This window comes from Gordionus sp. m RMFG-2023, chromosome 2 (assembly GCF_954871325.1).
Source record: "Gordionus sp. m RMFG-2023 chromosome 2, tfGorSpeb1-WG-v2, whole genome shotgun sequence".
Lineage (NCBI taxonomy): Eukaryota > Metazoa > Nematomorpha > Gordioida > Chordodea > Parachordodidae > Gordionus > Gordionus sp. m RMFG-2023.
Window position 1 is genome coordinate 14,465,637 of NC_088776.1, and position 72,089 is coordinate 14,537,725.

General features: G+C 27.4%; 4 protein-coding genes and 1 long non-coding RNA gene across 6 annotated transcripts; 2 read left to right on the forward strand and 3 right to left on the reverse strand.

The window, feature by feature from the left end:
- Positions 1–18,670: 18,670 nt before the first annotated feature.
- On the reverse strand, positions 18,671–28,831 carry LOC135923863 (uncharacterized). Its single transcript, XR_010571285.1, has 3 exons — positions 28,779–28,831; positions 18,803–18,861; positions 18,671–18,722 (listed from the first exon to the last, which is right to left on the reverse strand). It is a non-coding gene; the product is annotated as an uncharacterized LOC135923863 (long non-coding RNA).
- Positions 20,296–22,061, forward strand: LOC135925390 (uncharacterized). Its single transcript, XM_065460680.1, has 2 exons — positions 20,296–20,345; positions 20,479–22,061. The coding sequence occupies exon 2, from the start codon at positions 20,484–20,486 to the stop codon at positions 22,059–22,061; it is 1,578 nt and encodes a 525-aa protein (XP_065316752.1). The 5' UTR covers positions 20,296–20,345; positions 20,479–20,483.
- A 1,297-nt stretch (positions 28,832–30,128) lies between the features above and the next one.
- On the forward strand, positions 30,129–35,070 carry LOC135923501 (dnaJ homolog subfamily B member 6-like). 2 transcript variants are annotated; one of them, XM_065458293.1, is made up of 7 exons: positions 30,129–30,177; positions 30,218–30,283; positions 30,339–30,448; positions 30,496–30,777; positions 31,476–31,575; positions 31,926–32,219; positions 34,563–35,069. In XM_065458293.1, the coding sequence occupies exons 2-7, from the start codon at positions 30,219–30,221 to the stop codon at positions 34,657–34,659; spliced, it is 948 nt and encodes a 315-aa protein (XP_065314365.1). In that variant the 5' UTR covers positions 30,129–30,177; position 30,218; the 3' UTR covers positions 34,660–35,069. The 2 variants fall into 2 exon arrangements, with proteins under 2 accessions (XP_065314365.1, XP_065314364.1); XM_065458292.1 differs by having other exon boundaries at positions 30,160–30,283; positions 34,563–35,070.
- Positions 35,071–35,395: 325 nt separating this feature from the next.
- LOC135924104 (endothelin-converting enzyme homolog) lies at positions 35,396–42,812 on the reverse strand. The gene is made up of 6 exons (XM_065459150.1): positions 42,665–42,812; positions 40,377–41,065; positions 38,220–38,306; positions 36,214–36,362; positions 35,839–36,034; positions 35,396–35,413 (listed from the first exon to the last, which is right to left on the reverse strand). Exons 1-6 carry the CDS (start codon positions 42,810–42,812, stop codon positions 35,396–35,398), a joined length of 1,287 nt encoding a protein of 428 aa, XP_065315222.1.
- A 3,568-nt stretch (positions 42,813–46,380) lies between these two features.
- On the reverse strand, positions 46,381–59,332 carry LOC135925187 (uncharacterized). The gene is made up of 6 exons (XM_065460405.1): positions 59,305–59,332; positions 58,895–59,200; positions 58,602–58,729; positions 55,705–55,886; positions 50,198–50,281; positions 46,381–46,424 (listed from the first exon to the last, which is right to left on the reverse strand). The coding sequence occupies exons 1-5, from the start codon at positions 59,314–59,316 to the stop codon at positions 50,199–50,201; spliced, it is 711 nt and encodes a 236-aa protein (XP_065316477.1). The 5' UTR covers positions 59,317–59,332; the 3' UTR covers positions 46,381–46,424; position 50,198.
- Positions 59,333–72,089: the final 12,757 nt, after the last annotated feature.

Below are 72,089 nucleotides of genomic sequence, written 5' to 3' on the forward strand. Positions count from 1 at the left end.
TTCCCAATTCTATTTGTTATAAAAAGAAATACACATTTACTTCAATCCAACTTACGTTTTTGCCTACCACACTTGTTAAAGCCATCGAAATTGGGTTGAATAAAAGTTTTGGAAATATTTTAAATTCTAATTATGAATATAAAGTGACTCTTTTAGCCACCATTTCAAATCTTTATTTAAAAATTAGATGGGTAAAGATGATAAAAAAAAATATTTGCAAAATCTGTTGTTTAAGCACAGGCATTTTTAAGGACAAGGTTAAATGCATTTGACCAGCCTGCAAATTAATCTTATTTTATTAAAGAGGATGATTATTTTTGTTTTAACAATATTTTAGAAATATGTTTTGTATATAATCATAATTGTAATACTACATTATATACCCTATTTTAAATATATTAAGTGATATGAATATAAATAAAGAGCCTTGTTTAGTATTAAGTTTTAGTTTTTAAACATAATGTACAAAAATATAAAACATCATCTTAATATTTTTAAAGTATTTTTATATAGATACTTTTTCATCTAATATATATCTGTATATTATTGAATATTTTAAAAAACTATCTTGTTTCTATATACTTTAAAAAAAAATTTGTTCATCCCTGAATATATCAGTATAAATGATAATTTGAAAGTAATATAAAAGTTAGTAATATTTTTAAAATAATGCTTATAATTCAAAAAAATAATAAAACTATTATTTAAAAAATGTAACATAGCCAAATACCTGCCTTAAAAATCACCATAAAATTCTTTGGGAAAACCCAACCTAATACACCCCCCCCCCTCTAGCAAAATCTGACCTACATCTATTATTTTAACCAACAAAAATTTATGATACAAGTATACAGCTACGTTTACCAATAGTATTATTAACAAATCTTAAAAGACAAAAAAATATAAGAATTTTTTATTTTAGGAACTTGAATTGTATCTTTCTTATTCAAAACTATTTATTAAGTTTAAATATAAACAATAAATTTTATATGTATAGCCAAAATTTAATATAAAATTATAATTCAATATTTACATATCCATTAAAGGTATCTCTAATGTTATTAGAGGTCTCAGACCATTTATGAACCTGACATTGTGTAAAATTTAGAAGAGGGCATTGTTCATATGAATTAAGTTGCATGTTTTGAATACCCTCAATATCTATTATGATATTATGAATTAGGCAGTCTGCTTTAACTATTTGAATTGTATTAATTATATTTGTCTCTGAGCATTTATATAGGTGCCTAAATTTGGCACTCATAATTGTAAAGCTTTGCTCGACAGATATTCTGGCACAAGATAATTTTTTATTAAAATTTGTTTTTTTATCATCCAAATTATTTGTGTAGGGTTTCATCATGAAATCTAATAGGGGATAGGTATTATCCCCAACAAATACATATGGCAATAATATGTCAGAAGAAGGCAAAAAATTTGGACTGGGTATCTTGATAATTTTATTTATCATACCTTCATAAAATTGGCTCTTTGTGAATATATTTCTATCTGAAATAGACCCAGGATAGCCAACTTCAATTAACATGAATCTAGAAAAGAATTTATTATATATTAAATATATAATAACCTTTTTTGATGGTCTGCTACAGCCTGCAGCACTATGGAATTGTATCCACTATTTTTAGATTGTTTTATCCTCACTAGTTTTCCATCAACAGCACCTATTATATGAGGAAAACCTGATTTCCTAAAGTATTCTGTTGATATTTCAAGCATCTGTTCAACTGTTGGTAAAGAGAGATGCTTGGGTTGAAGACTTACCCATAATAATTTACATATTGATGTCACAATAGAGGTTACTGATGTTTTGCCAATCTTTGCAAATGACGCTATTTTTCTAAAGCTCATACCAGTTATCAGATATCTATAAATATATAAAGATTATTTATATAAATAACCATCATACACGAGTGTTATATAAAGCCGATGCTTCATACTGATAGAGTTTCTATGTATAACTATAGTGGTGTCTATTGACTCCAAATTTTTTAGAATGTAATCAAATGTTTCTACATGCATGTGGAAACTCTGACAGAATTTGTCAGGATAAGAAGGAATGCTATCAAATATTTTAAAAAGTCCTTCATCTCTAGAATAGATAATATAAATATAGATCTACTTTTACTATATACCTGCATTCCAAAAATCTATGCCTCTTTCTACGTTTAGTTGTATCAAATATTAAAAAATATAGAATTAATAATTCATCCATGTCAAACATATTAATATTTGAATTTGAATAGCCTTGTGATGGAAATTTTTTGAATTTATTCATTCATTATCACTTTGCATGTTGCAACATATATAATTCTCTAGAACCATTTTAAACAATCTTTGATAGAAAGGGCCTATTAAGGATTTTTTTTAGCTCTAATCAAATCAACAATTCTTGAAAGATTGGAATATATCAAACGACGAATTCGAGTTATAATACTCTGTGTAAGCTAAAGTTCGAGTCCTCTTAGGGGCATGATGAAAACTATTCAAATAATCGAGGGAATTATTATTGTCTGAATAGGAAAATTATTTGAAAAAAAAGAAAATATCATATCATATTAAATTACATAGCATCAGAATAATGAAATATTATTTGCTGTCATGGCAATGGCTGATGACACATGTAACTCATGAGAAATTTAATGTCTATTAGATATGTTGATAAAACATAAACACAAAAATAATCTTTTGAAAAGGTTAATGACCCGGATACAGTTACTATACATAATATTTTCATAAAGCTATGTTTTGCTCAAGCATATGGTTGGGGAAATGGTATTAAAGGAGATCTTTGAAGAGACAAGGAAAGATATAGCAATATTTACAGAATGGCTATATATGTGCACTGCTATGTTTTGCGATATTAGAACCATTATTTTCATTTATTTATTTCTATACTTCTATACAATATTCATATCATACAACAACATAATTAGAAATGGCGATTATATTTATACGATAATGGATAAGTGTGTACATAATACATTAGGAAGTTAAACAACACCTATTATATTAATCGTAAATATATATGTATATAATCATATCCAATTGGCAAATATAATATACAATATAATAAAATATTAGACTAGATTACTTCTTTACTACATTTCCCCCTACGTTAATTGAGAGATGTCTAAATCTCTTCAATCATTCGTTTCGGGGGCTTATGTATCCGATCTCGCCTTGGGGCCTCACACTCTCTCTGATCGCTGTCAGCGATCACGTGCTCCGTCGTATCTGCTATCAAACGGTCTCTTAATTGGTCAGCATGTTTCCGTATTACACGATCTGGGGTCTTGACTACATATGAATATAATCCATTTCTATCCTGAATCACTCCTTCTCTCCAACCCTTAGTGGTTTCATTCCTTACCCATACATGCTGGCCAACATCAAATTCCCTAAAATTGGAATGTGTATCACGTTCTTGATTTTGTTTATCCTTGGCTTTATCAATCTCCTTTCCCACCTCTGGTCTAGCCCAGTCGAGATTAGTTCTTATTTGACGACCGAACATAATCTTCGCTGGTGACCTACCCGTCGAACTATGTTCTCCCAGCCTATACGCTGCTACCGTTTGAGTCATCGCCTCTTGTGGGTCATTAATTGATTCTCGACTGGCATAATACCTCCCTTTTAAAGTTCGAATGGTTCGTTCCGCCTGCCCATTTGTCTTCGGGTGGTACGGCGTTGAGCGAATGTGGCAAATGTTGTTTTCTTCACAAAATCGCTTAAATTCTATTGAAATAAATTGAGGTCCATTATCCGTTACAATGCTTTTAGGTACCCCAAAGGTAGCAAACCACTTCTTTAATCTCGTTATCATCTCCTTCGCCAATGTGTTTTTCATCAGGTCTACCTCAACCCATTTTGAGTATGAATCTACTCCCACTAGCCAATATAAAGAGTCAACCGGTCCCGCAAAATCTAGATGTATACGCTCCCATGGCTCTTTAGTACAATTCCATGAGTATAGTGGTAATTCCATTACGTTTGGTCGATTTTTCTGACATCCAACACACAGCTTTATATACTGTTCTATGCCCTCTTCGCACTTCGGCCACCAACAATACAACCGGAAAATAGATTTCATCGCGTTTATTCCCGGATGTCCCCGATGTAGTGTTTCTAACACTGAATTCCTAAGTTTCGTAGGGATTATCAATCTACCATTTCGTTCAACTATTCCCCTGTCTACTGTTAATTCCTCTCGTTGGGTGTAAAAAATTACTAACTCCGGTTCTTCTTTCCGATTAAAACCTCTCCACCCTTGCTCAATATGTTGTGCCACACGCTTTAATATTGAATCTTTAGTTGAATACTTGCGCAGGTTTCCCTCTGAGACCTGCATATCCTCTAAGTTTACGTTCCGAATTGCCAATGCATGCTTGGTATCCCGATTAGGTATGATATCGTGGAGCGGTAGCCTAGATAAGGCGTCTGCTATAACATTCTCCCGACCAGATCTATATTCCACGCTAAAGTCGTAAGCGGCCATCTTCCAGGCCCAACGTGTCAGACGATTGTTCGATATCTTTGGCAGATCCCTCTTTTCCCCGAACAACCGTTCCAAGGGTTTATGGTCTGTCCGAAGTTTAAATTTTCGACCGTAGATAAAGTTGTGGAATTTTTCTATTCCAAATAACAATGCCCTCGCTTCTTTATCGATAGGCGCATAATGTTTCTCCGACTGTAACAACGTCCGAGACGCGAATGCTATGGGTTTTTCCTCGTTTTGTGAAACCTTATGAAGTAAAACAGCCCCCAGTCCTGTATCTGACGCGTCACACTCCATAATCAACGGTAATTTAGCATTATACGGCGTTAAGGTTTCTTCCGCTGATAACAATGTCTTAACCTTATCGAAAGCCTCCTGCTCTACATTAGTCCAACACCATGGTACTTTTACACTAGTCAATCGATGTAACACAGCTGCTTCACTATGAAGATTGGGAATGAACCGTTCATGATATGTGACAAGCCCAAGAAATGAACGTAACTGATGAACATTCTTGGGGTTAGGTGCGGCCTGGATTGCTTTAACTTTCTCTTCGCTTGGATGTACCCCATTTTGGTCGATAACTATACCTAAAAATGAAACAGATTTCCGTAGAAATTGGACCTTTTCAAATTTAGCTTTGAGGCCGGCTTCCTGCAGCCTTTCGAGTACTATTTTTAAATTAGCCAGGTGTTCGGCGTCATTTTCGCCGGAGATAATTACATCGTCCAAATACACTCCAGTCATCGGGCAATCTTTCAAAACATTGTCCATGTAACGCTGGAAAATAGTTGGTGCGCACGAAAGCCCAAACGGCATCCTTCGGTATCGAAAATATCCTTTATGTGTTGAGATGACCAAATATTCTTGGGACTCTGGCTCAACGGCCATTTGTAGATACGCGTCCTTTAAATCTATCACCGTAAAACGGTTCCCCCCCTGAATCTTAACCAATAAGTCATCCAGTGTAGGAATAACGTGATGATCATATAATAGATGGGGATTTAGACTCACCTTGAAATCTGCGCAAATACGAATCTCGCCATTGTTTTTTCTGACATTTACTGTTGGGGTTGCCCATGGCACCCTAGTTATAGAGGAATCGATGGGCTCCAAAATCTCAGCAGCCACAAGGCGATCCAGTTCTAGTTCAACCGCTCTGCGTAACGGAAATGGCACTCGACGAGCTGGAAACGATTTTGGAACAGCCGTATCTTTTAATTGAAGTCGCACCGCGTAATTACGTATCAACCCCGGTTTGTCGTCAAAAACAGCTTTAAACTGTTTAGCTAACAAATGCCCCATTGAGTCTTCCGTTAGTGACATCCTCGATCCGTGTGAACATCGATTGTATTCGAACGGCCCATCGAGGCTTTGGCCCGCGGGGGCACCGAATGTATTCGAGCGGCCCATCGGGGCATCGTTGGTTTGGTGGCAACTTGATGTTATTGTTTCTCTATTCGTTTTGAGAACCTGTTGTATGCTTACCTGTCTCGGTAACTCAAACCCAAATGCTAAAATCCATGGCAACCCAAACAGAGGTAAATCATTTGACTTTATTATAATAACTGATAAATTGCGAATTTCCTTCCCCACTTGCACACGAACCATGGCTTCACCCATAAGATCCAAAGGCTTATCTCCATAGGCTGCTAATGGGTTTGTGGAAGATGTTAATGGTTTGCCAATTTTCTCCCAAATATTCAATCCTATAATCGAGGCTTGTGCTCCTGTATCATAATCAAAAGTGACACTAAGTCCATTTATTTTGGCTGTGATCTTAGCCCTTTTATTTAATCCCCTTGTCCAGAGATTATTAATCGAATCACTTGAGTGAAAATGTGGTTTCACTGAGTTTAAATTGCGATATACAGGCTTACTAAGGCAACATGCTGCGAAATGTCCGGTTCTCTGGCACTTAAAACATGTTTTGTCTTTAGCTGGGCATAAATATCTTTCATGCCAGCCGGCACAATTCTTACATTTATTATCGTAAAACTTATTATTAGGCTTCCTATAATTATTATCTCTCTTAACAAACTCTTGTGAATTAGGCATTTTATGTTTGTTATCTTGCGGTCTGACACTATTTACCAAGTCTTTCTTGATGGTCATTTCGTTTTGAGCATTTTCTGTTGCCGTGGCCATATCTAGCACGAATTGGAACGTCAGGGGCTTTTTGTTCGCATCCAATGCTAGAGGATATTTAGTCCTAAGTTCAATTTCAAGACCTGGTAGATCTATACCCGCGACTAATTGATCTCTTAACCGGCCGTCAACTTCTGACGGCGTAAAACAACACGCTTTCGCAGTTATTTTGATTCTATTAGCAAATTCTCCAATTGGTTCATTCTCACTTCTAATTAACCTTATGAAGTCTAATCTACTACCGAAAATGGTTTTATTCTTCTCAAAAATATGTAGCGAGACACTCCTTATCTTATTAAATTTAGTCGTTAGAATGGTTTCAGGAAATAAATATTGTTCGAGAATGTCAATGCCTTCAGCGCCAAAACTCACCATGAACAGGTCCTTATTTTCTTGATCGGTCGGTGTCCAGTTCTTAAGTCTTAACGTTGCGTCCCAAAATTGGAACCAACGTTGTATTGAAGAATTAATTTGATATTTTTCTAATTTATCAATTATACTAGTATTTTTGGCCTGAGGCATAATTTATAAAATTAATAACTATTTTCTTACTTGTTTTAATTAGAATATTATCCTCCTCGTCGTCAATTTTGCGATATTAGAACCATTATTTTCATTTATTTATTTCTATACTTCTATACAATATTCATATCATACAACAACATAATTAGAAATGGCGATTATATTTATACGATAATGGATAAGTGTGTACATAATACATTAGGAAGTTAAACAACACCTATTATATTAATCGTAAATATATATGTATATAATCATATACAATTGGCAAATATAATATACAATATAATAAAATATTAGACTAGATTACTTCTTTACTACACTATGTATTAAGTTAGACATTGTCTTTGTCTCTGTTCACAAATAAATATCTCAATTAACCAAGTTTTGAATGTTTTGGAGGGCATTCGTAAAGTTTGAAACAATCATTATAAATTTATTGATTACCAATCAATAAAAATATTTATACCTTGAATTCTACATGGTAGTGATAAGATAGATGCAGTAAAAAATCACAACCTCCGTTCATATAAAACATATAGACCACGGTGTTATACAATTTTATTCAATTATTAATGTTTATATTTCAAAAAATGCTATCAATGTGTTTAATATATTTCCAATTATTTGCAAAAATCAGATTCGGACATATTAACTGCATTGGCTAGGGCTGAATCTCTTATCATTTCTCTGTCTTTTTTATTTTTTATTATTTTAGATGACGTCATTTATGCTAATTTTTCTGATCAAACAAATTTTTTTTATAAGTGTCATGTCTTCTATTTAATTTTAAATATAAGTGAATTTTAAATAAAGATTTTTCCAAGAAAAAGCAAATAAATTAAAAGTTACAAACACTGTACATCCTTCTTCCCACTTCTTTATATCATTAAACCATTTATTTTGCATCATAATCTTCCTGATCAATAGAAGTACATATGTGCAATTGGTTAAAATTTTAACTTAAATCAGGCACACGAACTTAATTGTAAATCATTAATAGATAAGTTAAAATTGATACTAACCATTAATGTTGTTAAAAAGCCTGATTTTGGTTAAAGACCGGCCCATTAAGATCTTATTAAGTAAACCTCGAGATTTGGCAATATGTTCAAACTTTTCTGCTATCCATGAGCAAGATCTGCAGGTTACATAATATTATTTTGGTTATAATTTTAATCGGGGCTTTTTAAAAATTCGATTTGAATCGGACTTTTTAAAAACACTACTAACGATAAATTTTCGCATATAGTGTTAACTATATCCTTTAATTCGTATTCATGTTATTTTTCGGCATTGAAACGTGTTAAAACATTTAATTTATTAAAGGAACGATTAAATTCGTTGTCTCTATCAAGCATTGGAAGTATTATAAATAGTAGACGAATACACGATAACAAACATTAGCGTGCAAAACTTATTTAGTCTGTCAAATAATTTAATGTCTTAAAATTTATTTTATATTAAATATTTTATACCATTTTAATACATTTATAATATTACAAATCAATGGTTTACTCAAAATATTTCCTAAATACTCTCCGATATAATAAATAATATGTACAAATATAAAGTTGTTACCTAATAATAGATAGATACTATTACATTTATAAAGTTATTACCCAATGTTGCATTATGATAATTTTTATTACAATATAAATTTTATTTTTGTTATAATCTAATTTTATTTTATAAACGGCGTAACCTTACTTTTTTATATATTATTTTACTTTTTTGTATTTCGTTTTATATTTCTAATTTATATTTTAGAAAATGTATATATACCTTTAGATAAGAAAAAGAAAGGAGTTAATAAAATATATTTTTTATTTAATAAAGTTAATATAACATATTTATTATTTACCGGCACTTAATTCATGTTACTCTACATGGTGCCTCCAGTTTTGGCAAAAGAAACTCGCCTTATGGAAATTTTTTTTAAAAATAAAATTTTTCCCTTTGTAAATATGGTTAATAAAAAAAATTATAAAATGGTACAAACAATTCTATATAAGATGGATAAAAAAAAGGGTAAGTCATTTCAAAATTATTTTCATCAATTATGTTCGTCTTTAAACTACTAAATGTACCCCATCAAATCTCCATCTACGATATTTTATTTGAGTTAACTTATAATTCCGATGTCAACTTCTATAGGATAAAGGGTACGGAGGATGTACTGTTTGAATTTATGAATTTAAGAGACATGATAAATTGCTTTGAATTATTAAACGGGAAACACTATATTTACGGCGATAGTGATTTCATTGAATTAATTTGTATATTCGTTAAATCATAAATAGTTATACCAAAACTTGAATTAATAAAATAATAAATGTTATAATTGCTTATTTATGTGTCTTATTAATTAAATATGGAAATTAAACAAGAATTTATACATAAGATCCCTAAGTTAGTGGGTCCTCTTACTGAAATTTATTTAGACAGAATATTAAATTACTTTTCGACCAGTACATTATCGGACTCTATTAAAATTAATACTTTGCTTAATAATTTATCAGACGAAGTTTTTGACGACATTAAGGCAATTTGTTCTGATACCGATATTTTAGATCTTAAAATTGTGATTAAAAAGTTAACCTATCTTTTACCAGCGCTAAATTTAAATACTTTAATTAATAAATTTAATCTTCTTCAACAAAACTCATCAGAGAGTTTTATGCTGTGGTACATTAGAGTATCGAAACTTCATAAGAAATGTAATTTTTTGGATGATAGTAGATTAAAAGAGAAATTACGGACATCTACTTTAAACGATAAAATTAAATACAAATTCTCCAAAAATTTTGACCTTACATTGAATCAGATGGTGGAATTAGGGGTGGAACTGGACTCTAGTAATATTAAGTCTGAGGATAATGATATAAGTTATATAAATAATGATAAAAAGTCTGATAAAGATAAAAAATTTTGCAGTAGAAATGATAATAATTTTAGAAATAATTTTAGAAATAATTTTAGAAATAATTATGATAATAGATATAGAAATGGGAATTACAATAATAATTTTAGATACAATATGGTAATAATAATTCGCGATACCACGATAATTATAACAATTATAACTATAACAATTATCGCTATAATAATAATAATCAATCGAAGAAATAATACATGGTATGATAATAATCAAAGAAAACAAATCCAATACGGTGACGGAAATCGTAACAATTACCAATCTTATTACAACAACTCAAATAATTATAGAGGTAATGATAATAATCAGAGAAAGCAAATACAATATAACAACAACTCAAATAATTATAGAGGTAATGATAATAATCAGAGAAAGCAAATACAATATAATAACAACTCAAATAATTATAGAAGTGGCGACGAAAATAATAGAAAGCAAATACAATACAATAATGATTACAACATGAATATTGAGGAAATTATTGAAGAGAAAGTTGATTCTACAAAGAACAAAGATGATAATGATTTTAATGTCAACAATTTATCTGGTGACGTGATTAATGACAAAGATAACGGATTTATGACTACTGTAAAAGTGAACGATGTTGTTACTTGTATGCAAGTGGACACTGGATCCAAATACACTATTATACCTCATGGTCTGGCTAAAAAATTTGGTATTAGAGATCTTAAGAGCTACAACTCACTGCTTATGACGGGAATTTAATCAAAATCATAGGAACTACTCAAGTTAAAGTGACTTATGATGGTATTTCCAAATATTTACAAGCGGTAGTGGTTGAATCAAGTAAAAATGCCTTGTTGGGACGTATGTGGATCAATGCTTTCAAAAATATTTTAAATAAATTTATAGCAAATATTGACACTAATTACGAAGATGAAATAAAAAAATTGATTAAAGAGTGTGAATCGAAATTGACTAATGGGCCAATTAACAAAGCAAGTGTCAAGTTACATTTAAGAAGTGATGCCCAACCTAAAATTATACCGCCTAGACGCATTCCTTATTCAAAAATTAATCTTGTTAGTAATGAACTTAAAAAATGGATACATGATAAAATTATTGAGCCGGTGAATGATGTCCGATGGGCAAGTCCTGTTACCGCTGTCTACAAAGATGATGGGAGCATTAGGCTTTGCGCTGATTTTAAGGATACTGTAAACCCAGCTCTAGAAGACTTTAGATACCCTCTACCACGAATTAATGATCTAATTGCTAAACTTTCGGAAGGAAGGAAATTTACGAAGATTGACTTTAAAAATGCTTTCTTACAGATTCCAATTGATAAAAGTTGCAGAAATATTTTAACCATATCTACGCATAAGGGATATTACCAATTTACTATACTTCCTTTTGGGCTTAAGACCTCATCTGCAATTTTTCAACAGATCATGGATCAAATCTTCGGTGACATGGATGACGTTATATTTTATATTGATGATTTACTTATAACTGGAAAAAACGATGAAGCCCACCTAAACAACATAAAAAAAGTATTTGATAGGATATCATCGTATGGGCTAATACCTAACTTTAATAAAAGTGTGTTCTTTAAAAACAAAGTGAGGTTCCTGGGTCATGATATTGACGCTAAGGGGATTCATGCTAATCACGACAAAATTGAAGCAATAATTAATATGCCAGAACCAAAATCAGCTGCTGAATTATCAACATTTCTGGGAATGGCTGGCTACTATAGAAAATTTTTGAACAATTTTGCGGAAATTGCCGATCCTCTTTATAAGATTGTCAACAAAGAAAAATGGGCTTGGAACCTAGAACACTCTAAAAGTTTTAATGATCTAAAGAAGTTAATTAGTCTTCCACCTGCTTTGACATATTTTAACCCTGAATTACCTATAGGGATAGCCACTGACGCATCAAAATGTGGTTTAGGAGCTGTACTATTTCATATTGAAAAAGATGGTAAAGAAAAACCTATAGCTTTCGCGTCGAGAACTTTATTAAAATCTGAAATGAACTATACCAATATTGAGCGTGAGGCTCTCGCTATAATGTTCGCTATAAAGAGATTTCAGGAATATTTAATCGGCACAAAATTTACAATTATTACTGACCATAAGCCTCTAGTTCACATCTTCACCAAGGGTCTTAAGGATAATAGCACCATGTCGTTAAGACTCCAGAAGTGGAATATTACATTAGGAGGATATGATTTTAATATAAAGTATAAAGCCGGTAAATATAATGTTGTTCCTGATTGCCTTTCAAGATTGCCACAAGAATGTCGTGATGAAACTATTGAAAACGTAACCATTATAAATGAATATGAGGATTTACCTATTAACTTTGATCAAATTCGTGATGAAACTTTGAAAGATACGGAATTAAAACAAGTCATAAATGATATTAATAACAACAGACCTATAATGAATAATATTTATAAAAACATTGAATTGGAATTAAGTATAATTAAAGATTGTCTTTACAAAAGCAATAAAATCATAATTCCGTCTAATATGAGAAAAACTATACTACAGTCATTACATGAAGGTCACTTGGGAGCAGGAAAAATCAAATCCTTAGCCAAAGATTACATGTGGTGGCCTGGCATAAATAATGATATCGTTATGGAAGTGAAGAGTTGTGACGATTGTAATATATATCACGATAATCCTATAAAGATACAGAAACCATGGGTTTCGGCAACCAAACCGTTTGAAAGGATACATATAGATTATGCGGGTCCGTTTTTTACAAAAAATTGGTTGATAATAGTCGATGCCTACAGCAAATTTCCAATTATTATTCCTGTTAAAAATATTACGACTGATGTTACTAAGAAATCTTTAAAACTATTTCGCTATACGGAATACCTGAAACTATAGTTACTGATAACGGCACTAACTTTACGAGTAACGATTTTGAAAAATTTTGCAACAATTTTGGTATTAAACATGTGCTTACATCTGCTTATCACCAGCAATCCAATGGCCAGGTTGAACGCATGGTTAGAACGTTCAAAACACATATGAAAAGGAATATTAAAATAGATCCAGATATCGACTTAGCAAATTTTTACTTAATTACAGAAATACGCGTAATGATACTACAGGAGTTACACCATCACAGAGAATGTTTAATCGAGATATTAGAATTAAATGGGACTCATTAAAACCGATGGAGGAGAAGGAGAATAAAATAAACGTTACTTTACCACGAAATAGAACTTTTTATGTAGGAGATTTTGTTTGGTATAAAATACAAGGGGATGATAAATGGTGCAAAGGTATTATCACACATAAAGAAAGTGATATGATGTTCCAAATTAAGACTGAGAAAGGTATTTTGAGGAGACATTTAGATCAAATAAGAATTAGAAACTGTTTTAACACAATTATTAACTATCACTCTAAGGATTCTTTTAAGGAGGGAAGTATGGATAAAAATATAAAAATTACTGATAATAACGATATAACACCTATCTCTAGACCTGTGCGAATAAAAAAAAAACCTGCTTATTTAAAAGACTATGTAACTTAAATTATAAAATAAATGTTAAATTGCATAAACTAAATTAAATATTAAAACGCTTATATTAAAACGCAAAAAATTAAAACGCTAAAAATATAACAATCTTATTGATTTATCATTCTTCATTTATTCTTATGATGAACTATTATTTCTTATTCGCAACTTATTTATGATAATAACAATTTCGGAAAAATGATAATAACAATTGAGTACTATCAAACAAGCTATGATTAATGGAGACAATTTACGATATGGATATCAAGCTTGTGATTATACAAACCAACGTGCAAAATCGAATTGATCAAACCAACGATTGGGACAAGCCAACGTTATGATGATTTATGATACAACTTGATTACCAAAATGATAAACTACTTGGACAACAAACTCTCTATGACTTCTCCGATGGAATTATCAGAAGAGGGAGAATGTTGCATTATGATAATTTTTATTACAATATAAATTTTATTTTTGTTATAATCTAATTTTATTTTATAAACGGCGTAACCTTACTTTTTTATATATTATTTTACTTTTTTGTATTTCGTTTTATATTCTAATTTATATTTTAGAAAAGTATATATACCTTTAGATAAGAAAAAGAAAGGAGTTAATAAAATATATTTTTTATTTAATAAAGTTAATATAACATATTTATTATTTACCGTCACTTAATTCATGTTACTCTACACCCAATAATAGTGTTGTCAAACACAGTCATTTTTACAACTCAAGTAGCGACTCGAGTTCTGAAAATATTTCTTTTCTATCACTCTTCAATATTAACGTAAAAAATAAATTAATAATTGATAAATATCATATTTTTGTAATATCTTTTTTTCAATGCAAATATTATTAAATTTAATCTTCACATTTAAAAAATATTTTTAATAATAAAAAAATATATAAAATTTTGATTTATTGTTTTTAACAATTTGAAGTCACAATTAGCTTTGTTACCATTATGATTCGGGATATTTTTTGAAAAGAGGTTCCGAATTTTTAATTTATGAAATTCAATTTATGTAAACATTTTCAAAAGAAAAAACGGGATCATTTATAAAAATTAGTAGTAAGTATGTGTATGGCTAAAGTAAACAAATAAAAGTTCCAAGATGTATGTTAAATACTTTTAAATGATTTTGAATATCTATGCATCATTTGATTTAATAATAAAAAAAAATATATTAATCAATAATTTTTATTCAGATTTTAAACAAAAATCTTGGTGAAATTACGAGGATAAAACCATTTCCAAGCCATTTTTAAGTTTTACATATTAAATGTAAAACTTAATTAGTATTACATATATCTATAACCATATTTTATGATTTCAAAAAAAAAAATCACACTATTTTAATTTATCAAAATATAGGTTCGCATAGCTTGCATAGGCTAACTTTTCTCCTGGCAGGGCTATAGAGTTTTTTTCATATATTTTTTCTATTACATAATGTTGAATATTTTTCAAAAGTGGAGATAGACGTATAAATTTGTTATAATAGTTATGTTAAAAAAAAAAATTTTTTAAATTTACATCTCAAGTTCAGAACTCAATTCGTAAAAATTGATAAAACAAATTTAAAAAAAATCAATAATTTCGCTCTTTATCAAAATCTTAAATATTCAATAATTGTTCAATTCATGGAATAATCAATTGAAAGATTTTTTTATGGATAAAATATATTTAAAATTAAACATGTAATAAGAATTAGGTTTAAAGGTTAGTGATATATGTAGTTTAATTAAATTTTTGCGAGATATGATAGTGAAATCACTAACATTTGACTTCTCGGGGAGTTCAATTAAACAATTTTTATAGCCCCTATAACCATCTTATATTCCTTTATAAACTGTGATCTGTTGACCGTGTCAAATTTTTTCATTTATTATGCATATATACACATGTTAGCTGCTTAAATAGGTGGGGGGAGGGCAGTCGCTAATATAAATAATGAAGTAAATTAAATATAACATTGTAAGCTTGCCAACCAAGATAAATATTATAATACAAAATATTTATACATTATGAGGAAGTGTTGGTAAACGACTCATTCGAGTCCACTTAGCCATGACTCGAGTCAAGATTTTAGTAAAAAAAATTCAGAACTTGAGTTGAGTTTTAATTTGACCCTATATAAGATTTAGACAGGTTTCGTAATTTTTGACGATCTTTTTAAAATATATTTTAAAATATATTTTAGACTATACCTAAAAAACGGTTATTTGATATTTTAATTGTTTTATTCGATTCGAATAATATTTAACGAATACCAATAACAAAATTATTCATCAAATACGAATAAGGAAAATTTATTCGTCAAATAATTTTATTTTTATCCATTATTCGAATTATTCAAATAGTTTGTATTATTTAAAATTTATTTTAAATATTCGACATTATTCTTAAAAATTCGAAACTATTTGTAATTAATAAAACTCATTCATAAATATTATAAAATTATTTATAAGAATTTAGATTGTTCCTTAGGGAATATTTTATCTTTTTTAACTTTATTTTCACATCCATAAATTACTTTTAAATTTATAAATCACTTTTTAAATTTTAATAATCTAATTTTCCCAGAGTTTGGTAAAAAAAAAAATTTGGGCAAAAATCTTCAAAGATTTTTTTAAAGAAGAAATCTATTTGATCAAATTTACATAAAATTTTAAATATTTTACAATATTCATGCATAAGAAATCTTTCAAGATAAAATCAAAATTTATTTTTTACTCTTATTTTTTTTATTTTTGAAAATACTTTTATATAATTTAATTTTCGAATCTAAATCGAATATTTCAAAGAATCAAATCGAATAAATATTTATTTTATTCATTCGAATGCAAATAAGAAATTTTTCGAGCAATTTGATTCGTTTTTTAAGGTATATTTTGGACACAGCCTTATCAAGATATCTTATATTTATATATGATTATATTTTATAGTTTACCTTATTTTATTTGGACTATGGAGATCCTGTATCAAATCTAAATGAACCGATGCTTTATCACTTTTACTACACCAAACCTAATGTAAAATATATCTCTCGTATTACAATCGAAAATTTATTTTGAGATCGACCAGTGCTATTTTTGCCTAGGGTCGAAAATCATTTTACATAGGAGGTTGCTCAGTTCGGCCTAATTTTTACTTTGGGCCGAGCCATGCAGACCTACTGTTATATAAAATCTTTTTTTTAAAAAGAAATCATTGTTTTTTAAATTTTATGACAAAAAAAATATATTAAATTACCTGAGCATATGCGATGAAAAACATTTGTTCTGCTGTGAAATTCAAGCCAGGCATATTTTGTTTTTTATCGGTTATCATAGATGAATGTTTTTGGAAGGCCTATAGTATATAATATTAAAATTTAGCCTTTTAAAATAGATTTAAAAAATGACACAGAAATTTTTCAAATGAAATATGATATTTTTTACACGTTTAACAGCTGAGCGATTTTTAAATCTTTTCATAAGATCAATAATTCTCAGATTATTATCATGAATCGAATTAAAGAATAAAATAAATATTAATATTTTTTAAAAACCTCACAAACTGATTTTTAAAAATAAATCAGCTGTTAAATCGTGTCGGGTCGGATCCCACTGTGAATTCAACCTAATTTTCAATATAATCTTTAATTAAAATATTATATATTCTAATAATTTAAAAATGGTTATTTGTAAAAAGTTTTTGATAATAATAAAAAAAATTGATATTTAGAACCTAAAAATAAGAGATAGTGAATCAGTTTAAAATAACTCAAAAGTTTTAGAAGACAATCTTTCAATTAATTTAGATCTTGTTTTGTTTCTTTTATATTGTTGTTTTTTTTTTAATAATTAATAATCAAGCTTTTTAAGATGGGAAAAAGGGGAACTTCTATCTCTTGATTTAATTTATTAAAGAGTTTCAACTTTATAAGCAGTTCGAATTCCACCATTATCAGCTATATTTTCGGCTATCGTTAGTTTACCATTGATCTAAATATTATATAAAATCAATAATATATAATAAAAAGTTTTTGAGTAGTATACTAATAAAATGATGAAATAAAATATATCCTTTCTAAAGTCTATATATTATTTTATCGCTAAATCATAAATGTTTTAAAATTTTGGTTAATTATTTGTTTAAATTGTGTCGCCTAAATATATTTATAATTTAATTTTGCAGTTAAATATGTTCATGAAATTTATTTTCGATAGTTAATCATCAATTAACTATAAAATCGAACTATGGCACATGTAATTTGGCATACACAACTTTATTATAGTTATTTATTTGTTAAAAGTCATCTAAGTAATAAATTTTAAGATATATTGCTGTAAAAAGTTATACTCAATACAAGTCACTAAAAAAAGTAACTTTCCAATTAGCATTTACAATTAATATAATTTTTTTTAAAAAATGTTCCATTATTAAAATATAGATATAACCATTTCCCCGTTAAAAGTGTAATTTGAATATTGATCTTTTAAGCATTGTGTCTTATAATTGAACTCATCAATAAAATTTTTGTTTTTCCACTTTTTGATGTTGCCAAATTTGTCGAATTGACTTCCTGCACGAAATTAAAGAAAGGAATAGTATAATTCAGAAGGTTCGTCTGCTTTTTGAAGAAAAAAAAATTCGCTTAGAGCTTTCAGCAAATATTTACTCTTCAACTTTGCTTTTTCTAATCGCTTAAATAATTATATTTGATAAATATATTTTAGGTATCAATACCTTTTTAATTCAAAATAAATAATTGTAAATTGATTTTGCGTAAAGTGTTTTAAAACCTCCACAAATATAATTTGTTATAGCTATAAATAAACCTATGACATCAAATCCATGTATTAATTCATGTGCTATTACGAATCCCAGGGCACCAAAATTATAGCCACTTAAAACAAAAATTATGTATAAATATTTGCAATTAAATATTGTAAAAAAAACCATTCCTTTATATATAGTAGATTTTTGTATAGGAATAAGATCATATACTGAATTAATATTAAAAGGGGTAAAAAAAAATCGTTACGTAGGTAGGTCCGAATAAAACAAAGGTTCTTGCAAAATGCCAGCTGGGAATACTGAATAAATCACGTTAAAATATAAAATATTATATAATAAATGACGCGCATTGATAAGAATTAATATATTAAAATATAACCCATTTCGTTTGCGTTCGCCTTGTAATATGCGTTGACGGTAACAGGGGGAAAGTCCCAGCTTAAATAAAATTATAATAATTTAGTTCAAGAAATTTAATATATTTTAAATCGCATCATGTAAACTCTTTAATTACTGCACATTTCGTTTTTAAAGGCTTTGGTTTTGATTTAACCCTTCTCTAGTTCTCGTTATTTTGCTATTTAACCATTAAAAAAGTCAATTTTTGGATCAAACATTTTGCAATAACAGAAGTTTTAGGCATGTTCAAAATAGGTAATGCTATTGGATTTGACCAGTCAAGAATAAATAATGAGTTTAATTATATGCTTCGTTAATTGTTATTTAATTTTAATTTGATATTTTTAATAGAATGTGTGACGCTTTTTAATTTAATTTGCAATAAATATTTTTTTTACCGAGTGAAATATTGTTAGTGATAAATGGTTACCCCGAGTCGAATTAGCCTTAACTCACCTTCAGTTTTTAAAAATCTATTCCTGCTTGAGTCTGACTCAAGAAGCCACACGAGTCGACCTAAGTCCCACCCGTGAGCCGACTCGTTTTTTGAAAATGAATAGCTCTAAAAATGTACTTTTACAGATTATTTTGATAAAATGATGGTTTGTTTATCTATTTTATATATATTTAATTAACTACGAATTTTTAAATTTGAATTAAAACTTTAGTAACGAATTTTAAATGTAAGGGAAAATTTACTAAAATAGTTTCTAAATTAGGCTAAAAATTTTATAGAGGATGGGGAATTACAAAATATGATATGAAAGTGAATATTCAACTTTTATTGTATTAAATGAAACTGTTTTAAACCAATTTCCGATTTTGATGTAAAATTAACAGATTGTAAAAGTGTCTAGATATAGAAATGTTGCATCTGTATCTAAATACTATTTTAGAGGTGTCTGTGTCTATTTTTAAATATTTTTTAAGCTACATTTTGATATGTAATTTAATGCTTTTTATCTTAAAAATAAAAAAATTTGAATGCAAAATTCATTTTCATATGAGCATATAATTTAAATAAATATACATAAAAAAAATTAAGACTAATATAATCAGGGTTGTCATGTCGGTCAATTGACCGGAGGAGTATTTGACTGGTCAAATACGTTCAAATACTCTAAAATATTAATGGCGAATAAATATTTTGATATAATTAACTAGTATGCATTAAAAGCATGTTTATCAATCTTATTATTTTTTTATTAAAATATAAATATGAAATTTTTCTAAATATAGTAATATTTTTAGTTATTTTTTTGCCTAATCATTGCCGTTTCTCGCCTTCTTTATTTTTTTCAATTCATTTTTCTTAAAAAAAATAAAAATACCCGATTTATTATAATCGTAATATAATTTTTTCATTCTTATTTTTTAATAAATTTAAATTTTATTATATATTTAGCCGAGTATAAATTATATTAATTCTCATTTGTTTTACTTACACTTGCTATATTTGGTTTTTAAAATTAATTTTCATTTTAATTGTTCTGGTCAGATTTACGGAATATTATTCAATTCTGGTAAAAAGTTTATTATATTATATTTATAATATTAAGAAATTATTGGAATAATTGGTCGATAATTATAAAATAGTTAAGATTGATTAACTTTACAATAATCAAAATCATTTTTTGTTAAATTTTAATATATTAGGGATTATGGTCAAACCAAAGCATCATGTTTGGAAACATTTTCAAGAAGTACGCGATGGTAAATCAGTTAAAGCGGTGTGCAAGTTTTGCAAGATGTCCTATATCACCCACGTTGATAGAATGGTCAAACATTTATTAAGCAGCTGTACTATGTGCCCTGTTATAATTAAGGAAAAATTTTATTCAAATTCCAAAATATCAACCTCTACAAAAAATATCACAAATGTAATTTGTAATACTTCTAAGTCTAACTCTAATGAAGAATTGGGTGAAATTAGTGAGAATGATTATCAAATGAACAATATTTTGTCTTGTGACTCAGGAGAATTTGATTCCCTTATTTCTAATCAATCTACAAGCAAGGCGATTAAATATAAATCTCAATCTTGTATAACCGGTTTCATAGATAGAATTAATCCCAAAGAAAAAAATGAGCTGGATCAATTGTTTGCAAAGGCTGTATATGCGAGCAATTTACCTTTCCACATCACTGAAAATCCCTACATCCAAGAATTTTTTAAAAAAATACGTCCTATTTACACATTACCCAGGAGAAGGCAGCTGGCTGGATATCTTCTAGACAAAGCGTCAGGTGATATGGAGGTGAGAGTTGCAGATATAATAGATAAAGCTCCTTACTTATCAATTGTATCAGATGGCTGGAGCAACATTAGAAACGAGAGTATTATTAATTTTATGGTGATGACGCCTGTTCCAGTGTTCTACAAATTTCTAAATACTGAGGAAAATCGCCATACGGCAGATTATATTGCCCAGGAATTTAAAAATGTAATTCATGAATTGAATCCGGTAAAAGTATATTCTTTAGTTACTGATAATGCCGCTAACATGAAAGCAGCCTGGAGAATTCTAAAATCTGAATCTATTTATAATCATATACAATGTTATGGTTGTGCAGCGCATACATTGCAGTTATTCTTTCACGATTTTGAACGATTGGACGCCTTCAGTGACCATATTTCAATAATTAAAAAAATTGTTAAATTTTTCAAGAATAAACACATACCAGCTGCAGTATTTTCCCGTAATAAGAATCTTCATGGCATACCATCTACATTAAGTACAATTAGCCAAACAAGATGGGCATCGTCAATAAAATGTATGGAGCAAATTCAAATATGCAAGAAAGCTCTAAAAGCATCAGTTGTTGAAGAAGCTGTTTGTGATAATTGTCCCATAGAAATTACCAATAATATATTAAACGAAGAATTTTGTACGAAAAATTTAAAATTTTTAGCTATACTCCAACCTTTAGCTACCTCATTGTTGAAAGTGCAAGGGGATAAATGTACTTTGGCCCAGTTAAAAAACGAGATGCTTAATTTGGAAAAACACATAATACAATCATGCCATGATTCTATATTTTCTCCATCTCAAGAAAAAAAAATTAAGGTTATGTTTGAAAAGAGAAAAACTGATATAAATACATGTGCTCACAATGCTGCTTATTTATTGGACCCCCAATATCAAGGGGAGCATCTTACTAATACTGAATTTGATGAAGCATGTAATATAATACAAGAATGGGTATTTTACAAGGTGGTGATAATCAAAATATTTTGAGTAATATAGTAAATTTCAGAAGCAAAAGCGGTATATTTAATAGCCATAATATGTGGAAAGTTGTAACTTCCATAAGAAACAATCAAATTTCGGCCTCAAGTTGGTGGAATGCATTTTGCCCACCTTGCCCATTAAGAGAAGTCGCTAATATTTTACTAACATTACCTAGTTCGACTTCTTCTTCTGAAAGAAATTGGTCGGTTTGGGGCAATATTCACACGAAAAACAGAAATAGATTAAAGGCTTCTACAGCAGGAAAATTAGTAAGAGTGTATCATAATTTAAGATTGATTAAAAATATTAAAGAAAATAATGATATTTAATATGAATCGGAACAAGACTCTGCCACGGAGGGTGAAACATTGACTATAGAATGAATTAAAAAATATTATGATATTTATTATTATACATAGATTTATTATAATATTATATAAATGCAAAATAAAGTTAATATTGGTGTAAAAAACATTTATTTGAATTTGACCATATTTGACCGGTCAAATATCGGTCAATTGACCGAATTGTATTTGACCGGTCAAATGCACAACCCTGAATATAATATATAATCAAAAAATATATAAATACAAAATATTTAAACTTATATATATAAATTTTTATAAATAAGCATTAAATATCATTTTTTTCCCCCATCTACAGATATCAGTTCAAGATTATGAAGGATATTTTCATCATGTAAAGGAATATATAAATCCATGTTTAGCCATGACGTCCATTAATTAATAGAAACAATACCATTGATGCATTAGATTTTTTTAATTTATAGATACTCCGCTAACTAATTAATAAGTTATAAGTTTAATGTAAAAACTTTTTTTAATAATAAGTGCTCGTTTTAAATGTGAATTTGTGCAAAAGAATGATAAAAATAGGTGTGCTGACTTATTATTATTTTTTTATATGGTGTTCAAATTGAATGATAACAAGATATTAAAATGTTGTTTACGTTATTTATACTAGAGTTGGGCGCGGGCCTAATATTTTATTCACGTCCTACCCCCTCACAATGGCAAGGAAAAAATTTCACTCCCTTTCAGGCTTACGTTTAAAAAATTTTTGAAGATAATATTTTGATCACGCCCATCAAGCCCGAAAATTCACGGCGTTTTTAAATTTCTCTAACCTTTATTGCCATAATTTTATACTTTTTTGAATTTATTCTAACATAGTTTTTATTTCTCTATTCCATATTAATAGCACAAAATAATTAAAATTTATAAATCAAAATTTTTATTTAGAAAAAGAAGAAAGTCCATGTTTTTTTATGTTCGCCTTTCCTTTAATAAGCGATTGGGTATTGAAAATAACCTTTCAATAGAAGCGGACTTGCCGGGGCTGACAAAATTTTATTAACTAATCTCCTCAAAAAAGGAAATGAATTTTCCTGCTTCCAAAATTTCAAAATATTGCCATTGTTATTTGTTTTATTAGCGATTAATTTTTAGATGTTAATGCTTTATCAGAATCATCTAGAAATTCTCTAAATGTTTTATTTAGAATATACGGTTATTTATATGTGTAGGATGAATTAGAAAAGTTGTTGATAGTTAGCAATAACTTCTGCATTATCATCTAATTTTATATCATTTAGCATTTTTAAGGTTGTTTTATATCGTCCATTAAAAATTTAAGATTTTTTAAATTCGGATCTAAAATTAAGCCTACCTATATAGTGGCTGCAGAATAAATCTCTCCTTTATTGAGTTGTCCTGTTTTTTAGGGTTTTGAATATTACTGTATCACTTACAGAATGTTGACGATATTTTACTAATTTTTATTTCCATAGGTAAACTTTATCTATTGTGAGACTAGAATTTGATAGATTACCGAGCATTCTTTGAATAATAATATAAAAATTTATGTGTGCATAAGACTCTACAATCATTGTACTACTTAAATTTACTATGATCATTATGTGGTAAATCATTCAAAAAATTTAGTATTAAGGTCAGACCTTTTAATATATACTCAAACAACTGAGAGGCATAGGATATACCTAAAATATCTCAAGAACAGATGAGAAAAGATAAATTAATATTTAAATATACATATTTTTTTAGAAAACTTGTTAATCTAAATGTAAAGGAAAAATTATTGTTATTTAAATATATATTAAATAATTATAATTGAGTATTTTAGATTGTAGGTAAATATGAGAAAATTTAAACAATAAGTTATAAAGATGTTTAATCTTCCTATAAATTATGACTGATTATAATTTAAGTGCAAATGATTAGTATATAAATATATATATACTAGAAGATAGCCCGTCAAAAATGACCGGAATGAGAATTTTCTTCACTTTTATTATAGTTGTTACCTCTTATTTGAAAATAATATCCAATTATTATTCTTTTAATCCCCCCCCCCTTCAGTAATCCATTAAAACTAAGTGTAAATACTGGTTTGGTAAAATTAAAATTTAAAGCTTTTACTTGATAATACCAATATTATTTGTTAAATATTACTGCTCATTTATACCTAATATTTAATATTAAAAAAATTCCCAGGCAAAGTACAAAGCCATAATAATTTTGAAAAATTTTTCCAAGCCCAATGAATATAATAATTTTGGTAGTTGAGAACTGAAATAAAATATTTAAATAATCATAATGTTAAAATTACAATCAAAATCAGAATTTCATGGGCCTAGGTTTTTTGATCAGGCCGAGCCCAGGCCTGCAAAAAATTTTTTTAGGCCAATGTATGACTCATAGTAAATAATAAAAAAATTCTCGAGCATTCTAGTTCATAAGATTTTTGAAAAATTTTCCCCAAGCCCAGCTTAATATAATTTATAAAAATATTTTTCAAACCCAGCCCAACCTATAAAAATTTTATAAAAAAATTTTCCCAAGCCTGGCCAACCCATAGTAATTTTCAAAAATTTTTCCCAACCCGGGAGATAGGTAAATCTCTAAAAACCATATCTATTTTTTATACCCCTACTTCAGACAAAGGCCAACCCATTAATACTGAGAATGAATACTATTTTTGAATAAAAATATATTTAAATTAGCTTTGAGGGCCATATAAATATTCTGTGTTAAATATTACACCTATGCCTAATATTAAAAAAATTCATAAGCCAGGTCCTCGCACTTGGGAAAATTTTCTCAAAAAGACCATAATAATTTTGATAGCTGAGAACTGAAATAAAGTATATAAAAAGTTACAATGCATTTAAAAATACAATCAGAATATGAAAGTTGCATGGGCCTTGGTTTTTGATCAGGCCTGGCCTCCAAAAGAAATTTTCAGGCCAATTTCTAACCCATATTTAAAATTAAAAAATTTTCAGGAATCTAAGACTATATTAATTTTAAAAAATGTTTCCCAAGCTACTTCCAAGCCCATATTAATTGTAAAAAATATTTCCCAAACCCAGGAAAACTCAGAATAATTTATTTTTTCCTTGGATCCAGAAAAATAGGTGTGATGTAGGGGTTTATAAGAATTAAATTTGTCTAATATGTATATATTTTTTTTGCCATTTATATTATTGGGAAAATTTTTCAAAATTAGGATCAAATGAAGGGGAAATATCTGATTTACCTATCATTCTACTGGTAAGCTCCTAGTATTTATATGAAAATCATGAATACATATTAAAGTACGATGCTAAAAATATGTTCATCCTAATTTAAATTTTAAACAAACCACCACCCTTCCAAATGATTTATTACTTAGTTACAAAATATAAATTTAAGACATTGTTATTAAATTACAATAGAAAAAATGAAAAGATATTCTAAGTTAAGAAATAATAGGAGGTTAACTTTAATCATAGTCAAATTATATATAAGTAAAACAAAAAAGTTATACATTTAATCAAAAATGTTATAAGTTATGAAAAATATACATTCTACAATTAAATTATGAAGTTATGAGAAAATATACAAAACTATGGAATGCATGTAGAAAATTTCAGAAAAGATAAGAGAGATGCAAATATTTACTTATGCATAAAAATTACCTAATTAAGAGATATAAAGTTGTATAAAATTCAATGTGGAAATCCTTCTTAAGGGTTTTAACATAAAACTCTCATCAAGCAATAATAAATTTTTAGATTATAAAATACAAATAAATAAAAATTTAATTTACAAGACTTTTTAATTGTACACATAAATTAAAATTACTAAATATATACTTTATTAACATATTTTATAGATTAATTTTACCAGATTTAGAAAAAAAAACATTTGCCGGGGTTCGAACCCAAGTCCAATAATCCATCTAGATTTGTAAGCGAAGTTCTTTCCCGATTGGGCCATAGGCACTTTTCAAAATTAACGATTTTTTGAATATATATTATAAAGTGTGATATGAAAAGTGGGACATGAAAAGTGTGACATGATTTTGTGACAAGGCTTTTATATATATTATAGATATATATAGTAAAGATGGATGAAAATAAAAAATATTTAAATTAAATTTATTTATTCCCAAATTCTATTGCTGAACGAGAGTTGAGATATTTTTCATTTAATTGAAATTTAATAAGACGGAGAAAAAAAATGTTGTTTATAAAATGCGGAATTTTTTTTATTTTTTAAAAATTATTCTTTTTTCAAAAAGATCTAATAAATTAGAATATATATATTATAATTAAAAATTGCAAAAAAAAACAATTTTGAACATTAAAATATCCGTGAGTAAAAATTTTGGGAAGGCCTGTCACGCCCAGTCAAACCTAATAATTTAAAATTTATTCACTCAAACCGTGACCTACCGTGACCCATCGTCACGTAATTTTACGACCTGTGCTATCATAATCAGAGTTTCTATTCGCGAACAACAATGAACCCTGTAGATAAGAGTGATAAGATTGTATCTTTATCTATATGCATATTTAATCTGAAATGTATTTAGATACATTTAAAAAAATATCGTCCTAGATACGATTTTAGACGATGTATCTGTATATCTAAATCCATTTTTAGGTGATGTATCGGTATCTGTATCCAGATTGATTTAAAAAATATCTTTTGACAACTCTGAAAAATAGTAAAAAACTAAATATATCCGGACTAACACTCGTTTTTCTTTCACTTGAAATACAACTGGCAGTTGAAAATTTTGCTAAATGATTTCTGAAGAAATCGATATATCGTCATGACTCTGGTAAAGTTTCTTATTCAGTAAGTAAACTAAAATTGACTTGAGAGCCAGATACCCGAGTACAAGTCGGTGTGGCCCACTCAAACCGGCCGTAGGCTATGAATAATTTTGTATATTGTCCGGACTAGCAATAATATTTCATAAAGAAAAAAATATTAATTTGCACAATTCCAAGCTTTAGAAAAAAATTTTTAAACTCGCACCCCAGCCAAAGAAAGAATTTTATACCGGTTGTCCTACCCGCAAGCCAGTATATCGGGTCAGGACTCCACTCCTGAGTCGATTTGTGAGCTTGAGTCAAGAGTTGGCGTTGACATATTTCATTTATAATCAAATTATTACTTTTTATAATGTTGATTTAATATAAGTAATCATTAAATTATATTATTTGATATCGATTTGACCTGACTTAACCGCTTAACTTAGCCCAATTTGATCCAATTTACATAGACCTGCTCGATCTTATTTAGTTCGGTCATCCCGAATCGGACCAGTCATAATTTTCAGAAATATAATCAAGATAATAAAAATTATAAAAAAATTTAGCAAATTTTTTAAAAATTTATATATATATTTCTTTCAGTTTTATAAAAAATAGTAAATTTATTTTTGTCTAGAAACTTATCCCGAGTTAATGCTAAATTAGCCGTTTTATAATTCTTTTAATCTCCTTGATTGAATATCACGATTATAAATGAATTTAAAAAGAAGTAAAGTTTTAAAAAATCAGGCTGAGCCGAATGGCAAGAAGTAGGCCAAATAGTTATGATTCTCATTTCTTCAGCAGATAGTAAATTTTTAAATATTTTGGCCATATTTTAGAAGGAAAAAAATGGATCTAAATTAAGAATATATTAAATTCTATATTCAATATAACTGTAAAATAGACTTATTTTTTCAGATATTGTATATAATATTTTTATATCATATTTTGTTACGAATATAATAATATCGATATAGAAACATCATCACTTTATCAAAGAAGAACTATAAATTCTAAAAAATTAATTAGAACTTATGAGTCGACTCCGATGTATGATTCGCAAGTGGATCATTTAGTTGGCTGAGATAAGTCTAGGGCCGTAACTTCTGAGAGGGATTTTGGGTGCCTCCCAAAATTTTTTTGCCATCTTCAAACTAAATATTGGCGATTTAGCATTTTTCTCATTTACATATTTTTAGAAGTGAATTGTAATAAAAAATATATATTACATATATTAACCTTAATATATTAGTATTCTATTATTTACTTATTTATAAATTATTTATAATTTGCTATACATAATGCTAATTTTTATTTTTTTATTCTAATTTGCTTATCCATTATATGGATAAATATGCAGTTTGTGGTTGAATCCAATATTCAATATTTGATTAAAATATTCAAACAAATAGTCCTCCTTTATCTTTTGCCCATCTAAGATAAAAATTCTTACTCATGGCCCTGTCCAAGTCACAACCGTTTTAAATTCGACTATCTAACAATACAATCGTGTAATTATCTGAACAACGTAATTAGAAATTATAAATAAATCATTTATTAAACAAATAATATTATTTATATCAATTTCTTACGTGTCTTTATCATAAGGTTTTTTTAGCGTTAACATTAATATTTTATTTTGAAACATCTTTCCTCTGATATAGTTTTGTAAAAATTCTCCGGGTTTAATGATAAGCTACAACCGTAAAATAATACAATTTAAATTCATTGAGTGGTAAGAAGAGAAAAAATAACGCGAGTGGTTGGATGGGGCATAGCTTATACCCATTTTTTTTACTGTTATATCGCACTCGAATTTCCAAGATAATTATTAAGATGACCTTAAATTAATTATAAATATTATAAATTTGAAAATTTATTGATAAATAAAATTTTTATACGACATTTTGGATAGATCTGAAAAAAAATTGAAAAAGTGATTAAAAAACTGACAAAAAATTTAAAACTATTGATTTAATTGAATAAAAATATTTTAACTTAATAATTATATTTTCTAAAAAAAAATTATGTTATACCAGTATAGAGTTCATTTATATTCCCAGTGAAAATAAAATAATAAATAAAACTTGCAGAGACATAGGGTAGGAAAAAAATATAAACGCATTTTTTTTGTAGGACCAATTTAAAATTTTTTGGGTGGTGCTATGCCCCAATATACCACAAAGATTAGTCTATGTAGTAAATATCATAGAAAATGAATTTATATTCATAATAATCAAAATTTTAATTACGCAATAAATAACTCATCTTTTTTAAAATAAATTATTTAAATATTCTATGATTAAAATTTTCTTTAAAATTATAACTAACCTCTTTATAGGCATTATCATAAGATGATGTGTTTATCAAAGCATTTGTATAACCAATTTTGTCGTGCATAGCTTTTAGCTTATATATTTAAATTATGTAGTAGTGTTTTGAAAGTTTTAATCAATTTATTAAAATATTCAAATTTTAAACAATATAAAATATATAAACCTTATCTTTCATAAATTGTTTGGTTTCATTATCCAACCATATGGAATTATCAAGTTCTTCATTATAAGATTCACGAATAATTTTCATCATATGAGAAATCTTGATATGCGAATAAATTTATTAACTACAAATAAATTGAAATATTTTTAAACCCTTATATTATAGAGCTACATTGAAAATCTTATATATGGTAATATAATTTTTAAATTCAAATATCTTCACTTTATATAATTGTTTTCTATTAGCAATAAAAAAATGACATATTGTGAATCTCAAAAAATGGTTTAACTTAAAAACGTGATATAGGTTAATAGGTATTTTATAATATATAATTTGTTCAAAACTAAATAAATAAATTATATGCTCTGATAATTAAAATATATGATTAAAATAACAGCTGATTTTTTGTTTTAACAGATGTGTATATCAAAACTTGGTTTACTCGTGGATTTATAAAGTTAAAGGATAGTTCTTTCGAAAGTTTTCTCTAAGGTTTTATTAAGTTATGTCATTAATCTAAATATTAATATAGCATGGACGATTATTATAAAACACTTGGGCTCAAAAAGACATGTCTTGACGATGAAATAAAAAAAGCGTAAGTTAAATTATATCATATTTAATAATTAACAATTTTTTTATAAATTTTAAAGATATCGTAAATTAGCATTAAGATGGCATCCAGATAAAAACCCAAAAGACAAAGCAGTAGCAGAAATAAAATTTAAAGAAATTTCTGAAGCCTATGAAATTTTATCAGATAGTATTTTTTTAAATTTGTGGTACCTTATAATTTATTTAAATAATTAGAAAATAAAAGAGCTATTTATGATAAATATGGCAAAAAAGGACGTAATGGTGTCCATAATCATGGCCACAACAATCATCCTACAAGGGATACCTTTTCAACTTTTAATCATGGATTCAACATATTTGATTCAGATGATATATCATCATTCTTCTTTAATTCAAATCCAATGAATAATAATCATCCATTTGCCTCTTCCTTTGGTTTTGCTTTTAGAGATCCAATGGATATATTTAAGGAATTTTTTGGAAACTCTAATCCAGTTGGGTTTAATTTTTTTGATGGTAATAAATATTTTTTTTGAAAAAATTCTCTCCTTTTTTTAACTGCATTTATATATTCAGAAAAAGATTTCAATATACTTAATATTATTTAGCTAATCATAAGATTAATCATTAAGGCCTAATATATCATCTATAAGTTAACAATTATCAACAGTCTAGAATTGGAGTGCTTTACCTAAAAAATTGTTGAAACTGGGAAAACTAGCTTAGAAAAACTTAAAGATCAATTTAAGTTAAAGAAAATTTAGAAATAGTTTATAATATTATCAATATAATTTTATTTAAATTAGATATTAAATAAATGCAAAATAACTATTATAAATCATAAAATTATATGACACAATCTTTATTTATTGAAGTAATGATCTGATTGGATAAACATGACAATTGTTAATTAATAATTTTTTCCATGTATCATTTTATAAAATTTATAAAAGATGTACAACGATTATAAAATATTATGATAATATACACACATATGTAGGTTTAAAATTGATAGGGTGCTAGTATCACAAAAAATAAATATTTTTAAATATAGTTATTATTTTTATATTTATTGATAATAAATTTTTATGATCCAATTCTAAATCAAAAATCTTAAAAATGTTGAGTGGGTCATTTTATTTCTGAACAATATGTTAACTATAAATATCATTACTTTTAAATCCTACCTGTTATTATATTATATATTTTTTTAGATCAAATTGCCATGCATAACAATGCACCATTTAGCTTATTTGATTTTTCTGATTTTGCCAATGACCGTGATGTCCACACATTTCTAGGCAGTGGTTTTGGGTATAATATCATTAAACTCTTACTTAATTTTATTTTTCAAAGTTCTTTTATATATATCACCTTGTTATTATTTATTTCCATGATTGAAATTTAAAGATGATTTAATAATTTTTTCAATCTCATTTCAGTTAAGAATTCAAAAATTAATATTGAAATTAATCCATATACTACAATTTAAAAAAAAATTATATATTAAAGTGTTTTGAAAAAATTATAAAATTATTTTAAAATCCAAATTTTGTAATAATACTTTAAGTAACAAACTTGAAATTATAACATATTTTTCCCATAAGTTTTTTTAAATATAAAAATTACAACCCCTTCCCCTTCATACAATACATTCACAACAGAATCAATATAAACAATTGGAATGCAACAAATCACCAGGGAAATATAAGAAACCACAATAGGTCACATTATAACCACAATTCTAACCCATCACGAAATAATCCCACCAATCATAATAGATCCGATCATAATCACCATCCACATCATCAAGCAAATCACAATAGTTTTAATGCTGACCATGTTTCACGTCAAAATGGGCATAACAGCCACCATTCAGGGAGTATACCTGCTAACATAGGCAAAAAGACCACTATAACAACCAAAATGCACAATGACAAGAAGATTGTCACTAAAAAGTTATTTACTTATAATTATATTATACATTGATATTTCTAAATTGTTTGGGTTAAACAGTTGTGCTGAATTGGATTATGACATTATTTTGATCTTTAATTGGTTTTTATAATGAACCAAGCCAGTGCTTCCATAAGATTAACATTGATCGGGTATCACTTTTTATTGGTCAGCTTTTCTTGAAGTATCTGATAGTAAGATTTTTTAGTTCAGATTCATAGGTGGGTTTAGTGAAGATCAAGAGTCCCGTGTGAACTGAAAAAATTCAAGACTGGACCGATATGGACTATGACCGGTCTTTGCAATCAATCACCTTTATAAAAAATTTAATTTATGAAATTCCCATATTTTTTTTATATATTAAATGTTTTGCTATTGTATTTACAAAAAATTATTTAATATGATGTTTATTAATGTGGTGTATAGTAAGTAATTTGTTACAAAATAAGATCGTTACATTTTCCTCGAAAATCCAAAAAGGTAATATTTACATAAGAGACAAAAATTAAAAAAAAATATATAAAACCCAGTTTAAAACAAATTATATGAACATTTCATTCTTCTTTCAGTTATTATATTAATTTTGATCTATTTGGATGCCATCAATTATATCTGAGAGTAGTGTTACCTAGGAAAAATTAATTGTAAATTTATCTTCATTATTAAAAAGACCAGACGAAAGAAAAGAAACAATGTCTTTGTTGTATATCAAATAATATTGGTAAAAATCAGATATCTATGGTGGAAATTATCGCCAAGATTCATTCTCACGATAAAAGAAATGAGCTCTTTTTAATGGAGACATATCTGATGACTTTCTTGATTAACAATCAAAATTCTTGGAGTTCCTTAGCAATCATTAAAAAATTTCCTTATTTAAAAAAAATACACATATACCATCTAGCACGCTTTTAATATGCGTTCATTATTGCAAAAGTGATGCTTTAACAGTTTTTTACCATTAAAAATTGTTTAAATTAAAAAAAATCATAGCAATTTTAGGATTTTTCTTATAGATATATAATATACATTGAAATAATAGGAAAAATAATTCATGAAGAAAAAAATTTTTTTATAGTTAACGGTTTCGATAACTCATTCCTGTTTTAGGGTTGTGCCGATTCACAAATTTTTCACTTATCTCCGATATTTTCTGATATTACTACAACTGATCCAATAACCTATAACTGATACGAATTTATATCTTACAATTAATGTCATAAAAAATTTAATATTTTCTATTTTTAAAAAAATCTAACTTTTAAGAATTATTAAGTGTATTTTGTTTTATTTTATTCATATAATTTTAATTTTTTTTTATTTCGTTTAAAATATGGGAAATTTTTATGGCTGAATGTGATGCTGTTAAAATTTCGCCAAATTTTAAAAATAACCATCAAGATTATTATTACTCAACTCTCATCTAAACCATTCTGCTAAAAATGAGAAAAATCTCCAAATTTGGATAATTTGCTATTGGCTAAAATAGCCGTTTTTTAAATTCGGCTAAATCAAGCCGATTAATAACATTAGCTTAATTCGACTCGTTGGATATTTTATAATTTATTATTTCAGTTATAATAAAAAAAATATTAAATTAAGTCGATTTTTTTCATTACAAATTTGAATTTTGGTTCCATTTATGAATTTATTATTATAATATTTTAATAAAATAAAAGACATAATTATATGATTTTATTACACAATTATAATATTACCAGAAACAATGAAAATATCGAATTCGGATTTTTTGAAAATGTCTGACCGATCCAATATTTTAAAAACGTTAAATATCAGCCCCTTTTTAATATTTAATATCGGCACCTCTCTACCTTTTTTTAAATAAAAATAACATATTTTTAAATGCATAAAATATTATTCTGGGAGTATAAACTATTAACCTTGTAAAAAAACGCCTAATTAAAAAATAATAATTTTAAGTTTAAAATTTTATAAAAGTAAATTTATGATTTAAAAGATTTTTATATATGCCAAAAGTATAAGATAAATTATTGAGTTTTGAAATTTTTTTTTATGAATGAAATGGGGTGGGGATAAATATTAGGAAATATAAATTAAAATTGTCACCAATTTATTAATTAAATCATCCCTCAAACAAATTTTTTTTTTATCGGACCTGTTTTTGCCAACATTCCCTGCCCAGGTCTCAAAAAAATTCAATTTATGCCCGAGTCCTTTCCAAAATATCTTAAAAAATTCTAATTTGGTCCAAATTTTTTGCCCGGACATAGACCGATCTATAAAAGGTTCTATTATAAAATTGTTTTTCTACTTCTTGTTATTTAATTAAAATATTATTTAAAAAATTTTTTTTTACGACTAAGAGTTTTCGAAAATGGCAAAGAAACTATTACCATCACCGAGGACGGAAGGATTATATCTAAAATGGTGGACGGGGTTAAGCAATCCATCAAAGCGTAACGAATATGTTCCTTTTTAAATTTATGACTCAGAATTGGCGCGATAGATTTTTTTATTAATTATTTTTGTCACACATTTTACCGCGCCTTAACATTGCATTATATCAAATTAAGAAAGCTCCATACGATGTTCCTTAAATATATATTTTTTTATGGACTATAACGCAAATAACACGTATAAATATAACCTTTATTGCAAGTATACCGACCTTTTCTATTCTTTTCAAAATATATAAAATCTTTAAATTCTCTAAAATTGTTTAGATAATTTATACTGATAATTTTTTTTAAGGTTTGAATTAAATGACAAATTTTTTAAGTTTTGTTTTTCAAAGTTAATAAAAGAAGATTTATATTTTGCATTACAAAATTGTCAAAAAATTCCCTAACATTTAAATTTTAAAGTATCATCCATCGCTTTATACCTTAATATTGTAAACTTTATAATTTTTTTTATCCATATATATAGTAATATGGTATATATATCTATCTAATATGATTATTATATTATATCGTATACGAGAAATGGAAAATATATATCAATTTGCAATTCGTAATGATTAAAATCAATTATATAATTATTCTTTATATACCAACTGACAACTTTTTTAAAATAACAATAGTATATATGTAATGAATATCATTGGAAGAAAATGCTTTAAATTATAATATGAAGCTAATACTACCATATAACATTAATGTTAATGATTTTTATTGATAAATATTATAATGAAGTTTCATTCTATATAATTCACCTTTAAATTCGTAAATGTTAGTAAAGCAAAAAGCAGGATTTTAAAATTTAGGCCATCCAATAAACATAACAAAATCTTACTATGAAAATCTTAAAGCGGCAATTGATTAAAAAAATTACCTATTTTTATTCGCTCAATTTCATTTCTATAAAATTACCTATTTTTATTCGCTCAATTTCATTTCTATTGAATTCTCCTGATGCGGGCTGATGATAAACTATACTAGATCTTTGGATAAGTTGACCCCCCCCCCCCCCATCAACGAAAAAACCATCCCTGGGTTCAGTAATTGTTTTAAATTATTAAAAACATTTTTCAATGGTTTTATATGTTTTTATTTTTTAAAAATTAATATGGCTATTAAAACCAAAATATAAGTTGAATAAACATATTTTTTTAAAAAAAAGAAATTCGATTTATTTTACCTCCCCTTTGGTTATGTTGTTGAAATGTTCTTTAATATATAGGGAACCCAGCGGAAATCCAAAAAATCTATTGGTTTCTGACAAGCAAGAGGCCCATCTAGGCGCATTGGGAGTAATAATCTTCTCAAATATGAGTCTAGGCAAATAAGGTAGTAGACTATATACCAGTTGCCATATCAAATAATCATGCAGAATTCTGATATAAAAATTATTAATTAAAAATTCACGAATTAATAAAACAAGTGACAAAAAAATAAGTATATATATATATATATTGAGATAAGTAGGATTTGATAAAATTTTTTTAGAAAAACTCTTTAATTATAGTTGTTATCTTCCTAATTGATTTTTATATGATTGAATATTTTTAAGAACTTTTTCCCGTCTTCAGTGCTGAGGTATCTGTTAAGAAGTTTGTTTAAGTTTTGAAAATATATTTGGGGCGAGATCATTATAGTTTCGTTCCCATCGATTTTGACTCCACTAATGGTAAACATTGAGTTGACAAAGGTGGGCCAATTTATCTAGGTGCATACAAAGTTTTATGAATCGTTAGTTAAAATTATTTATGCAAAATATTTAATAATTAAATGGTAATACAGTGTTTTTCATTCACTAATTCAACCCTCACTAAAAAAATCTTACCTGGTCTCTACCCATAGTTTGAGCTGTATTTTCAAAAAATTGGCTTGAATTTTCCCGGAGGGTCTCTTACGCCTCTTTAAATGATGGCTTCACTCTTATTTAGGCGATGAAAGGCTGAATTAAAAAAAAATATACTTAGGCATACTCTAATTATATACTGATTTTTAAAATATAATGTCAATCTGAAATATACTTTTTGATTGATTAGCCAAAAATATTTATAGTTAGTGATAAGATAAAAAAAATTCTAAAATGTGTTACAAAAACGAACATAATGTCAAACTCATATGGTCGGTTGATAAGATAAATAAGAAAATTTTCATACAGAAAATTATTCAATCATGATCAAAAATCGGATAAAATTTGTAATAAATTTTAAAATAAATTATTTTATATAATTTTTTAAAATATTATTTTTGTGTTAGCTCATCACCAAAAAGGTATATAAAAGTTAAACTTAAAATTTAAATATTCAAAAATGTAAATTGTATACGAATAATATATTTTATTCGATCAAATTTTTTCAAACGCTTTGATAAAGTAATTTTAATTAGTATTCCTAAATTCAAAGCATTGTTAAACCACAACTACAGCTCATTAATATTTTTAAGTATAAAATGCCAACAGGCTTGGTAGATGGGTCAATTTGATCTGGCTTTATTCTGAAACTGTGAATCTTATTAAATTTTAGATTTTAACTGAATATTATAAAACTTTATAATGTTTTTGTGTGTTTTAAACAAATTTAGCTTCAAATGTTTAAAATTTTAACTGAAGAATTTAGCACTTTATTTCTTTAAGATTTAAAATAATTTCATCTTATGTATATTAAATGTGTATTTTTGGTTTCTTCAAGATATGAGAGACGGGGGTACATATGAGTGACCCCTCTCCCCCATAAATAAATAATTTATTGGAGGATTTTACTCATGCTTTGAAGACCGTAGTTAGTACATTTTTTAAAAATAATTTGACGGAGGAGGGGGGGGGGGAGTGGTAGGTAGATATCCCGCTACCAAAATAATTGGGTACTTATCAAACTGTGGAATCATAAAAAAAAATTTATTTTTATTTGTAGATTGTTCATAATAATGGAAGACAAAATGTCTTAACAACATATTGCCTCCTGGCTACACCATAAACTATTTAAAATACTATATTTATTTTTCTCAGATTAATGGCATTAGAGTGCATAAGGTTAAAAGATGGCAAGTCAAATAATCTAGCTTTGCAAAATACCATTTCGAAAGAATTGTTTATTTCGAGTATTTAAATATAAAATGTTATCATCTACTAATTGTATTAATTCCCAATAATTTTCATGAATAGATGTATTGTATAATATAAATTATCAAAGACTAGAACACATAGGTATGGTCTAATCTTGAAATATAAAAGATTATTTTTTTATAACCTTATATATATATCTTTTATCGATTGACACATTTCTCTTCTAATTTGACAAAAATATCTCTGTTATTTTAAAACGGCTAATCCAATATTTAGCCAAAAAAATTACGCAAGCTTCGAGATTTCGTTAATAGATGTCTTAACCTTTCTGCCATCTATGAGCAAAATCTCCAGGCTTGCTTAATATTTTTGGCTAAAATATCGGTTAGCCGTTTTTAAAAATCTAGTCCTTTAGCAATACTACTTTTGTCCCTCCAAAGCGGTATAACTTTTTTAAATAAAAGATTCATTTTTATTCTTTTAGAAACGATAAAAAAATTATATACCATTTCAACAATTTGGTTCATATCTTTTAACTTTAGTCGTTTATCGTAATCATTCGTATATATTATATCAACGTCTGGGATCATTATCTTCAAATATAACATAATTATATATGGTAATAAATATATTTTTTGGTTATTATATAAATCGATGGGGTATAACAAATTCATGGCTATGGGTCTCACCCTTGTCTTTATAGCAACTTTAAAAAAATTAAATTATTTGTAGAATACGTTTTTTAAAATCGTGTTTCAGAATAAATGCAATGGGGGTCTATAGGAGGCAAAATTGCCCGACCTCGTAGAAATTTAGTTTTTGCCCGATAGTGTTGTTAAACGGCTTGATTTGCGCCGATTTTTAAAAACGGTTAACTAAATATTTTATCCAGAAAAATATTGCCTAAACCTCGAGATTTTGAGAAAATATGTCCAAACCTTCATGGCATCTATGACCAAAATTTTCAGGCTTGCGCTATAATTTTTTGGATAAAATATTGAGTTAGCCGTTTTTAAAAATCGACTCAAATCAAGCCGTTTAACAACACTATTGCCCGACCCGTCCAAATTTGTACCCGGTTCTATTTTTTTAAAAATAAGGTTGCCCAGTCTGGCACGGTTTTTTATAATCCAGAATTATTTCCTAAGGAAAACAAACTGATAATGATAATGATTTAGGTTTCATAATTTTCTTATTATAGTAATAAACACAAAATATAGGAAATGGGAAAAGAAATCGTATTTAATGAATGAATGATCATAGTAGCAGGTCATTTAATTAAAATTGTATAAGCAAAATAAAATATATTATTTTAACAAAATGAGACTTTCAAATATTTTTTTCTTCTAATCTTTATTAAGGACTCCTGGCATCTCTGCTTTTTGCAAGCCCTATCCAGCCCGTTAATTTTTTAACGATAATGTTTTAAAATTTTAATAATATGTTTTGGCCATTTTATTATTATTATTTTTTAAAAGGCTTATATTATGTTTTATGATAAAGTTTTAGACTTAAATTTTTTTGACGTTTTGGACAGCCGAAAACAATTTTATTACCAAAATTATGTTACAATAAAGGAGTATAATTCTAATAGTAAAAAACAGAGTGAACCCTTCTTCTAAAAAAAGAGTTCAGGTTCTGTGAAATATCTCTGAACCAGGTTTAGGTGGGTTCAGGTCCGTGGTCCAGAAAAATAAAGACTTATAAAATTTGTAAAAATAACAGAAATTTCAGTTTTCAACTTTATTTTACTATATTTAGGCCTTACCATTAAAATAATTTATCATTATAAATAAAGAAATACAACACAATATAAAAAATAATCTATCTATTTTTTTTAATTTTAAAAGTGAATATCATGATATCTTCCAAAATCGAGATGTTAAAATTAAAATATCGACTTTTTATCCCTAATTTTGACTGAATTGCAACTTGCATTTAGTAAAGTTATTTTATCTTGTGATTTTGTTCTTTTCTTTGGTCTCACTTTTAATTTAAAAATCTAACAAACAGTATTCCTAAGGGTTCTGGTTCATGGTCTTAAAAAAACATGAGATTAATGTGATGATGCACTATATTAAATTAATATTATTCGAAAAATTTTCTCTTTTTATTCAAACAAGAAAAGTTGCCCAATATAATATTATTGAGTTTACGGAGGCACAATCATTAAAATAAAATTAAACAAGATCTAAATCCGAGTGATAAACTGGGGCATAGCTAAACTCCAGAATATTTTAATGGTTGAAAGACTGTTGACCTCTATGCTTAGTAAGTTTCATTTATTCTATGATTTTGGTATAAATACTTTTTGGAGACATATACACCAATTTTAACAAGGTTATATTAATATAAAAATATATATTTATTATTTATTAAATAAAAATTTCGATTATTGCATATTTTAAATAGTTTTTTATAATAAAAATATAGTATTTAAAACTATTTGCGTTAATTCTTTTTCCAACTTACCCCTCGATTATCTAGTTCAACTAATAAAAAAATCATTACAGACTCAATCGAAATATTACTTAAATTATCTAAAGTATATTAACCCAGCCATCCCTAAATAGTTGATAGCAGAATTTTAATAAAGAAGAAAATATTCGTTTAGAAAAAACTAGATAAGATTGGAAAATTAAAAAGGATAAATAACTTATTACTTCTGCCAAATCGGTTTCGAAATTTAGAATCCTTTCCATTTTTTGCCTTGCTTCAGAGGCTTTCATATCAAACAAAAACATCGAAATTAGGATCATAGAATTAAGGTAATTATCCAAAAGTTTTTTGTCAATTTGAGATGATTTTTTATATAAACCGGGAGGCAGTGGTGTACCACCTTGACTGATAATTATTATGTTGGTTGAGGAATTTGTGGAATCTTGGCCTATGCTTAGTAGGAAAAATGCATCTAAGCCATATTCTCTGGCCAATATTTCGAATTCGAAAGCTATATCAATCGGTTTTTGGCGTAAACTGTTAAAATATGCTATATTATCGACGGAAAGAACTTTTTGTGGCAATTTATCACTCCTATGTCTTCTTTCAAACTTAAATTTATCATTAATTGAACGATAATTATTGAAACGCTTATCTCGTATCTTATCCATGACTATAACTTTAACATCATTTTCTGGTATCCCATTTTTAGGTTCCAATAGAGTGTCGAAAAGGGAAATGTGATGATCATACCAATCATTGCCTATGCTTTTAACTATGGTAGAAAAATATTGCATTTGTGCGGTTGTCATTTTTTGTCGAATAGTTATATTCGGTAAATCTTCATCTAGGCAAGAGTTATAATATAATTTTGCCTTGTATTGAGAAGAAGTCAATTTATCCTGGGGGAGGTCTAATAAATAATATTCGTATATTTATTTTATTATAAATATGACAATCAACTATGATAAAATTTCATAACTAATGGTATCACTATTAAACTGGCTATAGATAAACCAGGCAATAAGGGCCCTGCTTAAACTTTTAATGGTTCTGGGCAAATGGGCAAACATATTGTAGGCGATCTTATTTAAAATGCAGGTTGCCCAGGTTTATATCAAATCCCGGATATTTTATTTAAACTAAAAATAACTATGGAAAACAAATCTTTATTAAATTCTTTATTGAGTAATCATATATATTGTTATTTTCAATGACACCAACAAGGGAGTGGTTGGACCCCCCCCCCTTCCTCCCACTTTCAATAGGAAATATGATTAGGTAGAATTTTTTGTTTTCATTATACTTTTTTTTATATAGCGATCTAACGAAAATTTGCTTTCCTTTAAAATTGATAAAACTCCCTCCTTAATTTTCTCTAATATCATTTCAGGAATTTTTTCTTCTATTTAAAAAAAGGTATTGTAAAAAATCCTAAATATCTATATGGGCGCATTAAATTTTTTTTCAATTTCTCATTATAAAAAATTTGTTATATATGAAAAAATTTAAAAAACGGAACTCTTCCCAAAGTGCTATAATTAGTATGGGATCGGTGTTTGACTTTCTCCATTTTGAGTGCAAAAAGGCACTTAGTGTTGGTTATTTAAATTATCTTAAAATTAAAAATGTATTAAAATATGGTTTAAAAATAGTCTATTAATTTTAATTTAAACATGTTTGGCAGAGACCTGCATTCCGGCCCGAGTACACAAGCCGGGCCATATTTTAATTTTTTAAAATACACCAAAATTTTATTTTTAATACCCGAGGCGGGCCTGAAAATATAAAATCCGAGTCTGGCCGAAATTTTTTTAAGAAAAAATACTGGCCGTACCGTACTAATGATACCTTTGCAGGTCTCAGATTTTGTAGTTTTATGATTGGTTTATTTAAAAAAAAATTTTTTTTTAGAATTGTCAAGGTTTTAGATAATTTTTTTAAAAAAAAATAGTTTTTAAATATATATAAATCTATTCCTGGCTTGCTTGGTCGGGATTAGGGTTAGGCTAGGGTTAAAAGGTCGCCAGATATGTATGGTTGATATATAAATAAAATATGTTCTAATAATATTTCGTCGTTAAGTTACATTATTCGTAATTGTATAGATTTTAGCTAATAATAATTTTAAAAAATACAAAAAGTGTGAGAATTGTTACCAGTAGCACCTTATTTTTATCTATTTTGTCCAAAATAATCAAGAAATGATAATTATGAAGAAAAAAAATAACTATTATAAAATAGTGACAAATCATTCACAAATAAAAAATATTTATAATTTATATAAATGCTATTTGTTATTGACCGTTTCAATAGGGTATAAACGAATTACCTAATAATAATAAAATAATATGTCTTAACAAAGAAAAATGTCTTATTCTATAGCAAATTTATTTAAATCCTCTTGAATTTTCTAAAAACTTTACGACATATCTTGGTACAAGTTATGTCTTAATTGTTTAATATAATTATTTATTTATTTATTTATTTTTTTTTTTTTTGCAAAATAAACCCATCATATCCTTCAAATAGAGTTGATTTTTTGTATTCATGGTGCCGAAAACATCGAGTTTCAAAAAGGATTCGTGGTTCCTATCGTCCAATAATCTCCCACAAGCAAAATCATAAAAATCATCGCAAGGGTCAAGATTTTTATTCATAGTGGTCAAAATACGCGACGATAGGTCTATACATTTCTCCGTTAAACACAAACCTATCAATTTATTAAAGAATAATTCTTTATACATTTTTCGATTTCGATTAATCCTCATTTCTTTTAAGCAAGGTCAAATGAATCAACATTTTTAGATTAGGGGAGACTGGGGTTAGTCGAACCAATTTTTACAAAATTGGCTATAGATCTTGTTGTTTTATAGATAATATTAAAAAAATATATGATTGGATACCTAAAACTATACTCTATAAAGGTGCCTTATAAAAAATCTTATATATTCATTTTTTTTAAATTTTATTTTTTGTAAAAGTGAAAATTTTGTACAACAAGCCCCAATAGCGGGGTAGGGCAAACCACTTCAAGGGCCTTCCTAAACCATTGGTTTTTTAGGCCATAATAAATTGAAATGCATTTTTATTTATTAATAATGATATGTATAGAATAATTTTATAGTTCAAATATCATAATACTTATAAATTGAAGCTAATTATATATAAAAATTGAAACTTAATTTTGGCTAATTTAATAAACATTTTTGACATAAAAAAATATGAATTTTAAGGAGAGATTAAGATTTTTTAGCTTAAATTCTAAATACCAATCATAAACAACCATGAAATTGCCTTTTCAAGATTTTGAAATTTTTTTCATTACTAACTGCCATAATTGACGTGTATGGTTTAGCAAACCCCGCTAGCTCTAAATTGACAAATCATGATTGAATTAATATCTAGATTTGATAAATACTCATAAAACTTACCCAAATTATAGAAGAATGTTTAAACTTTGCAAAAAAATTTAATTAACATATAAATGATTATATATTTTAATAAAAATTAAAATTCTGTCATGTAAAAATCTTTTGAAAATTTCATCAAAATTTTATTTCTTAAATAAAATTATTAGTAATGAATTATTTCAAAATATATTTTGTCCATAGATGTATACTAATGAAAACTATATTAGGATAAAATTTTAACCTTCTGGTGTATTTAATTTTAAAATGAGATTAAGTGGTTTGCCAAGCCCCTGGGTTTACCTAACCCCAGTCTCCCCTATATTATTTTACCATCTTATATTATGAATAATATTGTAATTGTGTTCTATTAGACAAGAATCCATTTTTATCTCACGTTATATATTGGTAAAATTTCTTTAAAATATCGCATCTTTAAAATCATTTTCCTCATTAACTTCTGTTCGTATAGGCTAACTCGAATAGTTCTAACTACTTATTACAGGGGTTGTTAAGAGAAGATCCCTAGAAGAACTTTTTTTAAAGTTATAATTAGAACTAAAATATTAATATTATTTTTTTTTATTATCCACCAAATTTGTTTTTTTTTGAAAGAGTGAATTAAATTAAAATTAAATTGTTATCATCCTTTTAAATCTTCAGTTTCATTCACAATTTTATAACTATAATTTGTTTTAATATTTTGATAGAGGGATCGTGTCTAGTCCTAAGAGTAGTTTGTTTGAAGCTAGAAAGAAAAGTTTAGGCCAAACTTTAGAGGAGTAATTGATTGGAATAACTTTTGTTTAGATATTAATAAGGGGTGCCTATTTTAATAATAAAGGTAGAGGAGAAGGGTTCATCGACATATATAGATGAAGGAGGAAAAAATAAATAATTTGATGGAAATATATTTTTCAAAAATAAAAATAAACAGTTTGTCACATATAAGAGTGGTAATAAAAAAAGTCAGATAGATATAATGGTCTTGAGGGAGGAATTAAAAATACAATTGTGAGATGATACCAAAAGTATTTAAAACTGGTTTAGATGTCTTGTTTGAATTTAAAATTAATAAATATGATCGCTTCACTCATAAGGTGGAGGTCAGCGAAATCTCCCCAGAAATTTGACTGTTCTAGTAAATATCATTCTAAGCTAATAAAAATCTCCCCTCCTAAACATCTCTACCCTAAAAAAATGTATTCCATATATCACCATAAACAGTCGTTTAAAAGAAAAATAAGTAAAAGTTAATAATTTTTTTAAAATAATGATAATAATTCAAAAAATTTTACCTTTTATAAAAAAAACTAAAACTATTATTTAAAAAATGTCACATACTCAAAACCCTGTAATAGGTAATCTTAAAGATCTCCAATAAAATTGGGGAAAAAACTAACCTAATAATGTTTCCCCTCTCCCTCTTATAAAAATCCTGGTTTACTTATGGTTTTACTCCTTTTAATATTTCACAAGATTAGGTTACAACTTAGTCTACTTTTCGGATAAATAAAGGGTCTTATCTGAGATAAGCATACACTATTATATAATAGATCTAGCCAAATATTCTATATAGTGTGGAGTTTAATAAACAAAATGACGTATAATCATGATAGGATGGAAATGAAAATGAAAATGTTTTTTAGTAATGGGTGATTTTTAAAAACGGGTCTAAGATTTTAGCCAAAATAATTATAAACTTGGATATTTTGCTCTTAGATGGCAGAATTGGATCTCTATTTGCAAAATATTGAGACTTACATAAAATTATTTTGACTAAAATCTTAATCGGCCTGTTTTTGGAAATCAATCCAGTGTTGAAAACAATATATAGGAAAACGCGGTTGCCATCCGCACAAAACAGATAGCTAGCATGTTAGATAAGCAGATTAGTTAATAGCATGAGTGTATATAAGTTGTGAAAGTAATAAAAAAGCTGCAAACAAAATGGGAACATTTTGTAGAAAGGAATTTAATAATATTGATAAAAGCAAAAATTGGAATAGAAGTGAATGGGATAAGAGGAAGAGCTGGTCATCAGATATCGCGATAATAAGTTATAAAGATCCTTTATAAGTGTTCTTTTGTTATTTACTCAATAATGATATAGTTTTTATGAATTTAAAAAAAATGATTAATATAATACTCTCTTTTGATTATTTAAATATTTCCTATAATTTATTTACTGTTTAACCTTGCTTTTACTTTCTATGACGCCATATTTTTATGGGAAAATTGATGTTAATAATTTTATTTGCTATTAAATTCTAAATTTACTCATATAAATATGGCCACATCGACTTAACTAATTATATTGATTTAAAAATGAGTTATGTGTAGGTAGTTTAAATTAATATCCTAGAATTTATTCTAATTTAACTCTACATGAAATATTTTAGGAAAAAAAGTGAAATCAATTCCCATTTTATGGAACAAAAAGCTAAGTTAGAAATTTGATTCCCTTTCCAAATTTTTTAAAAAATGCCCGACTTCCAAAAATTTGAAAATGGGGGCTTCAATTATTAGATTTCGCGCGGTTTTGAGTGTTCTGGTTCCAAAACTATGTTAAAGCAATGAAAATTTTTTTTAACATTTAAGTAATAAATATACTCCCCCCCCCCTTTTTCTAAATTGAATCATACACTTTGAATAAAATAAATTTTGCTTGCACTTTTATTAAAACCGGTTCCGTAATTCGGTTTTGGTTCCTATTTAATTTAAACTACAATATTATGGATAAATTCTCAATCTTAGAAACTCTTGGAGTGATAAAAAAAATACCTGGACACATAAAAGATTGATCATTTAAATTTGCCCTATTTGGTTGAACTTCGTCTTTTTCTTTGAAAGGATAGTTCTCTGATTTGACCCATGATTGAAAGAGTATCGCCACAAAAATAATTAAATAACGAAGATAGTTAACATGCTTCATAATTATACAAAGAAATTGAATATAAAAGAAGACTAGATATTTATTTTTCTATATCGTTATTAACAGATAAGAATTAGAGTGGATAGAAAAATTTCTTGTAATTCATTATAGATTTCCATTTTGAGTAAAAAAAATTTTAATTTTATTGATTTCTGAAAAATTAATTTTTTATAAATTACAAAATTGTTTTATTTTAAGTTTTGTAATTATATAAATAAGATTTTTTTAAAATATTATATTGCACCTTAGCAAACAAAATACATATGCTAAATTGCATAATATACAATTAAAATATCAGAAATGGTATATACGTCGTAATTTATATACCATTTGATCATTTTTCTACGTTTTTAGAAATATGTCTGACTATTAGGATGGCATGACTATAATAATCAATTCGAATTTAGTACTTCATACTAGAGATCTGCAATGGGCGGGTTTTTAGCCCATAAGCCTGCCTGTACAATATTTAAAAAAATGGCCCACTCACAGTTTTTAAATAAATATACTTCTCCCGCATGCCCCTTAGTCTAAAATTCGTTACCTGCTCGCCCCCCCCCTCATTAGTCTTACATTTTTTACCCGTCCATTATTTATCAATTCCTTAACCCACGCAGCCCACATAAAAAAATTAGCTCATCTTTCAATTTAATTTTTTTAGGCATCTAGTAAAAAAAAATATTTAGTTTCAGCACTACATCCCTACAAAAAAGTTTTATAATTTAGGAAATTACTATATTAAGCATAAAAAAAATGTTCAATTTAAATTACAGATAAGGAATTTATTTAATCTAATAAAATATTTATGTAATTTATTGATACTAAAAACCTTCCAGCAATGCTAATTCCTTTTTCAGAAGAAGCACTGTTTGCTGGAATTGCCAATATTTTCCTAGCTAATCTTAATAGCTCTGATAAATCTTTATCTTGTCATTTCCAACAAAGTAGGAAATCCATTTGAAGTATATTCTCTACTCAAGTGAAATATTTAAATAAAAAGTGAAACCAATAATAAAATTGTTTTTAAATTGTAAACTTAAACTAAACTAAGTAGCCTAAAATCTTGCGAAATTATATAAAAACTTGTTACTTTAAGATTTAAATATTTTGTTATGTCATTAGGTAATTCTCTCCTCTGCAACAGCCATATATTCCCACCTGTTGTTGTTTAATTTTGACGTGGATGCTATCTATTTCAAACATTGCATTTATAATAAAATAATCTTTAATTGAATTCTCATTGCTTTTGGTTAAAGGGGTCAGATTTTCATCCACGTTGATTTTATATTTTCGATGCAAATCAAATTCAAATCAAATCCAACATGTTTTCGATATATTTTTTTTACCTAATTAATTTCTTCCAACGACAATACAGTTATTTTCAGGGAGAATATTTTTTAAATGTTTACTTAAATGATTTTAAATAACAAGTAAACATTGTAAATTTTTTAACACGCCCACCCATATATAGTCTAAATATTTTTCTTAACCCGCCAACTCACCCACTCGTTCTTTAAAAATTTAATCTCCACTCCCAGCTCACTTAGATGGGCGGTCTGGCTAGACCCAGCCCAATTCAGACCTTTACTTTATATACAATATAAAAGGATACCCAAATTTTTGGCTGGTAAAATATTTTATACAAATAACTTATATATATAAATGTAAAAAGAATATATTACATTAACCTTCCTCAAAAAGGACCTATTTTAGGCATGAATTAAGATATAAATATTGTTTTACGTAAGCTTCTTGCCAAGAAGACTGATGAAAACGATTCTTTTAGTCTATTTACTTTACATCTGGATTTGTATTTTCTTTAATAAAATTATACTAAAAAAAATCACCAGAAACTCCTCCCGCTATATTTAATATTAACAATATATTGGCCTTTAGACAAAGGATATATTTAGTTTTATAGTGAAACGAGTGTCATTATTAAATATACAATAAAAAGGGGGTAAACAAAGTAGGATTTTATTTTAATTTAATACATAATGAAATTAAATATGGCTAAGCAATTAATTAAGATTAGACGTCATGTTTAAATATAAAAAGAAATTTTGTTGGAAATATAATTCAAAATAAAAAAAATGTCTTACTTTTCCAATTTAAATGAAAATGAAAACTCCCAATCTTCGTCGAGAATTCAAAGACCAAAAAAAATACACAAATATTGGAACAAAGAAAAGGATAGTTACTAATATGTTATCAATGCCTGAAACAACAATAATATCTAAATTAATCTGCCACCATGCTATCTTTCCAATTTTGTGCACCAATCTTTTACAAAGATGTAACTATATTTAGAGGAAATCCTCAATTTGACTTATCTTGACTTCATCCTTTCCATCCAAATTAGAAGGCCTTAGAATCCGCTCTTCCATTTATCTGTCTATCATTGCCTTCATAATCGTTAACCAACTCTTTAATCGCAAATTTAGCTCCCTAACCAAATCTACAAATAGAAAATATATACTAGGGCTTTATAAGCTCCAAAAGGGTTGATATTTTATGCTTGTAAAATTTTTACATCGGATTTTTAATTTTGAACTAAACAGAGGATCATATCAATGTTAAATTTCCAAATCTAGAGAGCAATTATGAGTGGATCGAGCAATCTATCAAAATCTAAGCCTCCATCTCAGCTCTAAAAGTTAAGTATTTGGATTTTGCCTAGGGCAGGTTACAACTTCATTTTATGTAGCTTCCTTTGCAATATTTAATAAGTAAAGAAAAAAGTGGATCACCCGTTATATTTCTCATTTTTAAAAGGCCATCGCCTCAGGCATAGTGCAATGAGCAACTTAAATGCCAAGATTAAAAGACCTCTTTCTTAGAACCTTAATGTTTATTTAGACAAATCAGATGATAAAAGTACCAATGCACTTACTTTACCCCTGTTCGGAAAGATTCACCCTTAGCATAAGATTATATTTTATATTCGCCAGAATTTTCCATGACCTGAGATCAAAGAAAATGCCAAGCTTAAAGAATTTTTGTCCTTAAATAGCGTTATTTCAGTCACTGCTATCATTGTCACTCTAGGCAATTGTTACCACGTCGCTCTCCTCTTTAAAATTAATAGAAAAACAAAACATAAGGCTACCTCGGATGATCCTAATAGATATTTTTATCTGAGACAACATAGGGTTATAATATAAATATGTGGATCTAATCTACTCACATTTTTTTTAAGTTATCTATTTTATTTTAGAATTTTTCTTTTAAATTATGGTAGCATATTATTTTAATTTTCCCATAATTCGACAATAATAAAAAAATATTTATATTACTGGTAAGATATATTATTTTAAACAAATTAAAAATTTACTTTTATTTTCTATTTTTATACAACTATATTTTTTTTTCTCGAAATACGCACCATTCATATGTTATGTCATAATAAAAAAAATATAATAGGTAAAATATAATATATACTATAGGAGGACATTTAGTATAAAATTAAGATATTTTAATCTTGAATTACGAAAATTTAAACAAAATAAACTTCTCCAAAAATTTTTTTTTATTTATGAAGTAAATAGAAGTTTGTCTTATTATAAAAAAAAAAAATTCGTTTGCTATTATTGAGAGTGTTGGATTTCAGAAAAGAAAACCTCTCTTTGTATTCAATTTTTACAAATAATATAATTATAACATGCATTTTCTACGTTCAAAAAAATCCAATAAAATCTACATTATTTCGTTCTTATGTTGACCGCAGAAGGAATTGTTTTTGTTTTACCAGGTGCTAGCGTGGTGCGATCCTTAGCATTAACACCTTTTAATAGTTTGATTTTTTTTTTATATAAAAGTAAATTTTAACTTTATATGATCAAAAATTGTCCTGAATTAAAAGCTAATTCGTTAGACAGTAAATCATGCTATTAATTGATGAATTTCAGTATTAAGAACTCTTATATAAAGTACTAAAAAAAATTTCAAAATCCACTTACCGGATAATCGGTTCCCAAAGTTTAAAAAAATCGTATAGCATCAATTTAATCATTAAATAATACTAAATAGTCAGTCACATTGTAAACACTTGATTTGGTTACACGCTTCGTTTATTCAGGTAAAAAAAATTACAAATGTATCTATGTGGGGTTGATAACAACTCAGAGTGAAATATGTTATATCTCAAAATCGAATTAATTTTATATTTTCATCATATACTGTCTAACAAGCAAAAAAAGAATAAGATAAAAAAAGAGCCCTTGATCTTTGAATGATCAAGAGTAAGTTTGTTATACTAATTGCTTATGAATTTAACATTAAAAATTATTATGGCTTAATAGAAAAATATTTTATTAACCATTCCAAGAGTATTGTAGTTATTAACTAGTTATATTAAAAAGTTATCCTCTCCAAAAAGTAACTAGTTATATAGAAGAGCTATTTGAAATGTAATTAATTACAGATGCTCAATCTGATAGTCTAGCATTTTTTAAATTTTGGCTTAACCATTAGTGATATCTCAAAAATTACTTATTAAAATACATCAAATTTTGTATGAATAGTCCAAATTATTTTTAAAAAAGTAAGACATAGCAAAAAAATAAATTAGTCACGAACGACATCGTTCATTTTTAAAATGGGGTAGATGGTCAAATTTAAATAGCTATATTATGTTACCGGCAATACGCGTAATCAGTCATTGTGCAGTTAGGTTTAGAGGTAAGGTTACGGTTAGATACTATAAATTATAAACACCTGTTTAAAAAAAAGATTGAGCGTTCTAAAAATTCTTTCGTTAGTTTGAAAATTTCAAAAATAAATTAATATATCTTTTTAATATAATATAAATAATAGTTTTAATATTTGGTCATAAATATGTCGTACTGAGACGTGGAATCTCCCAATTTTAATCATTTGCGATTCTTAGAAAAATTTTGATTTGGCCGGAAACATATGCATGTGTGAGTATCTGCCCTACAATTTTAAGATAATTTTATCCAAGAACTTTTGATTTTTCAAAATTTCTCAGTAAAATTATCCGAAATTCAAAGTGTGGGAACTGAACATTTGCTGAAATACATTTAGAGTCAAATTGGTTTTTTCACAATTTATAAATGGCCATCAGTAAATGATGTGAAATTGAGAGATTCCGAAGATATAGATCAAAATATTAAATAACATGCTTATACTAAAGGATATTTGGCAATATAATACAACTTGAATTAATCAGTGTTGATTTCATAATAAATAAATTTAATTTTCAAATACAAAATAAAATGTGTGGTAAAATTTGAAAAAATAATACACATAGGGGAGACCAGATCATTCCAGTCCTGAAAGGCAAATTGTAATAAAATTAAAAACTTAATAATTTTTAATAAATAATATATCCTTTTGCCCCCCCCCTCCCCTTCTTGCATTTACATATTCGTCATAAAAAAGGAACGCGTTCAGCATTTTTTTCAAAAAAACGAACTTCGACTAGATTTTTCTGTTCCCATACATAGGAATAGGAGCAATCTTTCCCATTATGGATCATTCTTTCCAAAATATATTTTCTGAAATTTTATTATTGTGATAAAATTATGATATATTGATTATTTTATTTTATATAATATAACTAAGTAAAATCATTAAATTTGAAGAAAAAATACATATAATGTTATTTGACCTCAACAATAACGATATTTATTTTAAAATTAAAAAAATTAGTGGCCTAAATTATGGTCAACTATTGATAGAAGCATTATTCAATGGGATTAATAAAAATTATTAAACCTATCATTATCAAATTAATTACATATATTTTATTTTTTTAAAGATTTGGACATATATATGAATATCAATATGTTCTTTCTGCAATTATACATCCAATATCCAAGCTTCAAGGGCCATGGATAAAACTTCCACAGAACGAACCTATAAAAAATAAAATTATAGCACTATTGAAAAAATGCATTGAAAACCCTAGAAATGATAATGCAAGAACTGTTAATTTCGAGATATCCTTTTTTTGTCGATTAAGAAAAGGATGGATTGGAGGAGGATAACTTATTTCGATTTTTTGAAGCAAAAAACAAAACAATAAATGTTTTTAATAAATTCTCCACGTTAAAAGAGCTGTTTATTAAGTATAATACCGCAATACCCTCATCTGCCCATGTAGAGTGCGTTTTTAGTATAGCTAATGCCATATTAACTGTCAAGTGTTCCTGTCTATCAGAAAAATTTTTTATAAATAAAAATATCTTTTTATTCGCTATTTTCATTGGCGTACGCAGCGTGGGAGGGGCAGGGGGACAAATCCCCCCCCCCAGCCAAAAAATGCAGATGCCGGATTATATTTTTCAAATATATTATTGTTAATATTAATTTATATTTGTTAATATTTATTCCTATATATATATTTAATTACATTTATTTATCACATTCATCTACTAAGTTATTTTATCAATTAATTTCGATTTCAAGTTTCCTTAACGTAATTTACCTATTATTTTCAAATTTTAGTGGCGTAATATTTATCTAAATTTCTAGTCAAATAATAATTATCTCTGAGACTCCTTGTCCAACAGGGAAAAAGAAATTGCAAGCTTGTCCAACGAGATAGAGTCTCCGCCATCAAGCAATAACAGCTTTTATGGAGTTAGAAGAGCCGATTATTAATGCTATTACTGAAATATCACAATGGCTTGAAAGAAATATTACCAGAAGCAAGAAAATTATTGGATTCAACACTTATTCCAAATTTTTTTCTCATTAGAATGTATTATTTAATTATACAACTATTTTATGTAATACTTTTCAAAAACATAACATTCACTTGATTAAGAAGATGAGAATAGCGGAGAGCATTTTATTAGAACTCAGAAAATTAGAGCTAATGTTGATGAAGAATTTCATATTTTATATGTTATTGTTTAGTCAAAAGCAAAGCTATACGTTTTTAATATTTGTCCCCCTCGACTTGCAGCAAGCAAGCTCATCGTTAAAACATTAATATAGGATCAGTAAAAGAGTATTATAAAACAAATGTCCCCTCTCCCAACCTTTTTCATATGGTGATAGAAAAAAAATATAAATATTTGTTAGATTTTTATCATGAAAATGTTAAAATATCTTATGATGCCTTATTAGCTGAATAACTATGATTAAAAGATTAACTATGGTTGATACAGTCCCAAAAAATGCTATGGATGCTTTGCATTATTTCAAACACATTTTAGATTATACTCCCAATGTATTAAAATGGTTATATATATATTAGCAGCTCTTTAGTAAACTAATGAGAGAACATTCTCTTTTTTAAGAAGAATAACAGAGCTTTGCAGAGGTACCATTTGCAGGACACGGCCCGGATTTTTTTAAAAAAAATTTTCAAAATAAATTATATTTATTTTTGATTTTTATAGCTAATAATGGAGATTTCAAATATTTGGTTTTAAAATACCGGGTGTTTTTTTTAAAAAAATTATGGGCCCGGCCCGGGTATATTTAAAAAAATTAAAGGGGCCGGGCCTGCAAGTCTGTGAAAAACATACCTATGAAATACAACATCAAAGTATATTGAATGATTTGGATCTTTTGAATATTCATAGGCATTTAACGCCAAGCAAGGATAGATAATTAAAAAAATTAGCTCAAAACATATAAAATACAATTATTCCTAAGAAACTTTTTGTGTATTAATTTATATTTCCAACATTTAAATTTTTTATACTTTGTATATTTTAAAAGCACAAAAAATTCAAATTTCAATTTTGGGTCATTTAAGTGATTCATATCGTGGGTTATATTCATTTTATATTTTATAATTCACATTTATTTTATAGTTTTTCAATACCGGTTTATATGTATAATTTTTTTAATTCACATTAGTTTAAAATTGTGTATTAGAAAAGTTATTAGCCCTAATAAATTTATGCTTAGTATTTTTAATTAACAATAATATTTCTTAAAAAATTTTATTATCCCCCCCCCAGACCAAATTCCTGCGTACGCGCCTGGCTATATTATATTGTATTTAAAATTATATTATCAAAATAAAACTATATCATTTTTTAACATGGCTAATATATTGTGTTAAAAAATATAGGACATTTATTTATATTAAATTAAATTTTAAAAAAATATTTATCATAAAATTTTGAACGAACGTGAACGCGTTCTTTTATTTTTGAAAGTGAACGTGAACGTGAGAGCATTCGATTTTTGTCAATGAACGTTGAATGCGAACGCGTTCGATTTTTTTAGAAATGTTTACAGCACTAGAAAAATCTGATTTTTAGGAATAAGAATTATATATTTATCTGAAAATAATATTTTAAAAAATTCAAAATCAAGATTTTAGTTATATTTTAAATATAAAAATTTATGTGGTAAATGGCTAGTAAGAACCTCTAAAACTTGCCCCAGACCCTCATTATCCCTAAAATTTAATTTTATGTAGTTATATATTTTTGTCCAAATAAAGTATAATTTTATAATTAATAGGATTCAATCTTTTATATAAAGTTAATATATAATTTGTTATAAAATTTCTATTATTTTTTATTTTTGTAATATTGCAGCATTTTGAATTATTTTTAAGGGCAAATTCTATATTGTGCCATAAAAGTTTTATATGTGATCCAATATAAATGCATAACATAGTCATAAATTTTTGGTAAAAAAAATTAATCAGAGTTTAGTACTCTAGAAGGAAGTGAGCGCTAACAAGAACCCAGGCTTATAAAATTATGAAAAAAAAACACGCGAGGAAAAAGTTTAATCAATTGTCAAAAGGTTGTCAATTATTAATAATGGTTGTCAATTTTTAAAGTGGTCTAAATTACAATAGTAAGAAATAAAACATAACGCTCATAACCTGGTTAGGGCAAATTATATAATTCGGTTTTCTCAGTTTGATGATCTAGTACAAAGATTCGGGTTAGTTATGGTTCGGAAAATTATAAAAGTTTGCTTTAGACTAATCCCATAGTTAAATCTGCGTATTGCCAGAAATTTAAAAATAACTCAAAAATTTTCTTGACCAAATTGCTGAAATTTTCAGGATAAGTGTTCTACAAATATACTGAAATACATTTCCAATCAAAAGCGCATTTTGTTTTAAATTTGAAAAATCGGATTCCACTGAAACGTATTTAAACATGGTTATGGAATATATATCCAATAAATTTAGACAGACATATTAACTGTATACGCATATTGCCAATAACGTAAATAACAAAAAAAGTTTTTTTTTACTCGTAACCACAGGGTTATCTATTGAAACGATCCGCTTCTTCAAAACTTGAGATATGACGAGAGATATGCCGAACACGGTGAAAAATGTCATAATCACCATCCCTATTATAAAAGGCCCGTTCTGGGACAATTTCTCGCCCAGGCTTTTTGCGGCCTTTTTAACCCTGGAACATCTAGTGTACCTTATCATATATGATAAATATTAAAATGTTTAATTAAATTTATTATACTGCAGCAGCGGACTGGCCATAAGACCAAGTGAACTTTTACCCACGAGATCGCTATAAAATATCGACATTTGAAAACGCTAGGGAGAAAAAAATGCCGATCAGAAATAAAAAATAAAAAAAAAGATGGAAATAATAGTTCGCAATTTTTTTTATTGTAAATCTTTCTCATTGGAATTAAATATAATCTTAGGAATAATAATTATTAATTTAATCTTTCTGGCTTGTAGTGATGCAAAATAGCTCCATTTGAGCTTATTTTTAAAAACGGTTAACTCAATATTTTAGACAGAAAAATATTGCTTAAGCCCCGAAATACACCTTTTGCCATCTATGAGAAAAATCTCAAGCTCTTAATATTTTTCTAGATAAATACTAAGTTAGCCGTTTCTAAAAATCGGCTTAAATAGAGCGATTTTGCATAACTACTGACATGAAAATTTTATTAATAAAAAAGTAATATTAATTGATTGAGCTTGAAAATCAAGCAATATTAGAGCAAACACTAAACACAACCCAACTTTATTGGAAAATTTATTGAGCCACTTTTACAACTTCTAAAAATTTAGATACTTTATCAGTTTGGAAAATGATTGAAAATTTCGATATCCTTTGCACCATCACTGCCTTTTATGAAAACCTATAAAAATGGCTACAAATTTAAATTTAAATGTTAAGATTTCTGATTTAAACTGCCAAATACCATCTGGGTGCAAGACGAAATGCCAAAAAATACAATAAATCGGACGAAGAGGCTTTACATAAACGAATGCAAAGATAAACACCCGAAAAATCCCAATCACTACAGGGTTTAAGTATTACACCATATAATTTATCAAATTATAAATAGTTTGACAGAACAATTATGTATCTATTAGATTTTTGGATTAAAATATATAAGAAATGACATGTAATAAGCGTCTAATGGAACCCGGTCCAAATGTCAAAAAAAGGAAATTGAAAGAAATATAGGGGGGGGGGGCTGAATTTGCTTTCGGAACCTAGAAATTTTCAGTTCACCCCTGTTAGTTTGCGTCAGTTGATGGTTTCTATTTTGTTTATTTTTTGTTTCCCGGCTTAGACTCCTGCGATTCGGCTCGTACCCAAAATCTTAAAAATATTTCGGACAGTGGCCGGTTTTAAAAATATATAAACTTATTTAAAAATAATATATAAATGATATTCTTCTATCAAAATAAAATGGTAATTAGAATTTAGCTCTGATAAGGACAAAGAAATTGATACTTTTTATTTCATTTACATTTAGAAAAATTTATTTTAATTCATATAAAATAGAAATTTGAGCTTAAAAATTTATAACAATTTCGGACCATGTCAAAAAAATTTGAGCAGAGTTCTAACCTGATATATTTTTAGTTGTCATGTGGAGAGACAATAACTGTAATTTTCTTGTAATTTAAATAATAACGTTTTTTTTTCATTTTTGGTACTAATAAAAATTATATTTAATAAGATTAAAGATATTACGGTGATATTTATCAGAAATCTGCAGAGTACCATTTGCATGGCCCGGCCCGGATTTTATATTTCCAGGCCCGGCCGTGCTTTTTAAAAAAAAAAAATTTAAAGGCTGGGCCCGGGATTTTTTAAAATATATTATATTTATTTTAGATTTTTATAGCCAATAATGACCATTTCAAATATTTGGTTTTAAAGTATACAGCCCAGCCCGGGTATATTTAAAATAACTAAAATACGGCCAGACCTAGATTTCCTGGCGGGGTTTAGGGCCTGGTCTGCAGGTTTTTGATATTTATTATTCATAATTCGCGGATTTCATTATAATATTAACTTTAAGTAAATTAATATAATTTAAAAAATATTCAAAATTATTGCACAAATTATTGCACAAATTATTTCACATGTCAAAATAAGATTATGTTTTTTTTAACTTATAATTGTGCAAATATACTATATGTAATGCTATTAACGTTAGTACATATATGGAACTTATAAAATTTTACTACAGTCATTCCAAATAGAACGTTTTTTCAAAGCGGTTTTGAGGCATGATTTCAGCTAATTTTTTATTCATTTCCAAACAAAGGATAATTTTTGTCGAATGAATTTTTTTTATGTAATATAATGTTTTTTAAAAAAAAGTTACTATTCGGAATTTCAGATGCTATTTAAATAGTTAATAAAAATCATAACTCAAAAACAATTTGAAAAAAAACGTTGTGTTTGGAAATGGCCAAACGCGTTACCGTTGCTACTTAATTTTAAAAATAACAAATATTCACTAATAGCGTAGCTTTCTTTGACATTGAACTTTAAAGAACTGTTATTTATTTTATACTATCATATATTGCCTTAAATAATGTTATCATTTTATAATCGAGATTATTAAACTTTGACCTTAACTTAGGTAAGGATTCACCTCAATAAAGTTTGCTAATAGAGAATTATGGATATCAGAAAATGCTGTTTCAAAATAAATAACGTGCATACTTTATTAAGAACTTAGGTTATAAGCAATAAAAGTGATTTTTTAAATATAATCAATATTAATGTTGACCCAAAATAATAATATTGATTATATTTAAAAAATTTCCAAGTAAACAATAATATTAAAATAATTTCTCGTCAACCAATTACCTATACTTTTCGAAGGAATGAGAGATAAAAATATAAGAAATAAAGTACTACCTGGTCATAAGTTCCCCGGAGAGACATTCGCATTGGTTTTTGTGACATCTGGCGTTTTCGCTATGTAGTACACAATCCGTATCAATCTCGCAATCGAACCCTCTTTTAACAACAAAACTATCGCTCTGCTGAAGTGATAAAAATTAACAATTTATAAAATTTTGAATTAAATATATAAATATAATTCAATTTAGCCAAATTTAGGATGGGAAGGAGAGATCATTATATAAAACAGTAATTAAATAATAATATCAATATCACTTAATTATTGACATTTTATTATATGACTTTACCATGCTTCTTTCCTTCCTGTCCTCCGAAGGGTCTATCATTTCCCTATTGACATCTCCATTAATGACATCGTGAGAAATTGGACTTTCTTCCCTTTTGTGATCTTTTTGATCAGAATTTTTGGCGTCAATTTTGGCATCAACGTCAGCTTTGGAATCAATTATGTCGTCAGCTTTGGAATCAATTATGTCGTCAGCTTTAGCTAAAGAAGAAGTGGTTTCAATTTTTTCCTCATTGAGTATACTCATAGTTAGGATGGGAGCTGTGCTCATTTTATCAATGGGACCGGGTTTAAATACTACCAAAACCTTTATAATTAATACCATATTATGTTTTAGAAAAGCAGTTATGCTAAAATTTTTTAAACTTAATTTTATTTTTGTTTTTGTATAATAAATGTTTAAGAATAAACCTTTGTGCTCATTATGCTTCCAAGTTTGTTCCTGGCAACGCAGGCTATCTCTGATCTCTTGATAAGGGCAAAATTTGTCAAGATCAACTTAGGACCAATTTCTTTTATGGGAGGAATTTATTTTTTGTTTTAAAATTTAAAAATAAATGGCTAACTTTTATCATTTAATGGTAAAATAGAAAAGGGTGAAATTTTAATGCTTTATGAAGAATGAGACGCTTTTATAAAACAGTAATATATTTTAGTCGGTTATGATCACACCTTTGCTCCACCATAAAGACGGCTGCCATGAACATCGTAAAAAATTTATTTGGGAATTTAGAAGCATAATTTAACTTTTGAGGTATGGTGAAAAACAGTCCGGTTCAGATAGTACCAAAAATTATTTCGCGGTTGAATTTTAATCTTCAAACAATAAGGAAAATATTTTCTCGATAATTATCTGATCCCATTATAAGATCTGACCTAAAAAACCTTCGATAATTGGGAGAGACAATATGTTCATTAATTATATCCTTGAAAATAAAACACTTATTTTATTAACCAAACGTCAATTAGGTATATAGTTGGGAAAACCCTAGTTTTTAGTCTAAAACTATCACCTCAGCCTAGAGGTTTCTTTAAAAAAAATATATATAACTCAACTTACAAGAGAACGATGATAGATTAAACCGAAGTCAATTTTTAGCCATTGCCCAACTAACTCTAAGAGAACTAAAAGATGTGACAGGTTTATATAGTTTCTATCTTAGCAAAATAAAATTGAGAACTTCTAAATTATAGGGACCAACAATTTCACTCCTAATAATCTTTTCTATTGACATGACAAATTAAAAAGTGTTAAAGCTTGATTAAAACCTCATTTATAACTAGTCTTTGGAGTTTCAATATATTATAGCTGGTCCTTAACTCATTAAACTAACATCAAATATTCTCAAAAAAAAATTGAAAAAAAATATATTATGGATATAGTATAAGCGAAATAGTTCGCTGACGTATATTAATTATATAATTACGGTATAAGGATCCGTTCCGTATCCACTCGAAATAAGGTGGGGGTGCCGCAGTTCCCTTGCAATAAAATTCTAATATTTCACCAGGGGACATATCATAAATTAAATAATCAGCAGTCTTCTCCGAGTAAGCCTGGCATTGTTAATAAATATAGTAAAATAAAATCCTCGAAAAATTATAAGGTTAGTGGTAAAAAAAAAATTATTTAGAGAAAATTAAATTTTTTTTACTCAAGATGGACAAGTTAAGATTGTAAAGCGATCGAGTTAGACAGATATTACTGTGTATATAAATTTATTTTTTATATTTCAGCGTTTTCAAATTCAAAATACTTTTTGATAATTATTTATCACTTTGAAAAATTCATTTAACATTATTTATCTTTAAAAAAAAATTTCAGCGTTTTAGATTTATCTTATCAAATGATCCTATTCAGGCGCGTTACCAATGGTGGGGAGAATTTCATCCCCATCGCCAATTTGCCTGTTCTCGTAAATATAATTTTAAGTTAATAAAAATTTCCCATCTACACCCCCCCCTCTTTCCCCAAATAATGTATACAATATACCATTATAAGGAAAAATTTGAAAGAAAATTTAGGAAAAGTTAATAACTTTTTTAAATAACGACTATAATTCAAAAATTTTTTAAAAAAAGGATTTTAATTAAAAAAATGTGAAAACCTAAAATTATTTTTGTTAAAATCTAATGTACCCAAAGGCCTACAATAAGTGGTCGTAAATATTACCAATAAAATTTAAGGGGAAAAAATTCATCCAATAGTGCCCCCCCCCCTCCCTTAGCAAAATCTTGGATACGCCTATTATTCTATTGTATACCATACCATTATGTTATAAAGTAATATGTTACAACACTAAAAATGATAGTAAAACATTTTAATTTAGAGCCATTAATGATAACTTAAAAATATACTATGTCAGGGATGTGAACCAATATTTTCTTCGTATTTTTAAAATTTTTTAAAAATTTTAAGTTTTTACATCCATTTTATGGGTAAAAATTTATTATAATAATATAATAGGAGGAATACGTTACTTATTTTGTTTTATATCCATATAGAAAGTTATTGAGACAAAAATCAAGAAAGGAAAATAAAATCCAATGTTTTTTAGATATTCAATTTTTAAATTAAATTAAATTATAAAATATAAGTAATTATGTAAATATATTAAAGTTTGTCAAGTTTTGGCATGTTTATTTTGTTTGAAGATTAAATAATATAAAAAATAAAAATGATTATATTAATTTTTTGCTTGTAAATTCTGTTTATATGGAGTAAAATAAAAATTAATAAATATAAAAAAATTATGTTATTTTATTAATATTGATTTAATATTTCTTTATGTTCTCCAAACCCTGAACCCAAACCCCTTTTAAAATTTTAACTTTAAGCCCGGACACTGTTTTTATGTCAAAGGGTTCACATCCCTGCTATATGCCATGAATTTAGTATTACTTTGTTAGCTGTAATTTCGACTGTTCTTGGAGATGACATCATTCTGAGTACGGCTCGAACCTTGTTATCGGTTATAGTGAATGGCATGTAGAGAGATTTCCATTCACACCTAAAATATAATTGTAAAAAATATTTTAAACATCTAATTGTCGAAGTTGGGACATGAGCCGGAACTTGAACTAGATGAATAGAGAAGATGGAATTTAGTGACAGAGTGAAATTATAAAGATACCTCTAATGTAAATTATATTAGGAATCGAACAATTATATTTTTTTTCTTCTTTAACAAAAGCATCGGCATAATCGTAGGGGGGGGGATTAGTTAATTTTAAAAATCTACTCCCTCCCCCTCCTCCCTAGAAAACCCCAGTACGCCTAGGAAGCAGAAAAGCTTTTTCAAGTCTTATGCCAAACGAATCGTATTAAACATAAGCACTTTGTTATACTAAATATATTCTAATTATTATTAAACCTACTCTTCGTGTTCTAAAATAAAAGAATTAGTAATATCTTACGTTACGATTGCGTTGTCAAAACTTTCGTCCAAATTAATATCGGTCGTAAGGTAGAATGTATCATCGGATGTCCATCGTAAATCCTGCAACGATTCGTCCATCAATACTTTTGAACTTGGGGTCTTGTTAGTCCAATTCGCATACATATTTACTCTTAGGTTATATAGATTTATAAAATCCGTGCTTTATGTCTAAGTAAGGAGTGTACATTTCTCAAGCAAAATGAAGAATATCATTGAAAAAAAGTAAAATATCATCTTGGGATTGAGATACAATAAAATCAGAGGGAAGAAAAAAGATCTATAATTGTTTTTAGGTTTCGGAAAATATATAAAACGGTTCGATTATTATAATTATTATATTAACAAATAAGAATTGAAATTATAAGAACAGGCAAGGCAATATTTATACTATTATACCAATACCAACATAGAGATTTTATACTGAAAACAATTTTAAAGGGAAAAAATTCTTCCATCTTTAGCCCTCTATTGCGTACTTCATATTTGAATACACATACCATAAAATAGGTATAAATTTTTCTACAGTTTAATCAGCTATCAATATAAAAATTCTAAAATACGTAGTTTACAACTTTCTAATAGATGGCTTTTTTCCATTTTATAAATCATATCATTTCTCTTGTACAAATTTTTTAGAAACAGGAAATTAAGAATCCTATTAATTAAAGGTAAAAGTAATATTTTATATATAAACATATTGTTATATACAATAATAGTGTTTTAAATTTAAGTTTTAAGGTACGTGTACCCAGATATATAATGCGCACAAATGCAATATGAGGGCTTTTTGATTATTTTTTTTATGTTATTAAATGTTCTTTATTTGTTGTCTATAGCCAAAATGTACTGTATTACAGAAGATAGTTCTGATTCTAACCTTAGTGGTTCACCAGATGAGGAAATTCTTGATTCAAATTCAGCAGATGTTTATTCTAGCGGAAATGTTTGTACCAAATATGGTGCATTATGTTTTACTAAAAAAACGATTGTTTTAAATTATTTCATGAAAATTATATAAATTTGTTTTATTACATTATTTATCAAATAATATAATTATATGTCTTTATTTTGTAATAGGTTTGAAATTGAAAAAATATGATACTTTTTACACGTATTGTGTATTTAAATGCACACACTGATTTTTTTTACGGTTAAAAAAAAAATTTATTTTAAAATTATTTTGAGTTTATTAAGGGCCCTTTAAAGACAAAAATAAGTTTTTTTTAAAAATAATATCATTTATTGATATGTCGCGTAATAGAGGGTTAGAATCCTCTTAGACAAAATTCCTTCATTGTTTTATCTATATAAACAAAATGGTATCTTAGGATTTCACAATATAATATATAAAAATATTTATATCGTGTTTTTAGAGATTCGCCCTAATGTAAATATTTTCATATGATTAAATCATTAACACATCTAATAGTCTTTTTAAAATTCCTGATTTCAATAGGGGTGAACGGGGCGGGGCTAGTTGAATTCTTCCCATTTATATTTATCAGTGATAAAAAAATTTCCACCTGATATAGATCTTAATAGTGCATCTTTACTAAAAATATTTTGAAATAATAAACTATTAAGGTATTTTATATAAAACATAAAATTTTCATGTCAAATTTGGGAAATTTTTTATATGACAAGATTTTAATTTTGTATTAAAACATGTAATAAATTTTAGAGCAACGTTTGAACTCTTTTTTATAATTTGCGAAAATTTGACAAACATTTATGATGTCTAGATATTATTTTAATCATAATTAGTAAAGCTAGTGCTAATGAGGCTTGTGAAATCTGGGCATTTCAAAAATTTTAATTTCATCTTTGATTATTTTCTAGGTTACTTATAAAACATTTCATGAAATATCATAAAAAATGCAAAAACCAATTTATATGCTTTCTTGTTAGTAAAATTATCAAAATTATGTAATTTTATATTTGAGCTAAATATTTTTGTATTTAGTTAAAAATATTAAAATTAATCTATAAATATCAATCTAAATTTTTAAAAATCACATTTTTATTTATTATAAAGCAGGAAATTATATGATTTTAGAAGCCTCACAAAGTGGTTTGACTACCACAGTTGGGACTTGTTGGGTAAGACGCAACACTTTTAACAAATTGTGGTAGTGCTCACTAGAGGTCTGCAAGAACCAGTAATACCCATCCGCCAGCCTACTGTTTAAAAAATTTAAACCCGCTCCCCAGCCCGCCAATGTTTATTTTAATTCACGCGTCTGCCCATTTATCTAAAAATATTGTTCCCATCCACCTGCCCAATGTAAAAATTATTTTAATGGCTGGTTTGGCTCTTTAATAACTTAATTTTAATGTATGTTCTATTTTTAATTAAACATTATAATGTACAATATTATGAAATAAAATATCTGTTTTGCTTATTTCGATAGAAAAATACTTAAAATTCACCAGCCCATTATTTATAAATATTTTTAACCCGCCCGCCCACCTGAAGAATGAGCGTGATTGAGTGAGCAGGCTAAAAACCTGCCAATTGCAGATCTCTAGTGCTCACTAATAATATAGTTCGATATATAATATTACCCAGGATATATAAACGATTTTAAAAAAATTTAGTCCCGGTCTCCCCTAAGTAACGTCCTTCGATAATGGATCCCAGAACAGGTTTTAATTTATAATAGATTTAAATGATAATAAATTATGGCCATAAATAGAGGTCTGGCCTTGAGAGTTTAATTTCAGAATTGAGCTTAAGTGTAAATAATCCCTACCTAATCTCGGGAAACACTTTTCCTACCATACACCCAATCTTTTTATTGCCACCCGTTCCGTCAAATATAATAACTCTCATTCCTTCGGCGTTTTCATCTTCCGTCGATTCACCAGCTATATCTCTTAACTCATCTTCGCCTTGCAGGTATATCGAAAATATGGCTGGGTTTTGAGGCCTTTCGTGGATAACCACATGTACGCCCTTGCCAAAAAATAATAATTAGAATTCATTATTGAAGAGTAGATGATTGGTCTATTTTTTTATATTCTTAATTAATAATCTTAGAATGGAATTAAATTATATTTATTAAACTATTTTAAAAATTATGATCATATAACATGATTTCTTAAAATGACCAATAATAACTTTACTATATTATACCAATGGCATAGCTAGGAGGAAACCCGCCTAAATCAATAAAGTGACGTTCTTACGCATAAAAATAATAATGTACGCGATGCCGTTGAAAAATATTTTTAAAAACTTCTCTAAGATAATTGTAAGTAAGGAGGGGGGGGGGGGATTTGGATGGTCATTTTGAGAAGCTAAATCACTTTATCATTAGGATTGATTTTATAATGGCAACAAGATTTAAGGGGAAATTAAGTTCTTTATATGAGCTAAAATAATTAAACTTTAAAAATAGGAATGACATAATAATATCTACTCTCAATGGGGCAGATGGCATGGAGTGCCACAGGTTTTATGTATAAAATAATTTTAACTTGCTGACTGCGATGCGGACATAAACAAGTCCCCTCTCTAGAGTCAGATTTAGAAGTGTGATAATCCGAAAAATCACAAAAATAGATTCCTCCTTGTTCTTCCAAATTCATAGCTCTGAACCCAAATTTAATAAAGGCGGTCTGACCAACTGTAATTAACGCGATTGACCAACTTTTCAACAGAAACAAAATTATAATTAAGGTATATAAGGATTAATAAAGTAAAATATAATAAAAACAATATAATAATTATTAAATAAAGTTAGCTTAAGAGCCATCAAATGTTTTTAGTGACTGGAAATTCCTACTTTTTAGGTACTTAACAAGCTACCCTGACTTTGTAATGTCCCACCTTTTAGAATTTACATCAAGATATTTGTAAGATAAATCATAACTATAAAATATTCAAAATTATATATGATGATATATAAAAGGTTGATTTCAATTCGTTCTTAAGATCGAAATTTATCCCAATCAAAATTTATAAAATACTATAGATTAGTGGGGATTCTTAGACTTATCTTAGCTATTACTGCCATTTAAAATTACATGATATATAACCTTATCTTTGCAATTGACTGTTCCTTAATATTTTATATCATTATTTGTATAATAACTAAAAATTGGGGGTATTAGTCTAGTTGGGTAATGGCTAAAAGTCGGTTAATTCCGCTTAATCTAGATGAATGTTCAGAAGAAAATCGGCTAAGCATTTTAAGACGTGAGTTATTTCTGCTCTCTTCAAAGCTGAGTTATATTTTTTTTAAACCTAAGGTTACGGTGTGATATTGATTAAAAACTAAGTGCGCCGTTTTTTAGCCGGCCTAAAAGCGGGTATAAATAGAGCAATTACCCAGTGTTTGAGGTACCATTTAAAAAGCGAAAAGGTGGGGACTTAAACCCGTTAAAACATGAAAAATATAAAGAGATATTTCTTAGCGTCTCAATTTTCTTAGAAAATAAAAATTTATTATGATGAGGTGAGAAAGAGAATTATTAGAGTTTATGACAACTTATCAATTGTTTCGTATAGGGTAAAAGTGTCTTATATTTTCACAAAAATTTTAACAACTAGATAAAAGCTTTCTAACAGGATAGCTATTGGCCCCAAAGAATTTATTCTCTTGGTTGAAATCTAATTGGGGTAACATCGATGACAGAGTTAAATTATCTCAAAGTTTAATGGGCAATGTTTACTACCTAAATATAAAAATCTGTTATTTTTTTTATAGATTTTATTTGAAGTATATTATAACCAGTAAATTTTAAAAAAATTGTTTAGTTTGTTTTATGATTGTAGTCCGAATTGTCATCTTAACTCAAGGTAACAGTAAAGAGCGTTAAATAAAGACCATCTATGAAATATTCAAAATTTATTATTGATTTATTTAACTAAGTAACATATTATAATAATAATCTCCATTATTATTTCTAATAAAATTACGCAATTTATTACAATAAACATATTTACCCTAAAAATCTTTCAATCCAAGAGTTGTTGGTGAAGGAAGTATCATTATCGTAATGATGATAATTCATGGTCAAAATGTTATCCACCGTATTTGACAGGTCATTATCACCCGTTACGGCTAATCTCAAGACGCTAAGCTTCTGTAAACAATTCTGATTACCGGAGCTACCATCTGCTGGGCATGGTAAAACTTTATTCGTAACTGTTGCATCCTCATCATCGGTTTCATCCATATGAGTAGAATCTCTCCATATTTTATCAGGAGGTAATACGTTTTTTTCAGGAACTGTGCACTCGAACACCACTTGATCATTCATTAGCACATGATAACGACTCACCGAAAACTTGTTGACATGTTTGGCATGATCTTTCTTGTAAAGACTGAGTTTAATCTTAGATGTTGAGACAGGACATCCCGAACATAAATTCATGGTAGATACCTGTTCTGATTCCTCCTCGTTATCCCCAGGTGTTTGAGATAAAGAATCCCTAGCATCGTCTGAATCCCTTCTATAGGATTCTAGATTATCATATTGAAATGATGAATAATCTTGAGTCACAACTACATATACATTAAATTTGAGGGTTATTATAAGCGAGCTCCATATTAGGAAGTACCAATTGAGATGACGAATCGATAGTTGGTATGGGATAAGGTATATCATATATATAAGTAATTTAGCCCAAGTTGAAAATATAAAATTTTATTTTTTAAAAAATCATTTTTTTTAAATATAATTTCTATCCTTTATATGATTATTAGGAGAAAAAATTTTGAGTACTTTTGTCAATAAAAAAATTATTATAAAATATTAAGAAAATTCTAAAATAATGTAGTATTTTTTAAAAAAACGATTCTAAAACTATTTATTTAGAAATCGCTTGTCATATGAAATAGAAAAATATTCTGAAGGTTGAAAACTTCTATAATATTTTTTATTATAACTCATAATCAATATTGTTTATTAGAAATAAACAAGATCCTCCAAATTTTTTAGCCCCTTTCGGGCTTCGAATCTTGAAGATCTACGTTTCATAGATAGATAAATAATTAGTTTAAATTTATACATCAACTAAATTTGGACCACATTGAGGGGGTGAATCTTGAATCGTATGTGGGAAAAAAGTGTCAGATTTTATTTTTTATTTACTTTATATTATAAAATCTTTTATAAAAAATTAATTGATTTTAAAAGTAAAAATAATAAATTTCACACATTGAAAATTATCGAATATTGAGGACTTAAAACCATCTCTAACCAAATGATCATCAGAAAAAATTTTTTTTTTAAAAAAAAAGAAGTATATAATAAATGGCAACTGAGGCTAATTTCTGTGGATAAAAAAGATTTATACATCACTTTTTCTACCTGTAAAAAATTTTGTCAAAAATGTCTCTTAGTGGACAAAGCAATTAGGTTTTAGGTCGAAGTAAGCTAACGCCTTTTCTACCAAATAAATTAATATTGCTATCTTTCATAAAATCTTCCTACCATAGAAAGTCAGTCTTCTTCTATAACAAATTTTAATTTAAAACCGGTAAAACTTCTAATTAAATTTTTTTCTAAAATGGATTATAATGTAGAAATAATTAAAAACTTTTCATTTTACATGTCTACAAATAAACTACTTTTATATTATTACTTTGCGGCAGTTCTATTCTATATATCTAAACATATAAATATCTCGTAAATTTTGGGAATAGTGAAGATAACCGGAAGGGAAAGATTTTGGCAGATAAAATAACCAGTCTCCTTGGTTTTTAATAAATTCGATCTAAATGATCCGATACATTTTGCTTAATAAAAAAAATTTGGATTGTGAAGCGGTCTGAACCGGTCCTATGACCTCCACTATCTGGAGATATCGGGGTCAAATTTGATAAGTCGGATAAGAACTAATCATTCGAATGAAAAAAATTGTGACTTAGTACAATTGTATACATGTCGTATTAGGCTATGGAATCCATGGGGATTCGGAATCTCATGATTTTAAATTCATTTATCGAGGGCAATTTAAAAAATTTTAAAAATCCTACTTGACCGGAAATGTATTTCAGCATCCTAGATAATTGAAAGGATTCCAAATACCAATACGACATATATACTTTTAAGTTGGAAAAAATTATTTTTGGCATCAATAAAATACTAAAAAACATTAACCTTAAAGGGTAAAAAAAGGGCTTTTAGAAAAAAATTCGATGATTTGTTTACTTGAACTGAATTACTACTTATAATTGGCTTCGGCAACATTCCAAAGATTTCTTAAACCTGAAGATTTAAACCCTATAATATAATTAATAGGGTATATTTTTCTCCCATCTATAATAAGTGGGAGTCATGAAGGATGCTAGGCACTTTTTTGCATAATCTACAAAAAAATCCATATCTGCTGCATTAAAACTTGATATAATATTTGTATTGAAAAAAAATCAATAGTATAATTATGAAACAAATAAATGAAGATAATAAATCTGAACTCCTGGGATGCTTATAAGTATAGATTAATTTTAAGGTTTTTTAAAAAAATAAATAAATAAATGTTACAAATTGTGATACCCCATGTAGCAATATTTAAAATTTTAAAATACGGTAGAATTAATTGAAATTTATACTAAAACCTTATAAGGGAACTAATTTTGATAAATATGTTTCCGTAATGAATGATATTACCAATACTACAAAACAGCCCATATTCGTTTATCGCATGTTAGACCTGTATCAAAATCGTAGCGGCATTAAATATTTTATCATAGTAATGATAATTCTAGGATTTTTTGGAAACTGCCTCTACCTCATTTGTACTCTCAAATCTCGATTTCGTAAGCACATATACGTATACATATATTTCATAATATGCGCCGATATGATTTGCGCAATCAACTATGCTCTATGGCCAATTTTTGTGGATAATCGCCCCCTTTTTCGATCCATACATCTTATAACATACGTGTACAAAGTGTCAATATTTGTAGATTTTTTGACCAATTTTGTGACTAACACTATGATAACGTTGATAGTTTTTGATAGAATATTTGCTCTATACACGCCAATATTTTATCGGCAAAGAATTAGTTTCAATAGAGTACTAAAACTAGGAATTTCTTTATTGTTGTTTCAAACAATTGTGACGTTACCGTACAACTTTAAATTTTATTTTGTTCCCTATTGTTATAATCCTAAAATTCAGAAATTAGTTGAGTTATCTACGGAGAAATGTTTTCTGTGGCCAAAACAAAACCCTAAACAATGGTTTTACGCCTATGATATAGCAATGGTTATAATTGTTTACTTAGTACCACTCATATTGGTTGTATTAGGAAGTTTGATTCTATATATAGGATTAAGACTAAGACTTCGTAGAGTGAACATCCAACAAGATGTTCCTTTACAAATTAGCAGTAGCCCATTCACGACCAACAAAGTTAGATATGTATATGTAAGTAACACTAATCACCATAATTTTCCAGCCTCAGAACCTGGTTGGCATAAATTCTTATACCTTGTTTATGCTCAGTGCATATCTCATTATTGTAGACTTGCCTTACATCATATTTTTTATCATATCAATCAGTAAATTTTGGAGCAGAAAATTTCCTACGCATTATGAAAAAGTGCATACATACATGGCTTTACTCAAAATTTGTGATCCTGTTATAGATTTCTTTATCAATGTAACATTCAATCCAGAAATAAAAAAATCTTTGATCAAAATTATTAGGAACTCTATAAATCAGATCAAATATTATATTCGCATTATCTCATCCATCCTTAATTCTATATTAAGATGACATGTCGCAGGAAGAAGCAAGGGTTGTCGTTCATCCCTCCCTGGAAAATGATTATGCGTTGAATATAATTTTAAGAATCTTTTAAATCCTAAAATTCTCATAAACACACTTATAGCATTTTATTTCAATTTTTAGTAAATCCTAAATAGTGTTTATTATAAATATTTTTCTTTGATATTTTTCGTATCATATTGAATAAAATTGAAAACTATTACAAAGTAATAAAATTCCATTTTATATATATGTCTTAATTTTTAAAGAGATCATGACAATCCGGGATCTTCACGGATTTAAAGGGATAACTAAAAAATTAGGGTTGATAATTAAGGAATGATAATACGGGATTATCATGTTTTAATCGTGATAAAGAGGAATCTTATTTTAAAAGCGTTTTCCACGAGTTTCGTTGCGTTTTTAATTTTCAATTTTGTTTTTTTTGGCCTTATGATATAAGATATGTCTAGTATAGGGTATCATTCGATAGCTAATCAAAAGATTTATACAACTGGAGGTCAATCTCTGCCCCAGTGATAATACCGTATAGTTCTTTATCCTTTAAAAAATTGAAATTTTAAAGGGATCCCTTTAAATCCCGTGAAGATCCCGGATAGTCATGATCCCTTTAAAAAATTACGACATATATATTCAATGTTAATATCCATAAATTTCCTAACAAAAAGAAAAGAACTAAAACGTTATAAATACGGATAATGATGTATAGCGTTGATCGTTATTGATTTTTTTTTATCTGTTTTATTAAAATTTTAGATAATCATAATTATACCCTTCTAAACAAAAAATTTTATTGCTATTGAGTAGCTTCTGGCCTAGTTAGTGAGTTCGTATATCACTAATTCGATATTTCTGGGTTCGAATCCAGCAAGGACCAGGCCTGAAACTAATTAGGTGCCCTGTTACGGGGGATGATATGAATAGCAAAGGCAACCGCGTGATTCCGTTTATATAATAATAAAAAATTATATTACGATGTAGCCCGACCCGAGGTCGGAAGATT

Bases quoted from the DNA above. Each gene is read 5' to 3' on its own strand.
- LOC135925390 (XM_065460680.1), top strand. From the start codon at position 20,484: ATGGTCAAACCAAAGCATCATGTTTGGAAACATTTTCAAGAAGTACGC.
- LOC135923501 (XM_065458293.1), top strand. From the start codon at position 30,219: ATGGACGATTATTATAAAACACTTGGGCTCAAAAAGACATGTCTTGAC. The intron at 30,284-30,338 runs GTAAGTTAAATT...TAAATTTTAAAG, and splicing joins GACGATGAAATAAAAAAAGC to ATATCGTAAATTAGCATTAA. The intron at 32,220-34,562 runs GTTATTTACTTA...TTTACGACTAAG, and splicing joins AAGAAGATTGTCACTAAAAA to AGTTTTCGAAAATGGCAAAG.
- LOC135924104 (XM_065459150.1), bottom strand. From the start codon at position 42,812: ATGAATAAAAATCTTGACCCTTGCGATGATTTTTATGATTTTGCTTGT. The intron at 41,066-42,664 runs GTTTATTTTGCA...ATTATTTATTAG, and splicing joins CTATTTGAAGGATATGATGG to ACCTCCCCCAGGATAAATTG. The intron at 36,363-38,219 runs GTATATAATTTT...GTATGCACCTAG, and splicing joins TGAACCAAATTGTTGAAATG to ATAAATTGGCCCACCTTTGT.
- LOC135925187 (XM_065460405.1), bottom strand. The intron at 55,887-58,601 runs GTAGTACTTTAT...ATATATGATAAG, and splicing joins TCCGGGGAACTTATGACCAG to GTACACTAGATGTTCCAGGG. The intron at 50,282-55,704 runs GTAAAAAAAAAC...AACTATTAAAAG, and splicing joins AGATAACCCTGTGGTTACGA to GTGTTAATGCTAAGGATCGC.